The following is a 68,291-nucleotide window of genomic DNA, read 5'->3' as shown; positions in this document are numbered from 1 at the left end:
AGGTGCAGGGGCGTGGGAGGCGTGAGGAGGAGGGCTGGAGGTGCAGGGGCGTGGGAGGCGTGAGGAGGAGGGCTGGAGGTGCAGGGGCGTGGGAGGCGTGAGGAGGAGGGCTGGAGGTGCAGGGGCGTGGGAGGCGTGAGGAGGAGGGCTGGAGGTGCAGGGGCGTGGGAGGCGTGAGGAGGAGGGCTGGAGGTGCAGGGGCGTGGGAGGCGTGAGGAGGAGGGCTGGAGGTGCAGGGGCGTGGGAGGCGTGAGGAGGAGGGCTGGAGGTGCAGGGGTGTGAGAGCCGTGAGGAGGAGGACTAGAGGCTGAAGGGGTTTGGGGTTTGGAAAGCAATGGAGACGGGGAGGAAGCGGCAGGGAGGCTGGGTGTTCACCAGGTCTCAAGGCCCTTTGTCTGTGTTGGCACCTGCTTCCCCCTGACCTGCCCGGCCCCAGCCTGGACACGGGGTGGAGGGGGTGTCATGGCTCAGGGTGACCTCCGAGGGGCTAAGTTTAACATCAACAGGGCCCAGCTGCCCAGCTGTTGTTTCTGTGTATGTCCGAGCACGTTGTTGGAGGGAGAGCGATTCAGCAGCCACGTCAAGGTCAGTGAGTGGCTGTGGCTACTTCTCCCTGGGGGATAGGGCAGCTGGTGCCTGGACACTCTGGGTGCCAAGAACTTGAACGAGAGGCTTCCCGGCCAGCCCTCTCCCTATCCCTTAGCCTGGAGCTCCCCAACCTTATTCCAGGTCCCCGGGGACAAGCAAGTGTCCCTCCTGAGCCCTGAGAGGCGGTTTCCTCCCCCGCCCTTGGGCAGAAGGCTCCTCTCTGTGTTGTCCATCTGTCCATTCATTTGTCCAGTGAGCATTTATTTATTGACCACCCACTAGTGTCAGGCACTGTGCCAGCCGAGGAGGACACGAAAATGAGTAAGACATGGTGTCGACACTCAAGTTTCTCCAGACTAGGAAAGGGACGACTTCAGCATTGCAGGCTACGTGTAGGGAAAGAGGGACGTGCAGGGGCTGCGGTGCCTGGAGGAGGGCTCCCAGTGCAGTCAGGGTGGTCAGGGCAGGCTGCCAGGAGGAGGCAACGCTCCACTGAGACTTGGAGGAGGGTAGGAGGCAGCTTGTCTGGGTGTGGTGGGAGAGAAGGGCCTCTGAGAAGCCTCCGCTGCTCGGGGAGCTTCGAGCAGGTCCATGTGGTCGGAGTGAACGGAGCGTGGAGGCCGGGGAGCTGTGAGGTCACACACGGTGTCGCCTCATTACTGGCTTGCGTTTGGTCCTGAGGTCACTGATGGGGGAAACGGGGGGTGACTTGACCATCTCCTCACTGTAGGAAGATGGTGCAGTGGGGATCCTGGAGGGGCCTCGAGGAAGCCGGCAAAACTCGGTGGCCTGAGCAGGGACAGCAGGACGGCAGACCCCAAGCGGGGACAGGACAGAACTTGGTGACCAACCGACCGTGGAAGCGAGAGAGGTGAGGGGGGATGACCCTTGGGTTTCTAGTTGGCTCCAGGGCGTGCCATGGTGAACAGAAGGAACAGCAGGTCGGAGGGGCAAAGTCAGGGTTCAGGTTGGGACCCGTGAGTGAGGAGGGGCTTGCAGACGCCTGGGCGAGCATGTTGAACAGCGGTGCACATGGGTCTCGTGCTGGGGCGGCCTGGGCGAAGACACAGACTCGGCACCAGGGAAGGCCAGGAGGCTGCCCCCAGTGGCCCACCCTCCCCTCTTAGCCCCGACACTAAGTTCATCCCTCTGACAAAGAAGAAAACGATTTCTATCCCTCAGCATCTGCAGTGTGGGCAGAAGGGAGAGTGTGAAAGCAGTGAGGGGCTCAGGAAACATGGGGGCTGTGTTCAGGTACCCAGGACCATCCACCAGGCCTGTGCCGCGGTGGGGACAAGGTCCAAGGCTCACTCTTGTGTCCCCAGGGCCTGGGTCAGTGCCTGGGACACAGGGGCCTCCGTCAGGTGGGCCTCCATCAGGTACGGCTGAATGGACAAATGAATGAACGGATGGCAGGGTGTTTGGGGACCTCCAGAGCTCTCTGAGTCTGGAGCTTGGGGGGCAGTGGCAGGAGGTGGGCCAGGGCAGTTCTTGGCTTTATGCCCAACTCAGGGGCCCTGCTGAGAGGTGGCACAGACTGAAATCAAGCCATTCCCCCAAAAGGTCTGCCCAGGGGGTACTTTTTTCTACTTGGTTTAGTAGAACAGTGGTTCTTAAAGTGTGGTCCCCAGACCAGCAGCCTCAGCATCACCTGGGAACCTGTTAGAGATGCAGATGTCCAGGTCCCACTCCAGACCTGCTGACTCAGAGACTCTAGGTGGGGCCCAGGATCTCTGTTTCACCAAGCCCTGATGCACCATAAAGGTTGAAGACCACTGGGCTAGCAGAGGCCTGCTCTCCTGCATACCAGGCTGAGTCCAGAGGGGGCAGATAGAGAGCAGAAGCCCCATCACCTGTCCCGGAGACAACTTTCTCAGAGGGAAGGGAAACCATGTACCTGAGAGAGGAGATGCAGTGCCCAGAATCAGCAAGTCCTGTGGCCTGAGGGATGTGTGGAGTCTGGGAAAGCCTCTGGGACGAGGTGGCTTCAAGCAGGACCTGGAAGGAAGGGTAGCATCAACTAGGGGAGAGCGGCGTTTAGTAACAACTCTGCTTTGGAAACCTGCGAGCTCAAAGGTGCAGAGGTGGACATCCATGAGGTCTGGGCTGGGAGGCCGCAAACAGACGCGGTGGCCAGGGCGGCGGTGTGGGCAAGTGGGGAGCTGGGCAGGAGGCCCCACTGGAGACACGGTGCTGGGGGTACTTTGAGGGGCTGGGAGGGGTAAGGCAGAATTGGGAGGGACATAGCGAGCTGGTCTCCTAGCTCCAGCCTTGCTGACTGCTCACAGGCCAGTTTGGAAAGAATTTGTTTCTAGGGTGGGGTCCACCCTGATTTGCTGGCTCACAGCCCCACAGGGTCAGCCCCAAACCCGCCTGCTTACTATGGGATTTCTGGAGAAGCAGCCTGTTCTGCAGGGACCTGCCAAGGCCCGGCCAGGCCCGGGATCTCAGCTGGGAGGGCCCGGCTGGCAGCACAGAGGGGCCTGGGGTGACAGTGGGGTGGTCCCCCTCCTCCACCGAGGCACCGGGCTGACAGGGGAGCTAAGCAGAGGGGCCATGGGGGACTCATGGTGGGCAACGCTGAACTGGAGAAGGCAGCTCAAGGGAGAGGTGAAGCAAAGGTTTGGGCAGGGGGCGGTGGGTGTGGGGTAAGTCGGGGGGTACAGGGGGGTGTGGAGGGTGCGGAGCTTTGAAGGGACGAGTGTGAGAAACACCAAAGTTGGACTGAAGGCCAGCCCACCCCCACCCCAGTGTGGAGCCGGCTGGGCCCCTGCCCGCCCCTCCTCTCCCTGCAGTGCCTCTCCCAGGCTTCCAGTGAACTGTACATTGCCACCATCTGCCCTTCACCGGCCCCACGCAGGCCTCCCTGGAGCAGGGGCAGGGCCTCCTCCTCACGGCGTCTCAGCCCTGAAAACAGAGGCTGGTACCGTTAGTTGTTGCGCAGCCAAACCCCTTACAATCAGGTAGATGGAGAATCCGTAATCCAAAGCATCACTTAACAGCTTTTAATGTTGGAATGAATTACGTGGGGCTTTGAGGCCCAAGGCTGGTCACTCCAAATTCCCTGGAGGCCACTGTGCTGGCAGAAGAGAACTTTATACTCACCTGCCCGGCCCCTATGGACGGAGCACTTGCCCTGTTCAGGCATCAGAGGCAGGGCTGGTTCAGGAGCACAAAGGCCCGGGTGCTGGGGCCTCGGCGGAGCGGCTTCCCCATTCTGAGGCTTCAGGGAGACGTCTGAGTGCTCACATTTGTGAAGGTTTGCTTTGCACCCGACATTTGCAAAGCCTTCTATGCATGTGACTCAGGTAAGCCCCACAGCACCCTCCGAGGCAGCACTGTCATTACCCCATTTTATAGACAAGGACACGGAGGCTCGGATGGGCCAGATCGTTTAAGCTCCACAGGTGAGTGTCACCGGTGAGTGCAGAGCATCTGCCCCCAGGGTCATGTGTGACTCGTGTGTCTCTGATGCCTCAGGCCTTCATGCAGAGGCTAATTTGTGGGAGGAAAGGGAGGGGTGACTGCTTTTCTTTCTTTGTTCCTTCTGCTCCAGCCTCCTCAGCCCCCAGCCTCGCCTCCTCCCAGGACTCAGCTGCAGGAAACCGGCCCTGGATCACCGATGGGCTTCAGGTGGGTTGGGGGTGGAGGCAGGGAGGGGCTTGTGGCTGGCTGTCACTGAGGCCCTGGCCCTGAGCGGTTGCGGGGGGGCCTGCGGTGGTGCGGGAGGGCTGGGCCTCATCACTTGCTTATTTGGGCTCCTCTGCTACCCAGACAATGCCAGGGCAGCCAGGCAGACAGGTGTTGGCCACTGAGGGGATGGGGCCCTGACTCCATGACCCACACGGCCTTATGAGGCTTAGCTCCTCTGGCTGGACACTTCCTTCCTGGTCCTCTGGACACTGGGAGCCAGAGGGACCAGAGGCTGGAGCCCCCTCCAGGTCGCCTCCCCTCACCTCACCCTCCCTCCCTTGTCCTGGGCTGGCCCCTTCCTCCCTGGATCCGGTGAGCTCTGGTTCTCATTCCTCCTCCTCCTCCTGGCAAGTGTTCTTCTGGCATTTTCCACTGAGCTGGGAAGTCGCAGGAGATCTGAGAGGGCATGGACCACATGGGCCCAGCTTCTGGTCAAGGCTGCCTCAGACTCTCCCTGGACTTTAAAAGGAGGCTATGAGAAGGCCATGAGCCTTGTCCCAAGGAGGAGGGTCCCCGTGGAAGCCAGGCTCACCTGAGTCACTGTATGCCACCAACCCAGATTGTGAAGGAAGAGGCCGAGGTTCAGAGAGCCCCCTGTGCAGCGGGGTCAAGCCGCAGGGACCCTGAATCTAGAGTCTGGAAGACCTGCCACAAGGTCAGGGCTAATGCCGGGAGGGGAACAAGGTCAGGCCCGCAGATTTGGTGTGCAGCAGGGGTTGGAGAGGAGGCTGGATTAGGCGTGAGGACAAGGTGAGTTTTAGCATTTCACACAAAATTGTGCCCACAATGGACTACAAGGGGGCAAGGGGCTACGTCAGGGACCAAGTGAGGGAGGAGAGAGCTGGAAGATGAAGCTTCCAGCAGGTTAGGGCCAGGCCCGCTGGGTGTGGTGCGTGGATCATTCACCCCAAGAGAACAACTGAGCAGGCCGGGCGGGGGCCCCCGAGGCAGTCAGTCCTCGCCCGGCCGCAGGAGCCACACATCTGTGGGGCTGTGTCCACCAGGAGGGGGTGCGCTTCCCAATTCACATCCAGGGCACCTCCGGCCATTGGAGTCTTTAGGGTCAGAGGCAGGAGCAGGGTCATATTAGGGTTAAGAGGAGGATGGTGCTCCGATAAAATCGGGCTGAGTTAGGATAGGAAAGTGACACTGCTTTACGGACAGCATGACAGGAGCCCCTGGCTGGGGCTCGTCTCCCTGGTCCTAGGTTTTCTCCTGGGCATAACGATCGGACCGGACAGTCTTCCCACTCTGACGTCCTGCGGTGCTCTCGGCAGGATCAGAGCCGGCTTTCTGGAAGGCCAGGGACATGTGGGGATCTGCTGCAGGGTTGCCACACCTGGGGACACTGGCCCTGGCCTGGTTCTTCTCGTGGGCCTCTCCAGCCCAGTGTTCTCCTGGCTGGCACCAAGTGCGTCTGGACCATGGAGGCCCAGGGCCCAGCGAGGCGCTGAGGAGTGTGTTAGTCTCCTCTTTGCTGCTGTAACAAATCCCACACACTTAGTGATTTAAAACAACCCGGATCTGTTGTCTTATGGATCTGGAGGTCAGAAGTCCGAACTCAGTCTCACTGGGCCGACAGACAAGGCAGGACCAGGCCTGGTTCCCTCTGTAGGCTCTGAGGGGAGAATCTGCGTGCCCGCTTTCTCCAGCTTCTAGAGGCCACAGGATTCCTTGGCTTGTGGTGACCTCCGCCGTCTTCAAAGCAAAGCATCCTCTCTCCTCTCAGACCTCTGCTTCCTCCTTCATATCTCCTACTGCTGACCCTGATCCTCGTGCCTCAGTCTCACAAGGACCCGTGGGATTCTGTGGGCCCACAGAGACAATCGCCCTTCTCAAGGATACTCTCCCCATCTCAGGCGCCTTAAGTTAATCACTTTTGCAAAGTCCCTTTTGCCACATAAAGTAACATATTCACGTTTCCATTAGGATGTGGACGTCTTTGGGGGGCCATTATTCAGCCTACCACAGGGAGCTCTGCCCGGGGCTCCCGCAGGCCCATGAGCACTGTTTCGGGCTGTCTGGGGAGGGTCCTCCTTGGCTGGGTGAGTGTCTGTGCCGGACACAGCCTCAAAGCTCCAGGGACAGCTCTCCCTGCTCTGCAGGCAGAATGGGAGGTGGGGGGCCTGGCCTCTGGGCAGATGTGCACTGAGAAGGGGTGATCTTTTAGGAGGACAACTGTGAGCAAGGCGGGCAGGAGAGAGGCTGCAGAGGCACCTTGGCTGTGGCAGAGAGTGGGGACCCCGCTGGGTGTGGACAGCCTCCAGCCAGAGGTCTCCAGGCCTGCAGGTGGACTCCAGTGGCCTCTGCACCCACTTCACACACCAAGGAAGACTGGGGCAGGTGCCAGGACAACAGGGCACAACACTCTCCTCTCTGAAGGCCACCTCTGAGCAGACAGCAGGAGAGAGGCTGAGAGAAGCTGGTGTGCCCAAGGGCAAAGCCGTTCCTTCCCTCCACAGCCGAGCGGCCGCAAGTCAGGGTGGATCTGAGGGTGGACAGCTGGACACCGAAGACCATGTGGTATGGACAGTCCAGATGCTGGGACCTCGGACAAGGGAGCCTGGCCCCATCTGTCCCAACAGATCCTGAGGATGAATAACACCCGAGACCCTCTGAGTCCGTGAGTCCTCATGATCACTACAGAGAGGAGGGTCTGCTGGGTGGGTTCCAGCCATCACGTCTTCCTGTGAACATCCAGTCGCCTTTGTTTTAGTCTGTATTGACCCCCTTTTGCTATTCACTTTGTCAGTCTGTTCTGTGTTTTCTATTCCAAAAAGCCGGGTAATCCACCCAGACAATTTATTGTTTTTATGCATATTAAGGTCTGGTAAGAAAGCAATTGTATAAATTATAAACATAATAAGCCCATGCAATAAACCCCAGTAGACTCACTTCGCAGCCCCCAAATCCCTCTCTGATCCCCGGCTGCTCCTTGCTGCTGCCTTCATTTTCCATCCCAGCCCCCCAACTTGGAATCCTGTGCCCCGACCCCATAACTTCCCAGACCCTGTCCCTTCTCTCTGGCAGCTTGCCAGCCTGGACACTTCCCAGAGTTAACCTGACCTGGGCCAAGTTAGAGCAACTGCTGCTGGGCCCCAGAACGGCGGTGGCCTCCCTGGCCCGGTGACACTGTGGCTGTGTCTCCTCAGGACACACCTGTCCCAGCTCTCTCCCCCCCAGCGGGGAGCACGGTATTGCTGCCTGCTCTCCCGCCACTGCGAGGCCTCTCCTGGCCTCCCCGAGGGGTCAGTGCCCGCGCGTCCTGCCCCAGCCTGGGATCCTGGCCCACGAGATGACCGACGATAATAGCCAGGGGATTAACATAGCAGGCATTGTCTTTTTCTGACTATAGGGTATTATGTGTTCACCAACCGTCCTAAAAATACCCTGTAAACAGGTGCAGCCCCCTGCAGCCCAGCCGCCCGGATTCTGTTGGCGGGAGACAAGGGATAGGGCTGGGAAGAAGGTGAGGTAGTCTCCCCGGGGTCCAGGCATGGGACGTGGGGTGCCGTTTGGACGCTGGTAAACCTGAGCTTCCTGGACCTCCACCTGGAGACCCTCAGATTTCTACGAGTTGGGCCCCCTGCTGCCCCTTCAGCTCAACCCCAGGAGGCTCCTTGGAGTTGGCCCGCAGTTCTGTTTACATCACTCCCCAAGTCCAGGCGTCTTGAGTCCTCTTAGGCTTTTGGAGTGTGGGCTCAGGGCCTGATGTCCACATTTCCTTGTAAGAGATGTAGGGTCAGTGCAACAGTTCCCTTTCCCCCAGCCCCTGCCGGCTCCTCCACAGGGCCCCTTGCTCTCCCTCACCCCCCACGGCTGCTCAGCACCCAGCTGGTCTGCTGCTCATTGTCTCCCTTTCTTTGGCTTGGGTCTCCCTAGGTGGGTACTGGTTGTACTCAGTTGGTGGCCTCTGTGCACAGGGTTTGTGTGTACTCCCGAGCCACGTACACACATGTCTTCAAGCCCGTGGGCCTGCCTTGTGTCCTGCCTTGTGTCTTGGCTCTGTGAGGTGTGTGTGGTGGGCGGGGGTGGGAGGAGGGCAGCTGGAGGCCAGCAGTCTGTTCTATTTTTACTGGCCAGTTGCTGTTGGCGGCAGTTTTCATAGCCTCCCCCCGCTCTGCCCCTCACAGTCCACAGTCAACTGCGAGACAACGGCCAGCCCGGCTCCCGGACACTGACCAGGTAAGCCTCTGCTGCCCAGCACTGCCCATCTAGGTCGAGCCCAGACGGCAAAACTGGGGCTTGAGTCTCAGGGGAAGGCGAGGGCTTGGAGACGGAAGAAGGTATTTCTTGCCCATACGACTGGGTTTCTTGGTGGACCGGTCCTAAGACACGCCCGCCCGCAGGGTCTGTCCTGGAGGATGGCGGCTCTCCTGCGTTGTTGCGGGTGCACCGCCTGCCCAGTTGAAGGCTAAGAGCACGAGCAAAATTTCCCACCAGGTTCCTCGAGGAGCCCCAGGGCAGCACCTTTGGGTTATGCCTTCGCGCTGGGCTGCCCAGCAGGTCCCGGGAGGGAGAGGGCACCAGGGGAAGGGGATGGGAGGTCGGGGGCAGTAGGGCTGCATTTGAAGTTTCAGAAGAGCCTGGTGAGCAATAAAAGTGAGCAACGCCAGCAGAGGAAGAGAAGGAAGGTGCTCTGGCATGCAGGAGCCCAGGGAGCCTAGAAGACTGTCCCCCGGCCCCTGCCGACCGAGGGAACCATCTTGCCTCTTTGTTCTTTGTCTTTGAGGGACGCACATAGCTCCCTTTGCCCATCCTGCTAACAGTAGGACAGGAACAGGGGAGGGTAGGCTGCCAACATGCTGGGCGAGAGGCCAACCCCTCTCCCCACTCCAGGCTCTGAAGAGTGGACAGAGTTGGTGGGGGCCCCCTGGGGGAGTGGATGGTGACAGCACTTGGAGTTGGAGCAGGAGGGTCTTCGAACATGAGCGAGGGCAACTTCTCCAGTGGGAGCCACAGCTGCGGGTGGGGGTGAGGGAGTTGGGGTCTCTAACTGGTGGGGGGGCTGAAGGCTGCCCTGGCACCAGGTCTGGGAGACAGGCCCCCAGCAGTCCCGAGACAGGCTCTCCTGTTCAGAGGTCAAGACGGAGGTGCAGTGTGGCCACAGCCACAGGCTGGGGAGTATGACCCTTGTTAGTGGTCAGCCAAGGAGGACTGGGGTGTCCATGAACTGGGGTCCAAGGTCAAGGGAAGTAGGGCAGGGGGACAACATGAGCCTTACTAGAGATTTGTGTCCCTGGTTATCAGGTGTGCAAGGAGATCTGTTCCTTTCCCTACACGTACAGTTGCTTACACACTCACGCTCACACACACGGCCTCAATCCTAGAGTTGAGCTGATATTCTGTTCCACCCCACGGACCTCGGGGAGGGGAAGGCCCAGCTCTGAGGCCACCACCTGCCATGCTCTGCTTCCTCCCTCCAGCTTTGGATTCTCTAACTCTCTCCTTGCTTGCTGCTCGTGGGGGAGCTGGAATGCCGGCTCTCCAGCCTCGCCCCTGCTGCTATCTACATCCTGACTTCTTATCAGGTCCTGTCAAGGGGTCTGGTCTGGTGGGTGTCAGAGCACAGGCTGGGACCCCTTGGCCTGGTATTTGTCAGTGGGGCATGCTGGGGGACGGCCCTGGAGCTTGGCAGGAGGCCTGGACTGGCCTGGGCAGGTAGGGCCCCACACTGGTGAGAGTGGGCTCTCTGAGGGAGATGTGAACACAGCCAAATGCCCACCAAGGGTGAGGCCCATCCGGGAAACAGACAGGAGACCTCCTAGGCTGAGACCTGGGGCCCTCTGGGGACTGGCGTTTGGGGAGGCAACGATGATGGACACGCGGACCCGGGGGTGGTTCTTCATCAGCTGGTGTTTTTTCTGGACTTCCTTAGTATCTTCGGAGGAGCGGAGCCCTCAGAATAAACAGCTGGTGATAAAATCTAATTTCAGCCAAGCATGTTGGGAATTTATGGATTGGCCCCTACCCCTCCCTCTGTGCCCCGGGCTGACAGCTGAGACTCTGGGGTCACCCTCCCTCTCCCCACCTCCACCCCAGGCCCCACTCTCCCCTGGTGGCAGAGGCAGAGGTGGAGGCCCAGGAGGCTTTCTGATGGGAGACTCAGGAGAGGTGGCCAAGCCCGCTCATGGGCTGGGGAGGATGCTTCGTGGGCACAAGGGAAAGGAGAGAATTAAGGCTGAGGCAGGAGGTGGCTCTGCAAGGAAACTCCTGGTAGCCACTCTAAAAGCGTCGTTCGAGTCTGCCCTTGCCCACTCCACACCAGGTTCTTGGACCAGATCCAAGCCCCTGACCCTGTGCTCTGTGCCTCTCCCCGCCCCTGAACTGGTCTCCCCCATCCTTCCCTTCATACCAGGCCCAGGGCTCCTGTCCTGCCTGGACACCTGCTGGCACCCCTGTCGTCCCCTCTTCCTCTGACCTTTGCACAGTCTCCCTCCCCCTCCGTGGGAATGTTCTTTGTCCAGGCCCGGGGAAGATGGATGGGCAGGTCTGGCTTTGGAACATCCCCCTCTGCAGTGTCAAGGACCCCTTCCTTGGCCTGGGCCCCCAACTGTCGGGGCTAAAGCGGCCCCAGGATCACCCGGCCAGGGGGCTTCAAACTGAGCTCCACGGCCAGGGGTCCTCACAGAGGATCGTGGGGCCCCTGTGCTCACCCCCCCAACCAGTGCTGCATGCTCATATTGATGGAATTTGTTTTGTTTCCAAGTAAAGTTTAGTTTGAACAAAGGGTTCAAGAGTTGAGTACTAAGTGGACAACACCTTATCTAACCCCTAATTTTGCAGAGAACAGAACTGGGCTGGAGAGGGTCAGGGTGAAGATTAGAACTCACGTGTGCCCGCCTCCTGCTTGACCCCTCCAGGTGGGGCCCCGCTGCCCTACCCCCCTCCACACAATTACATGGCTCAGAGTGTGCATGGTACCCCCTGGAGCTGTGCCACACGGCGGCTACCTGTGCTCCATCTTCACTCTGCGCCGTTCTTCTTCCAGATCCTTCCCCTCCCCCAGATCTTCAGGGACCACCCATCATCCGGGGGACAAAGTCCAAGCTCAGCCTGTTGGTCAGGGCCCCGGGAGCGAGCTCCGCCCTCACTTTCCATGTGTGCTTTCTATGGACTCCCTTCTGCTCCCTGCAGGGGCCGGCAAACTTTTTCTGGAAAGAACCAGATAAGAAATATTTAGGCTTTGCAGGCCACATAAGGTTCTGTTGCATGTTCTTCACTTTCAATTCTTATATTGTTTCTTTGCCTTTATAAGATTTCTCTTGCTCGTGAGGAAATGCATACATGAACGAGCGAACGAGGGTAAAAAAGAAGAAATGGACAAGTATTTATCCCCTCCTGACTGGCTAGAACCCACTGGGTCTGGTCTCTTCTTCCTGCTGCCTGACTCTCTCCCGGCTGGTCTGCCTACACAGCCCCCAGGCCCGGGGGTGGGTTGGGGGCAGGAGTTGTAACTTTTCCTCATTAGTGACTCCTTTGTGCCCCCAGGTGCTGTCCCCCTGCTGCCACCATGCCGGAAGTGTAAGTAGTCCCCCATCAAGTCCTCTGGCTGCAGATTTCAGCCCTATGGTTGAGGCACTGTCTGTTACAACCCTGACGCAGTGCCCAGGAGAGCAGGTCCCGAAATGGAACAGGCCTGAGTGCCTGGGCCCAGGTGGCCATGCGTCCTCCCAGCCTTGAGCAGAACCCTGGCCCCGGGTTGCCTGGGGACGATCTCCTGGCAGGTGCAGAGTTTGTCTGTCTGCACTGATCAAATGCATCGCATGTGCCATTAACACTGGCCCAATAGACGATCAAAGCTTCAGGAATGTGCCCATGAGCCCAGGATGGAAGCTTTCACATTGCTGGAACCCTAGGTCCAGGCTTCTCTGACCTTCCACCTCTCCTCCCCAGCTAGTACCTCCCACAAGAACCTCCGTAGCCCAAGGGTCGTTGGGTTTTTATTCTATTCTGCTGGAACCCTCGAACTGGTCCCCTGCCTGATGCTTGATTTCCTTCTGGTGCACTGTCGCCCCCACAACGTGTCTGCGTGGTTCTGCTGCTGCATATATAACATGCATTGCTCATACTCACTCTCTCTTCTGCTTTTTCCCCCTGTCCCTCCTGTGACGGATGCCTGAAGCGAGGTAAGTGGGACTTGGGGCAGCTCTGTCCTGGTTAAGTCTGCAGGCTGGTGAAGGGGGGGGTGGGCATTTGAGGAGAGGAGGGAGCTTGAGTCAAGGCCTGGGGAGGGGAATGCCCAGTGGCTGAGAAATTCCCAGGAGAACAGAAACCTTGGGTGAAGATTCTGGACGTGGCGCTTCTTGGGGTCCACTTGGCTCCCCAGTGCACGATGTCGCTGGAAGGTGGTCCTGGGGCTGGGAGCACAGCCGAGCTGGGTGCGACTCTGCACCATCCTTGCTCTGCACCTCCCTGAGCACGGAGCAAGTTCTCTCTCACCCACTCTGAGAGCTCGTCGGCCCTGGGGGCCATCCTGTGCTTGCAGAGCTGGTCCTGTGCAAAGCCATATTTGAAGGGAGGAGGGGGTTGTCCCTGGGTTGTTCCACCCCTGCCCAATGACTGAACGTTGAGGGAATAGCAAAGAGGTGTCCTTTGCTCCCCTCAGGTTTTAGACAGCCCCGACTCTGGTACAATCCAGATGTATTCTGGCTGCTGAGAACACAGCCCGTGTACAGCCCAGGGATGAGGACCACAGGGACAGGGCTGTGACTCGGGGCTGGCAAGGGTGGGAATCAGCAGCACTGATGGAGGGGTGTGTGGCATAGAGGTTCTCAATGAGGATCAAATACACCATTTTTCAACAGCCATATGGATTTCTAAGGTTTGCTGAGGCCCATATTAAGTGAGTCCCCATTGATTGATGGTCAAACGAGGTGGCCTATCAGCTCACCAAGTGGTGGGGAGAGGACACTGCAGTGAAACACTGGCCACGGTGCACTACAGTGTGCAAACCACGGTGGTATTGATTGTAGCGACAGGCTGTTTCTCCTTCAGTCGCACTAATTGAAATGTAGCAGAAACCTGGGCTGAGAGAAAAAGGCAGACGAACCACTGAATGGTCAGATGACAAGTGCACGTTCCGTGCGCTAGAGCTCATTCATTTTCTCCCACAAAGCCTGGTCACTTCCACTTTCCATACATGAGTGACAAAGTGGAGCTGCGCTCTTCCAGCGCACGGCACAGAAGCAGCAGGTGCTCATCAACAGCAGTGGGAGGTGACGACCCACAGCCGAGAGGGGACAGCGGGGCTGGAAGGCATCAGTCTCCTTAGTTAGGGATCGGGCACCTTCCCGCCCCTCAGGGCACACTGCCTGGGGCCGAGGCTTATTGCAACATATCTAGTTGGCAAGAATATGTCTAGTATCCTTAGTGAGAGGAGAAAACAGTGCTTTTATGTCTGAGAAAGATTTATACAGATGGTGTTGACATGAACAAAAGATATTGGTATGTCTCCATCCAGAGTGCTAAAACAGGCATCTCTTTCACATTTTGCAAAATATTTGCACACCCACGATGTCATTTGTCTGTAATAACTCTGTGAACTAAGTCAGATGGGTCTTAGCATCCTATTTACAGATGAGGAAGGAGGTGCCTGTAGAGGCCGTGTGACCCACACAGCACCTTGCAGGTTCCAGCAGCAGCAGAACCAGAATTAGAAGCAGGGCCTCAGCCCCCAGATCAAGGTAGCCGATGGCAGCTTTCTCTGAATTTGAGGGGTTAAAGCACAAAGATGAGCTTTTAAGGGCCCTGAGGCGAGGATTCCGGGTAGTGATGGTGAACCCAGCTGGCACTCATTGTGGCTGAGACAGAGTTCAGTTCTGTGGCCTCCACCTCACCCCATCTCTCCCCTTCTCACCCGCAGAGGAAACCGAAGATCACTGCGTCCCGCAAGCTCCTGCTGAAGGTTAGGCGCTGCTGGCTCCGGGGGGTGTCCCACGGGAGGCAGAGGGGACACAGCACAGACTCCGAGGGGGTGTGGAAGGTCGTGGGAGGGGCAGAGCGCGGGGGCCAGAGCAAAGATATTGAGGAGGCAGAGGGAGGCCGGCCGCTGCCCGGAGCCAGGTGGTCAGCGGGTACAATCTGGAGCCGTGGAGTCCTGAGAGGGGGCAGCGAGCAGCTTCTGGGAGGGGGCGCTGGTGGGGCAGAGGGACTGGCTTCATTTTGGTGAGGGTCTCTCTCTTTGAGGCTCTGCGGGCCAAAACAGACGAGGAATGGGTAAGAGGAAGGAGCGAGGGAGAAACAGTCTCCGGGGTCCGAGGATGTGGGGGTGGGGGCATTCGAGGGCCCCGGGGCCCGGGCTCACCAGGCTCCGTCCCGTCCAGAGCCTGATGCTGGCCAAGGCCAAGGAATGCTGGGAGCAGGAGCACGAGGAGCGCGAGGCCGAGAAGGCCCGCTACCTGGCCGAGCGCATCCCCACGCTGCAGACCCGCGGCCTGTCCCTCAGCGCCCTGCAGGTGAGCCTTGCCGGCCAGGGTGGCTGGGGTCCCCGTGTGGGTGACCCCAGGGGCCAGGTGGCAGGAGCCTGGACCACCCCGGCTCCGAGCTCTACGACAGACGAGCAGCTCTTCCCTCCATGGTCTCATTTCATCTTCCCACCCCCTGCGCGGTGGGCCATCAGAGCCCATTTCCCGGGTGTGGGAGGTGGGCCTCAGCGGGGAAGGGACTTGCTGGGGTGGGGCCGAGCCCGGGGTGGGGCCTCCTGTCAGACTGTGTGGAGGTTGGGGCTGCGTGGAGCGGGGAGGTGGGCAGGACCACGAAGCCCTGTTTCCCCAGACGTGCCCGTCTTCCCCCTACAGATGGGTTTTAATTAGTTTTTACACTTTGATAACTTTAAACGCCAGCGACAGCAGAAAAAACAGACTGGAAGGAAGGACCCCGAAATGTTGCCCTCACTTATCTCCAGGTGGTGGCAGCAGTAGTCACTTTTTATTTTATTATTTTTGCTTAAAACATAATTTTCAAAATGTCTACAATTAACTTATTTAAAGAAAACAAGTAGATTCCGAAAGGAAAACAACGGGCTGACACTCAGAGCGCAGGAGTCCGTCAGCTCCCCACCGCCCCCCACCCCCCCAGCATGGCTCTTGCAGAGTGGCTGGGGAGAGGCCCAGGGTACCGGGCTTGGGGGCAGACGAGAGAGGCTGGAGGCTGCCCTCCCCCCTTCCCCATTCCCGCCCGACGCACCTTGCTTCCCCAGGATCTGTGCCGGGACCTGCACGCCAAGGTGGAGGTGGTGGACGAGGAGAGATACGACATCGAGGCCAAGTGCCTCCACAACACCAGGGAGGTGAGCCAGGGGCAGGCTGAGCTGGCTGGCATGGACGCCGCAGCTGGGGACCAGGGCCCTGCCTTCTGCAAGGCCTGGGCAGTGGCCACTTAGCAGGAAGCTCTGGTGCCCCCATTCCAGCCCCACAGGGACCCCACAGGGCTGGAGCTAGGCAGAGAGAGGATAATCACGCAGATGAAAGGCACAGCATTCCTCCTAACCTGGCACGGGGCCTCCACAGTCTAACAGAAGCCACCCTCTGTATTCACCCACACAAATAATCATGGGCCTGTTAATAACATCTTACCCTTATGAACGGCTCTCGTGTGCCTTTGATCTTCCCTACACGCCTGAGGATGAAGTAAGTGCTATTATCTGCACCTTACAGATGAGGACACTGAGGTTCAGAGAGGCTGAGAAAATCAGCCCAGGTCACACAGCACTGGTCTCTGACCCCTAGCCCAGTGCTTCATGCTCCCTGGGTGTGGGGCATGGGGGCACTGGCTCCATCCAGACCCTGGGATGGGGCAGAGAGCGGAAGCGCAGGGCTTTTACTGCTGGAGTGGGATGCTTCTGGACACTTGTTCAAGCACAAGGAGGGCGGGGAGGGACCAGGAGCCGCTTCCCTCCTTCCCACTTCTCCTCATCAGGAATGACCACCTATAATCTCCCCAGAATTCCCTCTGGAGCGCACACCCTGGAAACTCCCCCAGGGGTCCGGGACCTGGGGTTTGTCCACCCTGCTGGACCGAGGCCGTGCCCTCAGTGAGCTGCACTGAAGGCGCCCCTGGGGGCACTAGTTGGAACTAGTCCAGCTGAGGCTGCAGGATGAAGACAAAGCAGCTGCGCGCTCCAGACGGGGCTCCTGCCCCTGGTGGGGCTGCCCGTTCTCTTCACGGCTACCGTGAAGTCGTGAAGAGGGTGGCAGGCGAGCTTCATCTGTCCACTCACTCATTCAGTCGTTTATCAGCAACCATGTGCTGGCTTGCAAAGTGTTGGGTGGGTCTGAGTGTCCCGGAGGGTCTGGCCTGGAGGCTGCAGAACTTGGGGTGCTGCTCTGGCTGGAAGCTTGAGGTGCTTGGGAAGGTGCCTGCGAGCCCTCGTGCTCCTCGCCTGCAGATTAAGGACCTGAAGCTGAAGGTGCTGGACCTCCGCGGGAAGTTCAAGCGCCCGCCCCTGCGTCGGGTCCGCGTCTCGGCGGACGCCATGCTTCGGGCCTTGCTGGGCTCCAAGCACAAGGTGTCCATGGATCTGCGGGCCAACCTGAAGTCCGTGAAGAAGGAGGACACAGAGAAGGTGGGGACCCCTCTCCTCAGAACCTTTCATTGCCCGTCCCATCGACCTTCACCCATCACCCCCTCACGTAGCCTGGGGCAGGCCCAGCAGCTCCTGTTGGAGGCCAGCCAGACTGTTAGAACATTCTAGGACCTGCTGGGAGACCAATGGTGCAGTCTTATCTTTCTGTTCTGGGAGAAGAAAGACTTGCTCCCTCCCCTCAGTCTGCTCCCAGTCTGAGGGGGAAACAGGGACACAAAGGAAGGCAGATGAAGGAATAAAGAAAAACCATGTGCCCACTGCGACGAGAACCGGATGTTTAGGGTGACTGGGGGACAACTGCCCTCTGTCCCTGCTGGGGAAAGGCGGCAGGCTGGCGTGGTTGTAGGACACACGGGCACAGAGATCAGAGAGCTGGGTTCAGTCCCCCCCTCAGCAGCACATCACTCACAGCGGGCCGGGCTCCGGGCCAGAAGGGACGGGCCGTGAGGAACAGGGACGGACAGGGTCTCTGGCCCAGGAAGCCTCACAAAGAGAGATGGGCCAGGTAATATGCTGATGGAACGGAAAATGAGCTAAGTGGGAAGGAGGAAGACATCTTGGAAGAGGGGACCTTGAGCTGCTGAGCAGCAGACCAGGAGGATGGCGTGGGGCCTGGAGGTGAGGTTGGGCTGTGGCTCGTCAGGATGGGAGCTGGCCCCAGAACCCCACCACAGTCACCCAGAACTCCCAGCCGACAGAGCTTCTTCTTCCCGTGCAGCCTCCGATTGACCTGTGTCCACTTCTCCGACTGCGTCCTAGGACCCCACCAGCTGGGCTGGGGTGGTGGGGTTTCCTACCACCCCATTTCTCTTGTGCTTGGAGGGCCCTGGCTGCCCCTGTGGCCTGCTAAATCTCTGTGTGTGCGGCCTGCCCACAGGAGCGGCCCGTGGAGGTGGGCGACTGGAGGAAGAACGTGGAGGCCATGTCTGGGATGGAAGGCCGGAAGAAGATGTTTGATGCCGCCAAGTCTCCCACCACACAGTAGAGGTACCCAGAGACCAGATCCCGTTCTCGGGCCCACAGGAGCCTCAAGGATAATAGGGCTGGAGGGCTGGGCCCATGCGGTGCAGCGAGGGCAGCAGCGACCAGTCGGCCTGTGGGCTCAGTCCTGGTTCCACCCTGAGACTCTGGCACGTTATTTCTGCTTTGGGGCACTTTTTGTTCCTCTTGTCTATAAAGTTGGGGTTGTATCAGATCAGTGGTTCTCCAAGTGCGGTCTTGGGACCCGCAGTACGACACAGCCTGGGGTGCCAATGATCTGGCCCGACCCCAGGCCCACTGGACTGGGCTGGAACTCAGGGCTGGGGCCAGCCTTCCTGGTGATTCCATGCCAGAGTTTGGGAACCGCTGGGTTAGATGATCCCTGAGGGCCTCTGGCGCTGACTTCCTGCAGTCTCAGCTCTTTGAAATGCCTCCTGGCCATGGCCTGCACAGTCCCTGCTCCCAGGGGACTCCATTCAGAGAAGACAAGCCCACCCACTCTCCAAGGAAACTGCTGGAGAAAGCGGCAAAATCAGGCCACCTAACAACCCTAGGGGAGTGCTGAGGGGATGTGCAGGGGCTGAGGTCTGCCAGATAGCCCATCAGAGAAGGGGAGCTCTCCTAGGAGGTGATGGGCAAGTGTTAGCAGACACAGAGGAAGGGCTTGTCTGAAGGCTGATGGAGCACAAAGGCACAGCCATGGGAATTAGCCAGTCCTGGAGGCCAGGCTGTGGCGGGTGCGAGGAGCCCAGGGGGAGGAGCAGTGGGAGGGGCTGGGACAGGGGAGAAGCTGAGGCTTCCTAGGAGCCCCTGTGGAGGAAGGTCCAGCCCAAGGTGGCTAGGAGTGAGAATCTGGGACTGTGTGTGCTGCGGGTAAGTCAGGGAGTCATAAACTGCACACAGGTCTCCGGGAACCCATGGCCTCCGCCTCTGTGTCCCTACAGCCCGGCTTGCTGCATTGCGCTCTGGGCTCCTGCTCCAAGCCCCTTCTACCACCCAGCTCACCCACCTCTCTGCACCCGCCCTGCTCCCTCCTCTCCCTCCAGCCTGAGCACCTCCGTCTGGAACTGGGATTAAACAGACAACCACGGGGAGAAACTCCCGTGTCTGAAGACCTCACCCAGCAGCCCGGGGTGTAGCCACACTGAGGAGGGGGCGATGTGAGGGTCCTTCCCTCCAGCCCCGCTGCCTCCCTCCACCGCTGCTGTGACATGTAGAGTGTCCACAAGCATCACGACCTCCTCATTAAAAACCCGGTGTCCTGGTCATTACTGTGGCTCTGGCCGTGAGCACTCAGAAGAAAGGGAGGCAGGGAGTCTGTGAACACAGGGCTGTGTGGGCTCCACTCATGAGCCTGGGGTCAGAATGGAGGGCTGAGGAATTGGCAGCTGCCTGCGGAGGTCCCCCTGGGACCCTTCTGTCCAGTGACATCACACAGCACCCCCTCTCCACCCAGGATGCTCTGCTCACCGGAGACCCGACCTCTGAAATAGCCCAGTCCCACCACGACTCCAGCCAAGAGGGGCCTCTCAGTTCAGAGCCCCGTGCCCTGCCTGATTTCACAGTCCTCTTTCCCTGCAAACGTGGACCGCCTCTCCCTGGTGCCGCCTGGATGCTCCTGGCTGCTCTGGGCTGAGGTCAGAGCGCTCTCAAAACCTCACCTCGTCCTACAGGCTCAGGGCTGGACCCGGGTCCAGCCAGGAAGGGTACCTTGCAGTTCTGATCCTGGCCACCAGGTGGCCCCCTTCCTCATCTCTGTCCCTTGGGCTCACCTGTCCTGGGGCTCTCCTGTCCTGGGGCTCTCCTGTCCTGGGGTTCTCCTGTCCCAGCCCCTACTGGGTCCACCTTCATCCACCCTCCTCCTACTTGGTTTCCTTTCACACTCCTGGACTGGTCATCTCCTCCAGGACGAATCCTCTCCGTGAGGTGGGACAGCCAGTGGTCTGTTCTCTAGGTCAGGTCATTTCTCCATCCCATTGCTATCTGGACCCAAAGCCTGGGGAGGGGTGCAGGCCGCTGGGGTGGAATGGGGACCTGGGCAGCCTCCCTCAGCACCCACCCCCCCATACACACACTGAGGACAGTGGGTCCTAGGAGCAGAGACCAGAGGTCTGGGCCAGAGTGGAGCCTGGATTTCGGGGCAGTGTCGTGGCAACTCCTGAGGTAGGCCCTCAGAGGAGGTGGCTCATCCCAGACCTGGGGCCCTTCGGCTTTCTGACTGCCCAGCAGTGGTCCCAGGCGAGGCCAAGCTGTCTGAGGAGCCCCTTCCACCTGCCCTGGGAGCCTCTGCTCTGTCCTCTGTTCCTGGTGTATTATCCACCATAAATGCCAGAAGCTGGGTGCAAAGTGCAGTGCCAGCTACTCCCCAGGGTGGGGTCTGGCCCCAGACTGCTCAGCCCACAGCCCCTTGAGGGACCAGCACCCTGGGATGTGCTGGGGGAGGGGGCGCTCTGCCCAACTTTCTCGATACAAACAGCACAGTACGCAGAAAGGCAGACAAAGTTGTGCAAAGAGCACAACTCCTAGCACACAAACTCTTGGGCACAGACAGACCCAGCCTCACACACACACGCATACACACACACACATCCCCCATAAACTGGAGAACCTGGTGGGACGGGCCTGTGCCACAGAAGATGAGGTTGGGCTTCATGCCCTGGCAACCACAGAAACCCACCCTCCCCTGCCTCCCAGGGCTCTTCCCGGCTGCCCTGGGGCCACAGCGTGGTCTCCTTGCTCTGCCTCTTCTCAGCCCTTTGAGAGATCCTGGCCCCAGGTTCCAAATCTCAGTCTGCCAGTCAACTATTAACCCGGTCCCGGGCAGATCGGGGTCTCCACCCTGCCCTACAATGGCGGGAGACCAGCCCCAGGCCTGACTCAAAACAAACACCTGGGTGCAGAAAGCCCATGGGAGGAGGAGGTGGGGCCAACACACCCAAGGCCACGGCCCTCTGGGAAAGGCCACAGGCCCATCTAAAGGCCTCCTGGAGTTCATCCGGTTCCTCTTGCTTCCGGGCAGGGCTAGACCTAACCCACCTGTGAGGAAGGAGCCAGAGCCGATAAGGGAAGCTCTTTCCAGGAGGAGACTGAGAGCCTGAGTGGCCGGGGAGGAGGACCTGTCACAGGGCCCCTCTGGGGCAGGGCAATCTTGGAGGGGCTGATGCTTTAGTGGTAGCCATGGACAGGGCTGGGTGGGAGGCGCGGTACCTGGAGAGCATGATTCCATCCAGTCCCCCTCCCTATGGAGGGCCAGCACCCCCCTGGGCTGGGCCCAGGAGAGCAGAGCTGGAGTGAGGCTTCTCTCTGCATAACAGCTCCCACTTCCGGCCCAGCAACTAGATGCCAGCCCTGCTCTCTGCACATCAGTTCATTCACAAGCCTTCAACAGCCCTGTGAGAAAGGTGCTATTACCATTCCCATTTTATAGATGGGGAAACTGAGGCACAGAGAGGTTGCTGCCTTCCCATGGTCACACGGCCAGTAAATGGAGGGGCCAGGACTTAACCCAGGCACTCTGCTGGAGTCCACACTCTTAGCCACTATTCGAATAATAATAATAATAGGATATACTAAGCTAAATGCTTAATCAGAATTATATCATCACATTCCCACAAAAACCGAAGAAGTAGAGACTATTATCTCAGATTTACAGATGAGGAAGTGGTGGCCCGGAGAGGTTAGGTAATTCACCTGGAGTTACAGGGTTTGATGGTGCAGACTGGAAATTGGGACCTGGGTCAGCCTGCCTCTGGTGAGGCCCTGTTCTGGGATCAGACTTGCCTCAGCAGAGCCCAACCAGCCACTTTCCAGAAGGCACACGGCTGGGGGTCAGGAGCCCTGCATGTGCCCCTGGGGAATTCCAATATTCTCACCAAAGGAGAACATTCAAAGAAGATGCAAATGAGACCCAAATGAGCAAAGGGGAGGCCTCCCTCCCTCCAGCAGTAGGGCCGGGGGACTCCTGGGGGATGTCTGTCACAGACTGACACACAGCCCTGGGGTGAGCACCCCCTCCCCTCTGCAGCTGGAGGTGAGCCTGTGGCTCCTCCCTCCTTGGTGGCAGCGACCAGGGCAGAGGGCCTCCTGCTGCCAGCCCTGCCTGTCCCAGAGCCGCCCTCCCCAGCCCCTCCCTTCCTCCGTGGGGCAGGAGGCCCAGCCCACTGTCTGTCTGGAGCCCACCTCGCAGCGGGGCCATCGGGCAGGCCCAGCACTCAGGGCTAAAGTGCCCGGCCGCCCAGGAGGGAGCCAGTTAAACATTAGCCCCAACGGCCCCCCACAGAGTGAGTCAGACTCCCTGCAGCGCTTGGGGCTGGGCAGCCAGGGGGTGGTTTTGTTCTGGGTGGATGACCAAGCTGCCGAGGCGCAGGACAGGTCTCGGGGACCAGTGGGGATGGCAGGCTCCTCTTCTACCCCGGCAGGGCCGTCTCACCAAAAATCCCCGAAGCCTGTCGGCCTGCGGGCCCCTCGCCGGAGGGGAGGGGCGAGGGGTTCTCTCACTCCAGGACACATCCCTAAGCTGGCCCGTGGGTCCCCTGAGGCCAAGGCTGAGCACGGTGAGCCTCCGTAACCCCGCGGCACTGGCACAGAGTGCCTCGGTCAACGTCTGGGGGTCCCAAGAGGGACAGTGACTTCCTCAAGGTCACAGACAAACCAGGACTGGAACATCGGCCCCTGGACCCCCGGTCTGCTGAGAAGACTGGATGTGGGCCAAGCTGTGGCCTCTCAGCCAGAGGCTGAGGCCCAGCCACCCGAGCAGGAGGCCCACCTCTGCCCCGCGCAGCACCCGCCTGGCTCCAGCACCAACTGGTGGCTCACTGTGGGCATGGGCTGGGTGAGCCTGGCCCTTTGCTCTGGGGTCAGGAGAGAAGCACGGCCTCGCCTGGTGCCAGGGCAGGTGTGCCAACCTGGAGCCCAGGAGAGGAGTGTGTGTGTGACGCTGGGCTGTTCGTCTGAGGGTGAGCCCGGTGCGTGCGCCTGTGTGTGCACGCAGCACACAGGGTGGCACCTGGCCAGGCCGGGAGTGTGACGGTGTCTACGTGCCCCTCGGATTAGTGCTCCCCAAGTACATTCTCCCATTGGCTCTTCGTGACCCAGGTGTCAACAGCTCTACTGCCCAAGGAGGAAACCAGGGCCACTGAGGCGGAGTTTCCAGAAAGCGAAATGTTTTCAGTGAAGAGGGCCCTCCCTTGTTCTGAAAGCGTGTGTGCCTCACCTCTATTATTGCAGTGTTACGGTATCCATTACCTCCAGGGTGGGAGGACGGGAGGTAGAAATTGTTTTTAATGTTCTCACTTCACAAAATAAACCAGGGGCAGTACCATGTGGGTCGCCACATGAAACAAGCGTTATGAGTTCGTAAAAACCGACAGCCAGAGAGCCACTCCTGGGTTCCCTGGGGCCGCCTCCTCAGCTCACGCGGACGTGGGACAGACCGGCCAGGGTGTGGCTTCCGCCCCCCGCTGCTCGGGGCCGCGGGGCTCCCAGGTGTCCCCTCTGGCCTCTTTGGAGAAGGAGAAGCTGCCCTATGCCTGCGTAGACAGGATTGGGGTGGGGGATTCCAGGCCTGACGTCTGTTCTGGGAGGAGAAGGGATGGAGCGGACCCCTTCCCCATGGCTGGCTGGGAAGTGTTGGAAACCCCGGCCCTCCGCCAGGGGATGCCCATGCGAGAAGCCCTGTCCTTGTGGACTCTCCCCAAAGGAAGTGACCAGCACACGCTTACAGGTTTTAACGCCTGTGCAGTGTAAAGAATTACCAAGGGAACAGCCCTCTGCCAGTCCCACTCACTTTGAGAACCAGGGTGCTGCCCACACTCTGGAAGCCCCGTGTGCCCTTGCCTTCCTCTCCACCAGGGCAAACACGAGCCTCAGTTCTGCGTGTGTGTTTCTCTGGGTCTCTGCGTAATGTTACTCCGGGTTTATGAATCCCCACACAAGACATTGTTTACTTTTGTATCTTTTTGTGACCTGACATAAATACTCGCTGTCTGCTTGTTCCCATTCATTCTGTTGGAGGTCAAGGCTGTAAAATGCATCCCCGTGGACACATTTAACTGTAGCTCATTTTCTCTGCTGTGAAGTGACGAAATGATGCAAATACCATCACTTATTCATCCATTTTCCTGTTGATAGACATTTGGGTGGTTTCCAGATTTTTGCAACTATAAACAGTGCTGCTCTGAATACTCATGAGCCTCTCCTGCTGCTCATGTTCCGCAGTTTCCCTCCCTGTGAGTCCTCGCCTTTGCCAGGTTGAACCACGTACACTCCCACCAGCAATGGCGAGGGCTGCTGATGCTCCACGTCCGGGTTTTGCCAGGGTGGCCCAGGGTCCTGGATGCTTAGAGCCCCCGGACTCAGCTTCTCCCTGACCCAGCCTCCCAGTTTACGCTAGCTTCTTGGGCTATTTCTGCTTCCTGAAAGTGCGATTCTCAAAACCTTTCGAGCCAGCCATTACACTAAGCATGGCGTTGAGGAGCTACTGAGGTGAACGAGACTGTCTTTCTCATCTCAAGACACCCACAAGACACTCGGTGAGTCAGAACACGGGCACCTTGAACACCAACCCCTGCCCTCATGAACCACTCCCTCCTCTTGCCTGCTCTGCAGGTCACCCTTGGGTGCTATGAAAAACACAGGCAAGACTGTCTCCTGGGCTCCCACACACCAAAGCCAAGCCACCTGTTGACAGCTCCACCTGGCTGTCTTCAGGGACCTTAAATTCTAATGAGCAGAGGCCAGGGATGTGGCTGATCATCCTACAATGCACAGATAGCCCAAACCACCAAGAATTATCAGGCCCAGAATGTCAATAACGCTGAGGCTGAGAAACTCCCAGTGGTCTAAAGTCACCCTTCTCCCTAAACCTCCTCCCCCCGCATCCTACTTGCATCAATGGCATCTGTGTTCACCCAGCCCCTCAATGAGGAAGGTGTGAGTCCCCTAGATTTCCCCTCCTTCACCACCATAGTCCATCAGCTCAGTCCTGACCATTGAACCTTCCAACGCTCTTGCCAACACCTTCTCCCGCCCTCCTCCTGCTGCCTTGCTCAAGCCCTCTTCATTTCTTTTAAAAAATAGCCCCCTAGGTGGTCTCTCCACTTCCAGTCTGACCTCTGGCCACACTGCCTCCAGGGCTGTGCCTCAAAGTCTCAGGGCCTTCCCCCTCAAAGGCCAGTAATGCTTCTCATTTTCTCGACGTCCACGTATTCGACAGGACAGAGGCCGGCTCCTGAGCACAAGGGCCCTCGCTCTGTCTCCCACCTCTCCCTTCAGCCTCGGCAGCTTCGAGGATTCAGGCACACGAGTCGTCTCTCTGTCCTGTGAACACCTTCCGTCTTTGCCCCTTTGTCATTCATGCCGTGTCCTGTAGCCAGACAGAAAGCCCTTACCGCCTTTCTGACAAGTGAATTCCACGGGACCTTCAAGGCTGACCCAGATGTTCTTTCCTCTTGAAGACTTCCCCCATCACACCATTAGAGTCCATCCCTCCTGATGACACAATTTCAACTTTTATCACAGTCTGTCTTGAATGAGCCTTGGGTGCATGTACACTTGTGAATACGTGTGTGTGCACCAGCACACGTGTCTCCATCACTGGAGCTCGAGGGTCTTGAGGTCAGGACCCAAGTCCTTACCATCTTTGTGTCATTGAATGTCAAAGCCACGTGCTGACTGTAGTGGGTAGAATTATGTCCCCCCAAAAGATATGTTCAATTCCTAACCCCTGGTACCTGTGAACGTGACCTTATGGGGAAACAGAGTCTTTGCACATGTAATCAAGTTAAGATGAGGTCACACTGGATAAGCGTGGGCCCTGATCAATGACTGAGGTCTTTATCAGAAGAGGGAATTTGGACACAGACACAGAGACACAAGGAGAATTCCACGTGACTGTGATGGCAGAAACGGGAGTAATGCACCTGCAAGCCAAGGAGCTCCGAGGATGACCAGGAGGAAGCAGGGAAGGATTCTCCCCCGGAGCCTGTGCAGGGAGCACGGCTCTGCCGACGGCTTAGTCTCGGACTTCGAGCCTCCAGAACTGGGAGAAAATGACTTTCTGTCGTTTACGTGCCCCAGTTTGTGGTGCTTTGTCACAGCAGCCGGGACGCTGCCACGCTGACACAGCACCAAGCACGGTGCCTGCCCTCAAGGGACTTTTGGGGCACTGACACGTATGTCATCTATTCTTCCTTATTGCTAGAGTTGTCTGCATTCTAACCTTCCGTGTCTTTGGGTTTTTATATCCACAGAGAGGGGGTGGATTTTGGACTCTTAGGTTCCCGACTGTCCCCTGGCTTCATGAAGTGTCCCTGGAAGGGCCAGGCTTCAAATGACCAAGAGTATTTCTCTTCCCATATTGAGGTGCCACCACTGACAAGCCATCAGGGAACACTCTCCAGGTCCCCAGGGGGGTAGCAGGCTCCCCAGGAGTGTCAGACCTGGATCAGAGGATCCAGGAGGCAGATTATTGCTGTCCCTCCTCCTCTTTCCCTGGGAGAGCAGAGGGCTCAGGGCCTTGCCCCGGCCACTGCCCAGGACACTCTGGGTCCTTGTCAACTCTCACGCCAGGGTCACCAACACTCAGCAATGGACTCATTTGATCCCCTCAACCTGGAGGGAAGCAGGGCAAAGTGTCCTTATTTCCACTACACAGATAAGGGAACGAGGGGATTGGCTCCAAGTCACACAGCTCATTAATGGCAGAATAAGAGCTCAGAGCCAGGTCTCCAGGCTCCCAGTCCAGCACTCACTCCTCACCTCCTATGCCAACAAGGAGGGCTCCCCGGAGGAGGGGGCATTTGGGGAAGGAGATGCTTTAGCCGGCTAGCTCTGTGTGTGTGTTTGGAGGCTGTCCTTGGCTGTGAGATCTCAGAGTGGAGGGCACTGTGAGACCACTGGCCCTGGATCAGTGTCAAAGGGAGGCCAGGCAGGGAGCGGGGCCCAGCAGAACTCTGGCAGTTCTGGCGCCCTCCACCTTCTCACTCTGCTGCCTGGGGCTGCACCTCCTTCCTCACAGAGCAGAGGGCTGCTGCTGCTGCTGACCCTGCGGTTCTGACCCACCAAGGAAGAAAAGAGCCCCTGCGCAGCTCACCCAAGGCTGCTTCCTGGACAGAAAGCACCCTGCCCACTCCCCAGCCCAGATGGGTACTTCAAGTGGTGCTGGTGGTGCCTGAGCTGCCTCGAGTTGCTCCGGAATGCCAGTCCTGTGATCTGTGCCCACTCCTCCTTTGGGGGAAAAGCTGAGCTTACTCTGCCCTGTCCACACCAGCCCCTCCAGCCCCAAGTCCAACGTCAGCCCACAAGGACCGTTCCTTTGACATCTTGGTGTTTTCTGTGCCATGGGCATTCAAATGTTTGCTGAGCTGAGTCTAGGAATCCCATCTGGGGAGGGGCTGGCTTTCCACAGGGCTTGTTTGGTGGTTTTGCGTGCAGCACAGAGAAAGCCCTGCCCAGCTCATCCCCCGGGGCCTCCGGGGGTGGCGGGCGGGCGGGCGGGGGCCCCGAGGACCGGGCGCTCGGACACGAGATGACGGTACCTGCTCCAATCTTCCCGCGCGGCCTGCTCTGGGGTTTCTCCGGGCTCAGCCTGACCCCGATCCCCGGGGCGCCCCCTCCCGGCACCCGCCCGCCACCTGCGGGAGCAGGTCCGACTGGTTCTGAGCTGTCTCCTGCCCTAGCTCCCGGCGCCGCCCAGACCCGCGCTAGGCCGGCGTCCGTCAGTCCGTCCGTCCTGGGGCGGAGACCAGTGCCCCGGTCTGGGACGCCCACAGCCTGGAGGCCGCTCCGGGCCGGCAAATGGGAGCGGGGTGACATCAGCGGCCACGTGACCCTACCTGGCCGGCGCGGGGAGGGCGCAGGTGAGGCTGGAGCAGGACGCACGCGGCGCACGGCTCCCGCAGCATGTCCGTCAGCAGAAAGGACTGGTCGGCGCTGTCCAGGTGAGCGCGGCGGGGGGCGGGGCGGGCCCAGCCCCAGTGGGGGCCTCTCCGTGGGACCGGCCCTTTCCCGCTGGGGACCCTGGTTGGGGAAGGGGGGGACAGAATTGGGGCCACACTGGGCAACCCTCAGGCGCTGGAGTGGGTGTTCTCGCTCCCCCACAGCTTCCTTTCCTCCTCTTGGGGACCGAGGGCACACACAGGCTGCTTGGCAAAGACTGGTCCCTGGCCTGGAGAACCCCCCACCCATGACCCCCTGCAGGTGGGGGCGGGATTGGGGAGGTGTTCAGGAGTTACCTGCAAGTCTCCTTTCATTGGGAAGCTTCCCTCCCTGCCCCCGGAGTCTAGGTAGAGTTGTAGGATGTGCCCCGGGGTCCCTCGGCCCTCTTAGCAGGGAGGAGGGGGGCAGCAGAACAGGGCTCACTGAATAGGACCAGAGGGAAACATCCCCTTCCTGCTGATGAGGCTCAGCTTCTGAGTGTCGCATTTTGGGGTGGTGTCTGGGCTGGGTGACCTCAAGACACTGCTGTCCCCCTCTGTGCGTCTTTTTTTATTTGTGAGCTGGTCCCTCAGAGGGTCAGGAGAATGGGCATCTTATCCTTGCCTGCTGGGCAGCCTATCAGGGTCTGAGAAGCCTGGGGGGGTATCCAGGATGCAGCACCCCTCATCGTGTTGGGGACTTTGGTGACTCCTTGGGGCACTTCCCGGCACCTGCCCCAGAAGCCCTCACATGAGCATCCTCACCTCCTTACCTGCCCCCCACCAATCGTGCCCCTAAGGAAACTGAGGCCTGTGGAGCGGCTCAGAGCTGGATCCCTACTCCTTTGATCCCGTGGGCTCTAGCCAGGTAGAAATTGGCCTTTTGGCCCCACCCCACCCTACCCAGGTGGGCATTTGGGTATTGAGGCCTTTCATGAGGGCAAGGCTGCCTCCAGGTGCAGAGGGCACCCTCCCCAGGCCTTCCCTATTAAGGCTGCGGCTTCCGTGCATTCTCCTACGTTCCCTGGTGCTCTGGGATCTCCTCCTCCTCCTGGAGAAAGGCTCCAGAGCTTCTCCAGCATTTCAGCCACAGCCTCACCAGCAGCTCATTCCCCAGGGCTGGGGGTCCACCTCCCCAGACCCTCAAGACACACCGCCCTGAAACACCGTAGCCTGGTAGCCCCTGCATGGAGGGGCCCATGGGGTCTAGAGGGGGGAAAAGGTAAGCCCAAGAATGGAGGGAGCTCCGCCCTCTGGAAAAGAAACCTGGGCTGCCACACCCCAGGGCAGGTCTGAGCCGGGGGTGGGGCTGAGGGTCAAGGCCCTGGACTCTTCGTGTGGCCAGTGTGCATGGGGGCGATGTGGGAGTGTCTGTGCTCCTAGGTGTGGGCACACCTGTGCCCATGGCTGTGTGCTTGTATGGGGGCACATGTGTGGGTGAGCCTTTTTATAGCCGATGTAGCGAGGAGAGCTCCAGGGGGGTGGCAGGCTCGTATGTTGCTGAGTTTGGGCCTTGGAGGCTGAGTGTGTTCAGTCTGAATGTATATGAAGACCTCAGTGCAGTGCATTGGGTTAGAAATACCACCCAGCACTCCTTCCTTAGAAGCTTCCAGTCTAGGGGGGCACCTGTGGTTCTGCGTCTGAGAGCCTGCCTGGGTAGACGTGGGAAGTGGGCAGCCCGGAACTTTGAAAATGGGAGCGGGGTCTGGTCTTAGCCTGTCCACTGCTCAGCTGGACGTGGTCTCATGTGGCTGCAGGGGTGGGGCCGATTTCCCACTAGATGCCCAAGGTGAGTGCCGGGGAAGCCCTGGGGAACCAGTCGTGCCCCCCAGCCAGGCCCCAGCCCTCCGGGAGCCCCGTGGGAGACGCAGCTGCTGCCAACAGACTCCCTGATGGGGCACCTGGGGCAGAGGACGGCTCCGCTCCACTCGCTCCCAGGTGAACAACAAGCCTCGGCCGGCAGGAGGGAACGGCTGTGAGTCACTGCTAGCCGGGCCTCCAGGGCTGGGGAGGACTGTGATGAGGGTGTGACGTTCGTGGCCCAGCCAGGGCCCTGGTGGGGGGCTGAGGGCCAGGCCGCTACCCAGCCTGTGCATGAAGTAGAAATTCGGATGCCCCGGCCCTGGGCTGGGGGCAGGGTGAGCTGGCTGGCTGGGTGCCCTAGTCAGCGGCCTTGTCCTTTCCTCCCTGGGCTGGCCTGGTGATGGGCGAGGCTGGGCCGGGCCTGTCTGCGGGGGGTGAGGGGTGGATCTGAGGGCACCTGGGCCTGAGCAGCCCGTGGTTAATCATTTCCCTGTCTGGGCCTGAGCAGCCCCACCACCTGCCAGCACTGCCCTGGGTCCTCCCCTGACACCTCTCCCTGGACCATCAGGGCTGGAAAAGACCTCAGTGACCCAGGACCCAGGATGACCTCTCACTGTGCAAAATGGGAGCCTGAGGCCTGCTCCCCTCAGGGGCTGAAGACTGGCCCAAGGTCACAGAGCCCATCAGAACCGGGCCTCCCAGCCCAGGGCCAGGCCCGGGCTCCCTAGTCTGTCCTCTTCTTCTGAGATTTGCAAATCCTGCTCCTGGAGCCCTGGGGTTCCACCAGATGCTCCTGGGGCAGCCTTCGTGTGTTTCAGCCAGAGCAGCTGAGCCTTGATCTGTCGTATAAAGGGCTTCTCTATGTGCTTCGATTTGAGAAGCAAGTTTCCACTGCTAAACATAACATTTAAAAACGACAGCACTTCCACCGCTGCCATCAGCTGCTGCGGCATCGATGGAAGTTAGGCCTCAGGAAGAACAGCCCTGTGGGAAGATCAGCAGGGCAGAATGGCTCCTAGAATTATTCAAGGGAAAAGAGGACCCCACCCTAAGGATGGAGTTGGGGAGTCAGGAGTGGAGCGGAGAGCAGCCTTCCATGGAGCAGAAAGGGCGCTGTGTGTCCCCAGACCAAGGCCAGGAGGTGGAGGGGAGGGTTGTCAAGGAGGGAGTGGTGGGGCACCTGCCCAGGGCTGTGGCACCAGTGGACGACAGCAGCTGGGACTCCCCGCATGGCGGGACCGGCAGGTTCCACCCCAGGCCTGGCTCTGGAGCTTGAAAGGTCAATGTGTGTGTCACTGGGTTTCCCCAAACCTCTACTCTCCCGGGCTGCGCCTGAGCTCTGGCCTGTCCCGGTGGGGAATCCCATATCCTCAGAGGCCCCCTGTATCCTCGGCTCTTTCCTCTCAGCATTCATCGGTCTGGTTCCCCGGAGAGTGCGGTCTTCCTCTGGTTAGGGTGGGCCCTCCCAGGACACCCTTTCCTGGCATTTGGGTTGTAGTTAAGAGCGTGACTTTTGAGAGGCTGACCGAGGCTGGAATTGTGGTTTCCTCTTATTAAGCTGTGATGTCTGGGGAAAGCTGTTAAGCCCTGTGACCTCAGTTTCCTCATCTGCACAAAGGGGTGACCCCACCTTACCTCCCAGGGTGGTTGTGAGGCTTCATGTCAACGGTGTTTGTAAACCATGGAGAACGTCCTGGCATTATAGTGGGTGCTCACATGTTAGTGCCCTCGCTTCTTCCTTGATTTATTGATTTATCAGTCACCATACTCTACAAATATTTGTGAGCTATGAATGTTAAGCACTGTTCTAATCCCTTAATTATCATTTATTCATTATTGGGGTTTCAACCAGAGTACTTGCTGAGGTCCCCCCTGGAGTCTGACCTTTGCCCCTCCTTCCCCTCCAGGGCTGTCCATTTCCTCATCTGTAGAGGTCAATAACTCTTGTTGGAGAGAACATTTCTCTTCCGGGGTGGAGTGGTGGTGATGGAGGGACTGGCGGTTGCCAGGGTTTCAGGATGGAAGGCAGCCCCCTGACTCCTGAGCAGCAGGGGGGACCACATCCCCTTGGGTGAGCTGTGGGGTCGTGGCATAAAACTGGGGATGCTGGGGGATGGCTGGGCCCCACCCCCTGCAGCCCCAGCCCTGGAGACCCCTTGGGGCTAGGACCAGCCTGGGGTGGGGTGAGTCATTTCCGAGGAGCCCAGGCTCTGACAGGTCACAAGCCATACATGGCCCTCAGAGGAGAAACACATCAGCGGCTTCCCCAGGGCTGAGAGGAGCCGTGGGAACGGGGTTGCTCAGGACCAAGGAATGCTGGAGGCTCCGGCCAGCCCAGCGGTGGGTGTGGTCAGAGGAGGAGCTTCTTGCTTTTCGGGCTGCTTTGCCCAGGGCTTTGGAGGGCCAGAGCTGGTCCCAGACTGCATTGTAGGGGCAGGGAGTGCGTCCAGAGAGGGAGAGACTGACACCTGGCCTCAGGCGAAAGCCGGCTGAAGCTGGCGTTTCTGAGCCTGAACAAGGGGAGCGGAGGAGAGGTGGGCGTCAGAGCCTGGCTCCTAAGAGTCTGTCGATTGGTGCCGAGTGAATGAATGAATGATGAATCTTCGAGCATGCAGAGCTTGCAGGGGTCATGTGCAGGCCCAGGGGATCTGGCTTAAATTCCATGGTGAAGGCCATGGGGAGAGCACTTTGGAGCTCTGCTCTCTCCACGGAGGTGACTGAAGCAGGAGGGACTGCTGCCCTGAGGGTCCGAATTGGGAGGTTCTGGAAGATTCCCTTCCAGAGGCAGCCCCCTGCCTGTGGGGTGATGGGCAGATTGCTGTTGGGGGGCTCTGGATTTGCTGGTCCAGGCAGAGATCTGGCGATTTCCTGGGGGGGAGAGTACGGTGACGTGTACCCCTCATTCCGAGTGTGCTGGCTCTGGTCGTGTGCTGGGCGCCACGGTGGATGCTCAAGATGAGAGATGCCCCATCCTGTGGTCTTCCCTCTCCCTGCAGGACCACTTCACAGTTTCCTTTCAAACCTCTCATACCCTCTCCAGTCTCCTTTGTCTGCCCATCTTTAAAAGAAAACAAAACTTAGGATCTGTGTATGTGTTGTATGCAAAAGACACCTCAATTAAAACCGTGTTCCTTGAGCCCACGTCCTCCTCTGTCCACTGTCCACCTTGTTTTCTCTTCTTCTCAGTCAAACTTCTCAAAGGGTGGTTGGTGGCCACTAGTTCCCCTTTCTTGCTCCCAGTCTCCCCTTTCTCGCCCAGTCCGGCTCTGGCCCAGTGGCTGAGGGCTCTTTCTGGGGTCCCGGGAACCTCTGTGCTCACCGCTCCATCCTGGTCACTCGCCCGCCCTCCCGCTGGTAAGGACAGGCTGTCTCCGGGCCAGCCCCTCCCCAGTTTCCTCCTCCCTCCCTGGCGAGTATCTTGGGCTCCTTGGCTCTTGACCAGTGTCTCCTCCTCCCTGAATGAGCCAGGAAGAGACTCCTGCCGCCTCCTCCCCTCCTCACTGCCACCTGAGTCTCACCAAAGTCCTCCTCCCCTCATCTTTCCTGTCTTACAGATAGCAGCACCAGGAACTACTCAGGCCAAAAATCGAGGAGTTTTCCTGATTCTTCTCTCCCTCACCCCCAGCCCCATCCAGTCCATCAGCAAACCCCACTGGCTCTGTCTTCAAAATGTGTCCCGAATCCCTCACTGCTCCCATCTCTCTGTCTCCACCCGGTTCAAGCCAGCATAGGTCTCGCCTGAGAAGTGGAGGAGCCTCCTGACAGGTCCCCCTGTTTCTCCCCCCACCCCCACCCCTTCAATTCTTTTTCCATACGGCAGCCAGAGAGATAAAAAATAATAGCAACAAATCGTATCATGTCACTCCCTCTATAAAACCATCCAGTGGCTCTCCAGAACACTTGAATAAAACCCAAGTTCTTCCGGTGGGCTGAGAGGCCCCCTGCTCTGGCCTTGCCTTGTCCAGCCTCCCTGCGGACAACCTCTGGCTCCAGTGCCCCCTTCCCCCTGGACAGCCGGCTCATCCATCACACCCAGGTCTTGGGTCTGCTGTGCCCTCCTCCTGGACACTCTGCCACCAGATCCGGCTCCTCCGGCTCCTTCTCTGGGCTCCAGGAGTTCTCCCTTCCAGTCTCCTTCTCACATCACCTCTCGTCCTGCCCCATTGTCCTCGTGTCACTTCCTGACGATGTGTTGTTCACGCCCCTGTTTCCTCGCTCCAGTCCAGCCCCCCCACTGGGACACGTGTTCCAGGAGGGGAAGAACCTTGTCGGTCTCCTTCCCCACTAACTACGCCTGGCATGTCGTCGGTGCTCAAAAATATTTGTTTAGTGAATATTGGGTCAACAAATGGGGTGTTGGACCTAGGAAAAAGATCGGAGCCATCGTGTGGCTCATCCTCATTCCAGGAAGGAAAACCAAGGCAGAGGAAGGCTGTGAGCTGCCCAAGGGCAGGACAGTAGCAGGCAGACCCTCTGATCCACTTTACAAAAGACCGCCTGGAGGGGTCTTCTCTTTGGGAGGCTCCTAGGATGCATTTCATATGCAATTCAACTTATAAAATTTGTGGGTTTGAACAATTGCTCCTTAAATCATCGAGGCTTGGTTGCAGTTGTGTGGTGAAGGGGGCAGGGAGGGGGGTGGAGGAATGGGGCTGGGCAGCAGGCAGGCCGGAGAGCAGGTTTGGCACTTGGCGGGGCAAGCAGAGACCGTGCAGTCGCCACCTTCACTCTGGGAGGGAAGAAGGAGGCCTTTTCCAGACCTTTCCCATCAGGCCCCAGGCAGCACTGGGGGGCACAGGAAGGCTCCAGAGGGCTCGCTCCACTGACCCCCACAGCCCACTCCTCCCCTGCCCACCCCTTCTCCCCTGGCTCCAGGTGAAGCACAGCCTCCCCGCCCACAAGCCCCCCCATCCCCCAGTCCTCCCTCTGCCTGGACTGCGGGTTTCTCCCCAGGCCCCATTGCCCCTGTTGAAATCCTGTTCCCCACCGAGGGCCAGCCTCTTCCGTGAGCCTTTCCTGGTAATCCTGGCCCACGGTAATCATTCTCTCTCTGCAGAGGAGTTTCTGTGTTTGGTTGGGGAGTTATGGGTGAACACGCTTGTCTTTCTTACTAGACAGTAGCTGTCTCCAGGCGGGGACCCTGCCTCCTCCTGTGAGCCCACAGGTCCTGATGTGCAGCTGGCCCATTCTGGTTGCCCAGCACACATTGACTGTTTGGTTGAGGTGGAAGCGTGGGTGGACGGGAGGGGAGGTGGGCTGGTGGGGAGGTGGGTGGGAGGATGGGAGGGCAGGTGGGTGAGCATGGTGGGTGGGAATGGGTGGGGAACTGAGGGGCAGATGGGCGTTTGGATTGCCTGGTGGCTGGATGGGTAGATGGGCTGAAGGAAGTGGACGGTGGGTTGGTGGGTGGCTGGCCCGGTGAGTGAAGGGTGACTGGGGGCAGTAACCGGAAGCAGGGTGTGTGGGGTGCCCTTGTGAGAGCTGGTTCTCAAAGATGAAAGAGGCACAAAGAGCCTGGGAAGGGAAGGCGACGTTGGGATCTTTTCCAGGTGTAACTGGCCTTAGTTGTGTGTCTCCCCTCTGAAAAGCTGAGACAGTGATGGGAACCTGAGTAACTGAGGAAATTTCTCTGTGGTTGTCCATCAAGAGATTTTTTCTAAGAATCCCAGGACCACAAAGAAAGAGGAACTTACCAAGTTCATCCGGCTCCTTCAGGCAGCACCGTGCCCGCCCTCCCACATCCCTCGTCACCCCCTGAGAGGCGGCCCCCTATTCCCACTCTGGGTTCAGAGTGAAGTCCCACCCAGTGGGTCTTGTCTGGGGTGGCTTTGCCCCCAGGGGACACTGGCAGTGTTGGGACACATTTTTGATTGTCACACTGAGGCTGGTGCTACTGGTATCCAGCGGGTAGAGGCCTGGGGTTACCAGTCAACATCCTGCAGTCCGGGACAGCCCTGCCCACGGAGTTACTCAGCCAAAATGTCAGCGAGGCTGAGGTCGAGAAGCTCTGGTCCAGCCTGTATCCCACAGCTTGAGTAGAAATCTGATCGACATACAGTGTGAACCCCAAATGCAAGCCACATTTAAAAGTTGACATTTTCTAGTAGACACACTGAAAAAGTAAAAAGAAACAGGGAAAATTAATTTTAATAATATATCTCATCTACCCCAATATATCCCAAATATTATCATTTCAACATGTGATCACCACACACGATTATTAATGAGAGAGTTTACGTTCTGTTCTTCGTATGAAGTCTGGGAAATACAGGGCGAGCTTTGCACTCACAGCATGTCTTGGTTCAGAGCAGCCCTGTTTCAATGCTCTGTGGCCACCTGCAGATGGCCAGCCTGGAGGGCTCTTGTCTCTGTCCCCTGCCCCATGGGAGTCTGCTCGGGCACGGGCCCTGGTCTTTCCTGGGCTGCACTGACTCTCCCCCTCCCCTAGCCTGGCCAGGCAGCGGACTCTGGAGGATGAGGAGGAGCAGGAACGAGAGCGCCGGCGGAGGCACCGCCATCTGAGCTCCACCGCGGACGACGAGGCTCCCAGGCCCACCCAGAACGGAGGCCGGCCGGCCATGGAGAGGTGCCAGGGTCGGGGTGGGGGCGAGGCGTCCTTCCCTCTCTGGGTGACAGGATGGACTTAGCTGCCCCGACAGGCTAGTGCAGCACATTTAGTTTGCCCAGAGAGTGAGGCTGAAGGGCATGAAGGTGACCCTCAGGTTCCTCATCTTCCGCAGACCCCCTCAGCCCTGCAAGGCTCTTCAGGACAATAATTGCTACTATTCGTTGAGACCATCCACGAGTCACTAGTTGGCTGGATATTTTATGGACATGGCTCACTTAATCCTTACAATATCCCTAAGAGAGAGGCGTCATTAACTCATTTCACAGATGGAGAAACTGCGTCAAGGAGTCCGTAGGTGACTTGCTGAGATCGTAAACCTGCGAGTGGCAGGGCCAGAATTTTCAGCCAGGTCCGTCAGGCTCTATGGCTTGGCTCTTTCCATTTAACCTAGATGCCTCCCTCTCACCCTGACCCCCCCTAATTCACTTCTGAGGGGAGGAGCGCGGGGCTAGTCTTGCCCCATGGATTGTAGAATTGTGAGGGAAAGGAAGAGAAGGGGCCGGAATTGACCGCATGTCTCCTGGGTGCCAGGGCTGTGCTGGGCCCTCTCGTGGGACGAGGCTCTTTTCTCCTCCTAACAAGCACAGTTTGCAGATTTGGAAACAGAGGCTCAGACAGTGAATTAACTTGCCCCAAATCACACGAGAGCAGGGCAGTGGACGAAGGAGAGTCTCCTTTTGCTGGAAGCCAGGCACTATACGGTTAGACGCCTCTCATGTTCCCTCGGGTCCCAGAGAAGGGAGGACACGGGTGGGTGCTGGGCTGCACCGATGCCTGCGGCTGCTGCCTGGTCGCGGCTGCACCCCCTGACAGACGGGAGTGCAGGATGATGCAGCAGAAGCGGCGGGTCTTCTCTCAGCTCCACCTCCCATGAGCTGTGTGACCTTGCATAAATCCCTGAGCGTCTCTGGTCTTGATCTGAGCTCTAAGGGGCGGGGCCTGCATGTATTACTCTTGACCACCCATGCCCAGTAGGGGCCTAACACGTATAAAGTGGTTGTTAATCAGGGCTTGTTGCTCTGTTGCTCTTGTTGTTCTGAACGTGGAATGGTTGGACCTTACAAGGGTTTATAAACTTTTTTAAAAAGCATGGTGTGCTTTGTTCAGATGATATCTTGGAAGCCCAATATGTAAAGCAGATAAAAGTGATCCTGATTTCAGTGATTGGGGGGCAGGGCTTCACATCTTCATCCCCTCCCTGGTGGCTCTGGAGTCATCTCTATTGGGTCGGGTACCCCCAGGGCTCTCCTGGCTCTGATGTCCTCTGATTCCACCTCCCACCCTGTCTCCCACCTTCTGGCTCAGACTGCCGAGCGTGGAGGAAGCGAAGGTGCCCAGGTCACCACCAGCGGCCTTCAAAGATGAGGAGGAGGACGTCCAGGCCATCCTCAGGACACGGCAGGAGCGCAGGCAGAGGCGGCAGGTGGTGGAGGGGACACAGGCGCCCGTCCTGGCACAGCTGGAGGCAGAGGAGGGACGGGACAGCTCGGGCCCTGGGCAGGTGCCCAAGAAGGAGGCAGAGCTGCCGCCTCGCCGGAGACTAAGCCAGGAGCAGCGGGGCCCCTGGGCCAGGGAGGAGGAGAGCTTGGCGGGCAGAGAGCCGGGAGGCTGGAAGAAGGGGGTCTCGGAGAAGACCCCAGCTCCAGACAAGAGCCCGGTTTCGGGGAAGTCCTCCGTTCCAGAGACGACATTAGCACCTGAAAAGAGACTGGTCTCGGAGGAAACTTCCGTCTCCGAGAAGGGCCTGGGCCCCAAGGAAACATCTGTGTTGGGGAAGACAGCAGTGTCAGAGAAAAGACCCATCACAGAGAGAAAGGCAGTTCTAGAAAAAACAGGCATCTCAGAGAAGCCGCCTGCCCCAGGGAAGACGTCGGGCTCAGAGAGGAGACTGGTGTCTGAGAAAGCGTCGATCTTTGAGAAGTCCCCGGCCACAGAGACAAAGCTGGCCCCAAAGAGGGCAGCAGCCTCGGAGCAGCTGGCCTCTGGGGGAAGCCCGTCCAGCACCAAGGAGCAGGGAGGAAGGGCCCTCCCCGAGAAGAGCCCCCAGGCCTCCGCAGAGCTGGGAGAGCAGGGGGCGTTGGACCGTCCAGCTGTGGCTTCGCGCCTCCCTCCCATCACACTCCAGGTTGGCGCTCCTGTCCCTCCCGTGCTTCTGCCCTCCCCTCAAGTCCTGCCCTGCTGGTGTCTGTCCACTGTCTCCTGTCCTCCCACCTACAAGCTGCCCTTGGCAGTTTCTTCTCTCCCTCCCTGCTCCCAGCCACTGACACAATAGGGGACACTGAGGCAGGAGCAGGCTGCTGGCAGCTGAAAGGGACATCAGCTGTGTGTCAGGGAGCACCTGGTACCACATACCACGTCCTCATCCATGTCTGGGACCCCAGGCCCCAGCAGACTCTTGGGAAGCCTCGGATCCTTCCAGAAGCTCCCCTGGAAAGCTCTGCCTTGTGTCCTGGCCCCATGGGACAGTGTCCACCATCCCCACAGCAGAGACAGAGGGGCAGGAAGCAGCAGGGGTGGCCACAGGACTGTCTTACTCTCCCCTTCCTCCTGCAGCTCCTGGGATGAGCCAGGCCACATGGGGTCCCCATGGCGGCTTGGGCTCGGGGCCACCCAGACCTCCCGAGTGACACCCCTCCTGCTCCATCCAGGTGAAGATCCCCAGCAAGGAAGACGAGGTGGACGCGGCCTTGCCCACCCAGGCCACCTTCAGCAGCTCCCTCAAACGCTCCAGCCCCAGGACCATCTCCTTTCGAGTGAGAGCCCAGGGACCTTTGTCTCCAAGCCACGGGAGGGCCAGCCAGGGAAGCCAGCACCCGTTACACACAGGGGTGTCAGTTAGATATCGAGAAGATGGTCTGGATAGAGGGGCTTAAGGTCCCCGCAGGTGCTGCAGGAGCAGAGGGGGCTGGGTGAAAGGAAGGAGGGCAGGTTAATGACCTGGAAGGTGAGTGTGGACAAGCGTGACAGCCCCACCTAGTGGGTAGGCCAGAGCTGCAGGAAGATGGGCACCTGGGAGGGACACAGCAGGGCCCACATCTGCCCACAGCTCCTGTCCTCACCCCGGAGGCTTGTGCAGGAGGGATGGGCAGGGGCAGCGGGCTCTCCTAGTGCTCTCCAATCTACCTCTGCCCCAGCAGGACTGACCGTGTGGACTGGGGGCTCTTATCTGGTCTGGGCCGGCATTTACTCTGAGTTCCCCTGGTTACTGGGTCATTTTTGACCACCTGTGCTTTGTGCCCCTGCTGTGTGCCGGCCCTTGGGGGCAGCTGGAGGCCTGAGGTTGGTCAGTGCCCGTCCCTGCCCCACGGGGCTCACGGGCAGTGGGGAGGCCGACAGGGCGGCGGCAGGTTCCCCGAGAAGACCTAGCCTGGTGGGTGGGGGCAGGCTCTCCCAGACAAGAGGAGGGCCTTCAGTGAGGGTTTGCCTGGGGGTTGAGCCGTGGAGGGGCGGGGGTCTAGGTAGGAGGAGGAAGTGTCCTGAAAGCCGAGCCCTTCCTGAGAGGAGGGCCGTGGCCGCCCTGGGTCTCCCACTCACCCACTCCTTTCCATCTCGTTTCAGATGAGCTCCCGGAAAGACAACTCGGAAACAGGCTTAACCCGCAGGTCAGGGGCCTGGAGATGCTGGCACTCTCCCCTCTGGTTGGGTTCGGCCTGTTTGTTCTCCTTGAGTGTGCCTGTGCCAGAGGGCACTCGAGGGGAAGATGCAGCCCCTGCCCAGGGCTCCAGATTCAGCGGGGAGACTGGACTAACATGAGGAACTGAGGCTGATGATCTGGAACAGGGAGGGGAGGGATCTGGGAGAGCTTCTTGGAGGAGGCAGGGCTTGGGCAGGTCTCCGAAGGTAAAGGACAGATGGTTTAGTCTTGAGGTGTAGGGGTGGGGAGCAGGGAGGGCCTTCCTGGAGGGAGACAGTGAACAGTGCAGGGAAGAGGGAGCCTGATGCGGGGGGTGGGGGTGCCTGGGAACCTGCATGTTTAACGAGTGCCACCCCCCCCCCCGCCCCATAATGTGGATGCCAGTAGTTTGAGGACTGTGTTTTGAAAAACACTGAAATAGGCTCTGAACAGCAGCTGTGCTTGTGCTGTGTCCATCTGCCCCTCACGTTTACTGAGGCCCATTATCCCGGGTGAGGCCCGGGCAGAGGTGGCAGTAAAGAGTACAAAGATGAATAAGACACAGTTGCTGCCCTCGAGCAGCTGACGTCAGACCTTTAAACACAGAGAGCCACCCAGCAGGGACAGGAATATGGACCAGGGCTGGGAGCTCTGCATGGCTCAGCCCGTGACAGCTGGGAACCAGGTCACAGAGCAATTGACATCCAAAAGGGACTTGAACTTTCCCAGATGGAAAGTGGAGGAATGGCATGTTTAATGGCGGGAACAGCATGTGCAAAGGCACAGGTGTGAAGAGCACAAGGTGTCTAGATGGCTGGCACACAAGCACGTGGAGAAGGGGACTGGGGGGGATGTTGGAGTCGGGAGGGGAGGCAGGGACCAAATTGTGAGAGCCTCATATGCTGTGCCGAGGAGTTTGGCCCCAGTCCTGTGGCCTGAGGGTTTTTGTGGGAAGGATAGGAGGGTCTGTTTGGGGTGGGAGCTGTCTGGTGGCAGTGGGAGAGAGCTCAGAGTGGCAGGCAGAGGGAGTGGGTAGCAAGTGACTGTCGTGATGGGGAGGATGGAGAGGAAAGAGATTCGGGAGATGTCTGAGGTGGGAGGGTGGGACAGGGGAGGAGTGGCAGATATTTCTGATCCTGGGGATGTCTCTCTAGCTGGGATGGGACGCTTCTCAGGGGTGAGGAGGGTTCCTGAGGTCTATAGGGTTTCGCCTCGGCCAAGTCATTATAGCCTCACTCAGTGATGGAGGCCATATTCTGCCAGAATGGTGGGGTGGGGTGGGTACTACTCCTCAGGCTCCGGGGGCAGGCCTGGTCTCCCAGGGGGCAGGGGTCTCACTTGGTCTGTCTGCTCCTGTCCTCCCATCCTGCAGCGCCAGTGTGAGGCTCCCAGCCAGCACGGTCAAATTAGGCGAGAAGCTGGAGAGATACCACACAGCTGTGCAGGTGGGCGGGGCCCGTGCAGGGGCCGGGTACCTGAGGATGTGGTGGGCGTGGCCCGGGCCCCTCACCCTCATGGGTCAGCAGTGTGTGTCCTCTGTTCCCAGAGATCAGAATCCGTCAAGAGTCCTGGCTCCTCCCGCACTGAGTTCTTGGTGGCTCCCGTGGGTGTAGCCAGCAAGCGCCATCTCTTTGAGAAGGAGCTGGTGGGCCAGAGCAGAGCAGAGCCAGCATCCAGTCGGAAGGTGAGGGGCTCAGGCCTGGCCGGGCATCTTCAGGCTAATTAGGCCCGAGGTCGCCAAACCCCGAGCCTGGGGCCTGGCCGTGCTAGACGCAAAATTCATGCGTCAATTTTGGCAGAACCTGCTGTTGACCTGAGTTACCATGTGTGTCCCTGAGCCCAGATCTCCTTAGCTGTACGTGTGACTCCCTGGGGAAGGGGTGGGGGGCCTCCCAGGTGTATGTAGCACGTGCTGGATGGACATGGAGTGAGGTAGAGGCCTACCTGTGCCGGGGCCCCTGAAAATGCCCTCTGGTGGGCAGTGGCCCCAAACCCTGAGATGGAGCCTCTGTTTCCAGGAGAACTTGAAGCTTTCAGGGGTTGTGACATCGAGGCTCAACCTGTGGATCAGCAGGTCCCAGGGGTCTGGAGATCAGGACCCCCAGGTACCCTGTCCCCCACAAGGTCCCTTACGGTGGACCCTTTCACGGTGGAATGACCCGGGTCAGAGAGGGGCGGCCCAAGGGTAAGGGAGATATTTCGGGAGTGGAGACAGCGGGGAGGGCTATGGGGAAGCCCGTGGGTCAGAAGCATCAGAGGGAGCGGGTCTGGGGTCCTCCCGCCCAGGAAGGGCCTCCGCAGCCTGCCTTAGTCCCCGTCTCCACTTGTGGCCCCCAATCAGGAGGTGCAGAAAGAATCAGCCGCCGCCAGGAGGACCCCAAGGGGAAGCAAAGCAGAGCCCTCCCTGGACGTCGAGGTGAGAGGGGCTGGCCCTGGGAGACTCCACATACCCACCCCTCCACATACTCGCTGGCCCGTGGTGGCACCGTCCAAGGACCTGGAATGTCCTGGTCCTGCTCTCGGGCCGGTGTGACCCGAGCTCGAGAACACTGGTGTAGCCCTCAGCTGGCTCGCCTCCCCCTAGCTCTGCAGAGCCTCCCGGCTTCAAGCAGCAGACTTGAGTCTCTGGGCCAGTGTGGGCGTGGGCCTTGGGCAAAGGGATGCCCCCCTGTCCAGAGGCCCCTTCTCCCAGCCCTGCCCCCGCCTTGTTCTGATAGACCTCTGCCCCACAGGTGTGACAGCGCTGCCAGGACTGTCCTGCAAGTCCGTTCCAAGGGCCCTCTGTCCTGCCAGGCCCTCCCTCCCTGCCTCTCACTGCCCCTGCCCCCTTTCTGCCTCTGGGCCAGGGGCCGGGCACGTCGGGAGACGCTGCCAGCTCCTTCCCAGCTTTGCCTCGGGGGCAGGTGTGCCCTGGCCCCTAGTTCTGTGGCCGGCACAGCAGATCCCAGGACCCAGCATCAGCCGGGCACAGCACTGCCTCTTGTCGGCGTCTCGTCCAGAGACTGCTCGAAGCAGGTGCCTCCTCGTGCCTGTGACGTCTCTCCCTCACTGAGTCCTGGACTTCCCCACCTTATTCCCTGGAGCCCGCTCCCAGCTTGCCAAGGCCCACTCCGCCAGACCATGAAGGAGCTGCCCTGCCTCCCACTTGCCCACCCCTCCCTTCCCTGCCTGTTGCTCTGGCCAGGAGCTCAGTGCCTGTTTGTGCCCCCTCACCCCACCCCCTCTTTGAAAAACCTAGTCTCAGGAAAGTTCTAATAAACTCATTCACTCTCAGGTATAAGGGACTAATAATGCCTTAAAAATGGATTCCTTCCTGGAGGCTTTGCTTTTTATCAGGGATCATCTGCCGTGTGTGAGGAGGATTGTTTAGTTGGGAGTTGGGGGGTCAGTCATCATTTTCCTAGCAGCCTCCTGTTTTCCTCACATGAAGGTGAGTGGCCTCCCAGTTGTCCTAACATAGTGACTTGAGAAGGGGGCAGAACTGCCATATCAGTGCCAGGCCTGCTGCCACACCCCCCAACACACATTCTCCTGAAATCCAGTTCATTAGAACTTCGTTAGAACTCTTATTCCTAATTGCCCTGGCTTTACGCAGACCCAGCTGGGGGGAGCGCGTGTGCAGGACGCTGCCCACTTCCCCTTTGTCCGCTTTGTCCCCCGCCCCAGGCGCGCCTGGCAAACTCCAGGGCTTCTCGGAACACGGTCCTTAAGGGCGGCACCAGGCCCAGGTCCCCAAGCTTGTGGGGCAGAAGCAGCCAGCCACGGACGGCCAGCTTTGCCCCAGCCTGAGGTCCTGAGGGCTCCTGGCCTGGATCCTGCGGTCTGGGGACAGAAGGCCCTCAGAGCCCCATCGGGGCAGACCTCCCAGTGACTCCAGGCTGTGGGTCACTCCCATGCCCTCCCCTATCCAGCCGGTGGGTCTCCGGTGGCTGCCCCCAGGCCTGCACTGAGTGGGGGCGCTGTGAGACCTGGAGGCCCTGCCCTGAGCCCCCCACCCACTGCCAGGGCTGGAGCTTTTGCGAGAGCTCTGACACAAGAGGCTGAGGACAAAGCTGGGGGCAGGGGAGAGGAGTGGGAAGGGCACTGCCCTGAGACTCAGGACCTGACTCGCTCTGGCCTCACCAGGAACTCAGTGCTCTAACAAGGGACCCCCCCAGGCTTGTGTTCTGAACTGTGGAGAGTCCCCAGCAGGTGAATTTGTCAGCAGGCAAAACTGTCCTCACGCAGACTTGTCTTGGGAGAGGCTCCTAGAGGCCTTCATCCAGAGTGGGGGCCCCAGAGGGGACCAGGGGCCCGGCTTGGTCCTGGGTGTCTGTGGTGTCCTGCAGCTGCTGCCTCCAGGACGTGGGGCCCTTCATGTCGGCGCCCCTCCCCCCACCGGGTGCCTGCTGAGGGCAGGCTGCTGGGCAGAGCGTCGGGAGACATGACCCCATGACCTCCTCTTCCTGCATCCGTGCACCCCACACCCCAGGGCCTGCGCTCACTCCTGCTGGGGAGACGCTCCCACAGATCAGATGTGAGCACGAAGACTTGCAGTGTGGTGGTGACCGGGCGGCCAGGTGGGCAGGGGAGGCCTCTTGGAGGAGGTCACATTGAGTGCCCTCTGGAGAAAGAAAGGTCCCCCGGCCCACCCTCCTACCTCTCCTTGCCTCTCCTTCCTGCTTTCCTGCCCCGGTGGCCCCAGGACCTCAGAATTGGTCTGTCCTCTTGTGGGTCCTCAAATTTGCAAGCACCCCTCCAGTGCAATTCTGGATGAGCACCATCTCTGTTTTCTCTTCCCTTCTGCCATTAGCACTGGGAGGTGACTTTACATCTATTTGCAAGGACAGGGGCATCCATGACAGCTGTCATATCAATGTGTGGCTGCTGGAGGGCCGCTAGACCTTACTAGCTGAGTGCCTGCCTCCCAGCTCTCCGAGTTAAATCCCGGCCTCTGGACAGTTAGTAAAGCCTCACCCATTTAGTCGATGGATGCCAGGAATCCACGGATTCTTCCTGGGGGCTCTGTGGGATTGTCGTGCCCAGATCCCTCTTCCAGGCACTCCTGCAAACAAGTCATGGCTCGTTTGAAGGACTGTTGGGCTTACAAGGAACAGTAACCTGCTGGAAGTAGCTCCAGGTAAGGGAGGGTTGAGGAAAAGCAATTCCTAAATCCCAGGGGATTCAGGGCCAGGCCACACAGCGAGGCGGGGCCCTGGTGGGCCAGAGCAGGGTGAAGGGTTCTCCTCCCTCCCTCTGTAAGGCGGCCTGGCTGCTCATCGTTCCTCCGTGGATGTGCTCCCCCACCTGCCTCTCTCTGCCTTGCACCATCTCCCTCTCCGCCAGGAGTCTGGCTGGCAGGAACGTGGCTTCAGCTGGACCTGCCACTGATCTGCTGGCAGCGTGAAGGACCACATGGCAGGGGATAAGCCTGGGGGTGGGGAATCAGGCCAATGGGCCCAGAGGCCACTGGGGACCATGGTGGGGACGGTTTCAACTGAGCGGTGGGGCAGGAGTCCGATGGCAGAGTGGGTGAGGAGCGAGCGGAAGTCCTGCGTGTGGAGGACTCTTTCCAGGATGGCGGTGGTGGACGCAGCAGGAGCTCCAGGCAGTGGGACTGAGGGCTGGGAGGCTGTGCGCGTGGTCAGGAGAGGGGAGAGGAGGCGGCGGAGCATGGGAGAGACTGACTTTCTGTCCATGGAGAAGAAGAGTGTGGGTCACTGATGGGCAGGATCTGGAGGGGCGGGGGCTTCAGGGCCCCCGGGTGCACGAGGAGGAGAGGGCCTGGCTCCGGGGAGGGGCATTCCATCTTCAGAGTTGGGCAGGATGGGGACTGTGAGGATTCAGAGGTCCAGTCAGCCCCGCTGCCTCCAGACTTGCTTTCCCCTCTCTTCCGCTGTGCTCATGTCCTGAGCCCTGGAATGTCCTAGGGGCTGTGTGAGGGACTGAGAACGAGTAAACCCCTGGGCCCTGGCCTTATGGATCTACAGGCTGGCAGGTTTAGCAGATCGTGGTCCCTGACTGGCTTAATTGTAAAGCCCTTGGGGAATGAACTTTGACAGTCCTCACAGCCCCTCACGCCACCTGGCTGCCTGTCTGAGGAGAGCCATCATTCTCACTGGAAGTTCTACCTCATATCTGACCTCCTGTAGCAGCTTCAGTCCCTTCCCAGTGAGGAGGGCTTGTCACGTGGCTTTGGGGGGTGCGGAGAAGACCCTCTGTGTAGGTGCCCTCGCTGAGCCCGCAGAGCCTGCCGCTGCCCCGGGTGGCTCAGCCCGTTAGAACAGCCAGTAGCTGGAGGACGTCTCTACCCACAGCGTCACTCAAGTGGAGCTGCAGAAAAGCCTTACCCCTGCCCACCGCCCCCTCCCAGGGGCTCGGGGAGGGTCTCGGAGGTCGCCTCTGCCCCTCACCCTGGCTCCCAGCCTGCCCTCCCAGGCCCGGGCCGCTGGCATCTGCTTTATCAGGTGTCTCTCAAGAGGGACAGCTGGTTTGTGTTACATGCCTGCTCCCTCCTCTGTTCCCCGCATATCTGTTCTGGTTTTAAATAGCTTATCTGAGCAACTGGACAACCGCATGGGCTTATATGGCATGGGGTACAAGTCCCATCAGCCCTGTCCCTGGCACCTGACAAAATAGCAGCCGACACCCCCACCCCCTGCCGTGTCTCCTGCAGCACATTCCTCCCCCCCTGGGGCTGGGCTTACAGGGCCCCAGCCCGCACGCCTGCTTAAAGCCCTCGCCACCCCCTGCCCTCGCCCAGTCCCTGCCGAGGCTGAGCAGACACCTCAGGATAGTCAGCCGCTCCTGTTCCGAGGTAAGACTCTAGAGGGGAGAGCAGAGCGTGAAGGGCACGTGTCCCGCGGCCCAGCAGCTTCCTCCAGAGGCTGCCTGTGTCCACTCCAAGTGGATGTCGGCGTTGGTGGAGGTCCACCCTCCGCGAGGAGGCCGCGCTGTCGAGGAGGTGCTGCAGGCGTCGGGCTCCAGGGCTAGTGCATAGAGCAGCAGGGACCCATGTCAGATTGCAGGCCTGGGTTCCAGCCCTGGATCTGCCAGGAAAGATGTGGTATAAGTTGGCAAGTCCCTCCCGGGGCCTCAGTTGCCTCGTCGGTAGGACGGACTAGATATTTGCTATGCCCCTGCCTGCTCTAAATATGGTGAAGCTCTAACCAGCAGGGGCTCCCCCGTTTGCTCGGTTCCTCCGCTGTCTCCAGGCCCAGGGCCCCCTGAACCAGTCCAGGTGGGTCCTTCTTGATCTCCAGAGAGCAGAACGAGACTGTGGTCGTATCAGTCAGAACAGTCCTTGGGGGCAGATTCTCATGTCCAGAAATTCAGAAACTGTCCTGGAAGTGCTGAGACCTACCACCCATCCAGAGGCAGGTGGGGCTGCTGGAGAAGGCTCCTCTGACATCCCAGCCTCAGCCCCGCTCCCCTCCCCAGAGAGGGCAGCCTGAGCAGCACGAGGGGCTGATGGAGGAGAGGCCCCACTGGGAGGCCCTTTCATGGGCTGTGACCTCAGCTCATTGGGTTCTAGCTGCACCCCCCTCAGTGTTCCTGCAACTGTGACCCCGGCCTGCCCCACCCCAACACGAGCCATAGGGACAGACCTTGCTCTGTGCCCCAGAGGGGCAGAGAGAGAAATAGCCTCTGGAGTTTTCAGCTTCTTCTGGGCAGGCTGAGGAAATATTTGGGGAGGGGGTCGCGAGGAGTGTAAGGAATTTCAAAGCACATTCCCGCTTCCTGGAGCTGGGAAGCCGCCTGACCTCCGGAATTCCTCCTCTGACCCGTGTCTTAGGGCACATCCTCCTCTCAGGGCAGAAGAGGAATCTGAGATGATCAAGTTGCCAGCTGACCCCTCCCTCCTACCCCCAGCTCCCACCCCCCATACCCTGTCGTTGGCTCTCCTGGGGGGCCAACAGCTGCAGGCTTAGGAAGATCCCAGCTGAATGTTGGGTACAAGGGCTGAGAGAGGAGCCTACATTCCTCAGAAACTCAGAGACTGTTTCCACAAGACTAGAACTTGAAGCTCATCTATTTTGTGGATAGGTTGTCTGAGGCCCAGAGAGGTGAATTGACTTACCTAAGGTCACACGGCAAATACTGGGTTTTAAACCCAGATCTTTTGACCCCATGGCTGGTGTTCTTTCTGCCTTCTCTTGTTTTTGCTTTACTCTCCAGGCAAGGTGACCCCGACCTCTTGGCTGTGAGGGAGTTAGGCTGGAAAGCAGTCAGTGGAAGCAGGTGGGGGCTGAGGGGTGAGGACACAGGTGCCTTAGGACATTCTTGCACCTTGCCCACCAGGTTCTTGATTGGCTCCCACTCTGCAGCCCCCAGCCTCAGCCTATCACCTTTCCCTCCATCAGTTCTGCCTTCGACGATTGGTTGGGCTGTGTCCTCTCCCCTACGCTTCATGGATGGCACACTATTTTTAGGAGCTGGATAGTGCACCTAGGAGCAGGGAGAGGGCTCCGAGCTGCTCTTTCCTCCTCTGAGCCCCAAGGCAGTGCCTAGTGGTCTGAGCTGGTGGGAGGGCAGGGCAGGGGAGGAGAGAAAGCTAGAGACTACCACCCCAGGCTGGCCTCAAACCATCCCCCCGAGAAACTGTCCCTCCTCCTTGAGGTGACAGACTCCTCTCGGGGCTCAGTGAGCAGCTCCCCAAGTTCTCAGGTCACTAGTTCTGGCTGCTCCCTGTGGCTCTGGGCAGTGCTTGTCTGCCACTTCCGCCCCCGCACCCCACCCCCCTTCCTGGGGTCAGGGGCTCTCTCTGGCCACTGGCATCCTGAGGACCCATTTGGAGACATTCTGAGGTTTGAGTCTTTCTTCAGCAGAAGGAGGCTCGACCCCCTATCGTGACACCTTACATATCTGATATCTCTTCCTCTCATCCCCCTCGACCTTAGGGGAACCAAAAAGTGGCTCAGAGATTTTATCTGAGGCTCCATGTAAGCCAGGCCCCTCCCTCACTACCCACCCTGTTCTAGCAGAGGGGCTTGCCCAGCAGCAGCCATGCTGGTCCAAACCCCAGCAGGACTGGGCGGAATTGGAGCAGGTTCAAAGCAGCAGCCAGTCCGAGGTGCCAAGGGCACTGGGTCTGAGGAGGTGTCCATCCAGAGGGGCAGCCGGGGGCAGACATCACCCACCCCACCAGAGCAGGGACTCGCACTGAATGTCTGCAGATGGGTGCCTGGGTGGGTCTCAGCCACTGCAGTGGGATGTGCAGGGAGAAGCGGAGAGGGCAGTGAGTGGTCTCCGTGCCGCCGTCCCACCTGCAGCTTGCGTCAGATGTCGGTAGCTGCCCTGCTGGACGCGGCGGGGCAGGAGGCAAGGGCACAGGAGGAACCTCAGGGAGGGTGGTCGTACCCAGCATTCAATTCTGCTCCCACTTCCCTTGGCACCTCACCCTCACATCATCTTGTCCTGCCTCCTCCTCAGGAAGACTGCAGAGCCCTCGTGTCGCACAACTCCAGGGGCGCCATTCACGTTTCAAACAACGTGAGTGGTGGCCCTGCAGCTGTCCACTGCTGCGGCCCAGGAGCGTTCAGTTGTAATACAGCGGTTTCCCTTTATCCTCAGAGGATACCTTCCAAGGCCCCAGTGGATGCCTGAAACTGCAGATAGTACTGAACCCTGGATACGCTATGTTTTTTCCTATACACACATTCTGTGATAAAGTTTAATTTATAAATTAGGCACAGTAAGAGAATATCTGAATTTCCAGCATCACTCTTCTTGCACTTTGGGACCATTACTAAGTACAATAAGGGTTACTGGAACACAAGCACTGTGACATCAAGACAGTTGCTTTGATAACTGAGACGGCTGCTAAGTGACCCACAGGGCCCATGACGTCTACAGCGTGGATCCACTGGACAAAGAGATGAGTCACGCCCCGGGCGGGACGGAGCAGGACAGGACGGCATGAGATTTCATCATGCTATTCAGAATGGCTGGCAATTTAAAACTTGTGAATTATTTCTGGAATTTGCCATTTAATATTCTTTTTTTTTTTTTTTTTGTGAGGAAGATCAGCCCTGAGCTAACATCCATGCTAATCCTCCTCTTTTTCTGAGGAAGACCGGCCCTGAGCTAACATCTATTGCCCATCCTCCTCCTTTTTCTTTTTTTCTCCAAAGCCCCAGCAGATAGTTGTATGTCATAGTTGCACATTCTTCTAGTTGCTGTATGTGGGACGTGGCCTCAGCATGGCCGGAGAAGAGGTGCGTCGGTGCGCGCCCGGGATCCGAACCCAGGCCGCCAGCAGCAGAGCACGCGCACTTAACCGCTAAGCCACGGGGCCGGCCCCCATTTAATATTCTTGAACCTCAGTTGACTGCAGGTAACTGAAACCGCTGAAAATGAAACCTCGGACAAGGCGGGACTATGTAGTTATTAATGGACTGCTACTCTGGGCCAGGCACTTCACACCAGTTCTAAGCCTCATGGCCACCCCAGAGGAAGAGCAATGTCACAGAAGAGGGAACTGAGGTGCAGGGAGGTTAAGTGACCTTTCCAAGGTCACACGCAGATTCGAGATGGAGCCAGCATTCAAACCCAGATTAGTTTCACACTCAAGTGGGTGCTATTTCCACCTCCCCCTGTGGCTTCTCCCTGTAACTACGTGGAAATTACAGTAAAACCTGACGTTGCCTAGTGCCTTCCACTTTCCTTAGTGTCGATTTGGTCCATAAAGATCCCTGAGCAGCGGGATTTGTACGCTGAATCTCCATAGCACAGACAAAGAGCTGAGGTTCTGAGACGTTAAAAAGACTTGCCCAAACACGCCCAGCAAGCTGATGGAAGAGGGTTTGAATCTCGATTGTCTGTTCCTATCTCAGCGAGGGGGGTATCTCAAAATGTCTCAGTGAGGGGGCTCTCTCAAAACGAGTTCCCCGGGGGAAAATTTATTTAATTGGAACTTTTATTCAGATAGTGGTAGATTAATACGCAGTTGTAAGAAATGATACAGATCCCTCCTACAGTTTGCCCAGTTTCCCCCAGTGGTAACATTTGCACAACTATGTTGCAAATCCCAGCTGGGTCCTGGTCGCTGCCACAATCCGTGATCTTTCTCCATTTCCATAGCTCTACTTAGACTGTGCGTGTGTGTGTGAAATTCAATACAGTTGTAACCTGTGTATGTCCACATATCCCTCAGCACAGTCCAGATATCTAACAGTTCTAAAACCACAAGGCTCCCTCCCACCTCCCTGCCACCCTCCACACAACCCCTGACAACCACCAGTCTCTTCTCCATTGCTACGATTTTGCCATTTGAAAGATGTTATATAAATGGAATCATACGAATGGGCTTTTTCCCCTCAATGAGAGGAACTCCCTGGAGATTCGTGCACAGCATTGCGTGGACCGCCGGCTGGTTCCATTTCATTGCGGAGCAGAATTCCCCACTGCTGACGTGCCACGCCCCATCAGCACCTGTGCGGGCTCTGCTCCCATGTTGCAGGGTTGTGAAACTTGAGAAACATTGTTTTGAGAGTTATAGTGTTTTGAACGGTGAACTCAGAAATTCCAGTTGGCCTGTTCAGGGGCAAGGCGTGAAAGGGACATCAGCTGGTTGCCCTGGCCGGGGCGTAGGTGCTGTTATCCCCGAGAGCGGAGGAAGAGGGCTCCTTGCTGCAGATCCTGGGGGCAGTAAGGACCCTGCCCCGTGGCCTCTCTGGTCAGCAGGGCCGCTGCTCCCCTCTCAGGGGGCTGAGGATGGGGGGCTTCTTCCTCCTCCAGCACTGACATTTCTCTCTTTCCGGAGGGACCGCAGAGACCATGTCTGACACAGAGGAGGCAGTGGAAGAGTACGAGGAGTGAGTGTCCGGAGCATCCTGGGATCTGAGGGGGCTTGTTTTTGGGGCCCCCTTCATTTCCATTCCTGCAGATCCCAGGCAGACCCCAGGCTGGGGGGCTTTTGGAAGTACAGAGGCTCAGCTGTCAGGCCCATGAGCAGAGGAGCTGAGAAGCTGGGTCTCCTGAAAACTGACCCAGAAAGGTTCACTGACTATCCCGAAGTCACCGGGCCTCGTAGAACCCAACTCAGAGCCCAGCGTTGTCCCTCCGTCCGGCAATCCTCCAGGCCTAACAGGCCCTGTCACACTCCTGTCCTGGAGAGAAGCCTGGGCAGGACACCGTCAGCCAGTCAGACAACTGTCTCTGGGGTGGTGGTCACCAGGGAGGACAGAGTTATGGGCATAGTTCCTGCTGACCCCGAACTTCCTCTCCTACAGGATGTTCAGATGCAAACCGTGGGAAGCAATTAGCAAACAGGGGCCTGAGGAGGGTGGGCTGTCACAGTGCAGGAGGAGGAGCCCGGAGGCTGGGCTGGTCAGGGGAGGCTGTGTGCAGAAGGCAAGTCGCACCTGGGTAGGATCTGGACAGAGAGCGAAGGGAGGGGAGGGGCTTTCCAGAAGGGGGACAGCCCGGGAAAGCTCAGACGCCAGATCAGAGAGCAAGTGGAGAGAATGCAGAAGGGACCAAGCTGGCTGGAGCAGAGGGTGCTGGGGATCGCGGGAGGATGCCCGGACGAGAGGGCTGGGCCAGGGTAGGGGCATCTTTGTAGGGCAGGCAGAGGAGGGTGAACTCCGTTAGGCAATGAGGGAAATAAAAAACGGGGTTATCCTCAGGGAAAGGCCTGCGTGCGTGTGGGTGCGTAAGTGTGGGTGTGCGTGCTAGTGACAGCGTCTTCTTCTGCCCTTCAGGGAGCAGGAAGGTAAGCACACACCTGTACACTCATTTGGATGAAGGGCAGCCTGGTTTGAAACTGACCCACCTCTTCTCTCCCCTCTTGCGGCCGTGGCTCCTCTTCGGAGCAGACGGAGCCGTGGAAGGTACGGAGCCGGGGCTGATGGAGGCCAGAACGGAGGGGCCCGGGGAAACTGCTTGTGTGTCCCTGCCCCTCACTCTCAGCTGAGCCAAGACCCTCTAACAATCCAACAACCGAGGCTCCTCAGTGGGGATCGTTCCTAACCTTGCTGCTCACGTCTTGAGGCAGAAAGTGTAAACCCGCCTCTGCTGTCCACCATTTTGTTAAACCAGAATCACCACATTCTCCAATTAATTATTTTTGCTTTTTTTCTCTAATTTTTTTTTACCATGGTGAAGTTTTAAATGCATGTAAAAGTAGCAAAAATAGAATAATGCACCCCCATGCACCCATCATCCAGCTTCACAAATCATCAACTTATAGCCCATCTTTCCCCTCTGCTGTCTCCCCCAGTATTTTAGAGCAGACGTCCGAACTCGTTCCAGACATCGTATCATTTCATGCTTAAACGTTTTAGTATTTATCTCTAAAAGACAAGCACTCTTAAAAAGACATGACCACAATACCATTATCACACCTAAAAGCATTCAATGTAATAATTTCTCAAATGAGGTTATGAAAGTGTTCAGTTATCTGAATCACTTTATACAGGCACGAAGCCTTATTACTGTTATTACCTTGCAAAGGTCCATTTTGACCCGTAGATCTTTGCTATTCTACTCTGACCTGTTGACACATTTCTGTCCTCAGTGTTGTGCCCACATCTCACTGAAAGAACACCTAACTTTTCTTTTTTCCTGAGTCGTACACACAGAATGATGACGAGGCCATGCCCCAGCCCCCACCCAGCCCCCAGATGGCCCAGAATGGCCCTCAGGCACCTCGGGCTCCTGCACCCTGGCAGGATGGACCCTGCCCCTTAGAGGCTCAGCAAATTCTCAGAAATACCACCTCTGGGCGTGGTGTGAGGACATGAGGAGGGGGGTCTCCATGAAGGTCCGGGAGAGAGCTGGGGTCTCTGTAGCTGCCCCTGTGTCCACCCCCCTGCCCTCTGGGAAAAATGGGAAGGCTCTGCACATTCAGGTGTTCTAGGGGTGCCTGGCCAAAGAGGAGACACAGGCAAACTCACAGAAGAAAGTGAGAGGGGCCGTGGGAGTCCCTTTTGGTTTTCAAGGAGCACCAAACACTTCAGAAACTATCTGAAATATTTTTTGAATCAAAAATCTAGCTGGCTCCTTCTTCTGCTGTGCTCCCTGCACAGACTCTCAATACGGTGGGTTTTTTCTTTGCTTCGGAGGATTTGCCAGCTCTTGACACCAGGTTTTGAGAGGTGGGATTTGAGACACAAACCTCTGGATTTGGGACCAATCTGTCTGCCACACACAGTAGGGTTTGGCTGTGAATTAACACAATGGTTCTCCACCGCAATGGTGGTCCGAGCTCCATGTAGCGTCTGCCTTGCTTGCAATGGATGGATCGCACCTGCTTCCCTTGTAGCTAAGTCCCTGCCTGTAAATGACCCAGAGGAGCCAGGTGGAGCTGGATGTCCACGAAGCCTGTGGTATGGACAATCCAGGGTCTCTTCTTCCAGGAAGAGAAATGGTACCAATTGCCGTCAGCTCTTTCTTTGGGCAGGTACCTGCATCCAGAGCAGCTGGTCTAGAGGAGGTCTGCCTCCTCCGTGTTATAATGCCGGGCCTTTCCTGGATGGGCTGCTTCCTTACAACAGACCAGCAAATCTCCCTGTGCCGGCCCCCCAGGGGGCCTCTCAGGACTGTGACTCCTGGGAACTGGAGATGTTTCCTGGGGCGTCTGCGAGGCTCACTCAGGGCGGGAACATGGGAGAAGTTTGATGGGAGGGAATTGTTTCCACTCTGCTCTTTGGGGTCTGTCTTAGAGGGAAACTGAGGCCCCATAGTCTAGAGGCAGGGCAGGAAGCAGCCAGTTGCCACTTCCCGAGTGCTTCCCGCATGCTAGACACCTGCTAGGCGCTCCGTGCACGCAAGGTCATCGGTCCTGGTGGCAGCCAAGCAGTGAGTGTAATTATCCCCGTTTCACTGCGAGGCACCTGGGAAGTTCCCGGGACGCGGGCTGCCCGGGCTGCTAGAAGGCGCTGGGTTGGGAATCGTGGCTCGCACCCCACTCCAGGCCTCACTCTGGCGCCCTGTGCTATCGGCTGCTCCTGTCCCCATCCCGCTCCCAGACTAACCTGTCTCACTTCTTCCCCTGCTGCTGCTGCTGCTGCTGCCTGCACCTCAGAAGAGGAGGACTGGAGAGAGGACCGGGACGGTAGTACAGCTCTTGCGTCATTGTGCCTTGTGCCACTGTCCCGAGAGCCAGGCTGCTGGTGGAGGGCCATCCTGGGGCGGCGGGCGGCAGGACGGATGTGGAGGGGTCAGTCATTTCCTCCCGGCCTCAGAGGGCAGGACCACCATTCTGCGCTCTTCTTCACGTCCCTCCTCAGAGCCAAGCTCCTTTTCCTGGTTCCAGATCTTTCCCCTGGGCCTGGCGTGGGGAGGACCCAGCCTGGGCCGTCCCCTAACCTGCTCCGAATGTGGCCGCAGGGGGGACTCATGTCTGGAATGAGCAGCCCGGCTCGGTGCCCACCGCACAGGCCAGCGTTCTGCGCTAGGCCCTCCCTCCAGGCTGGACGGCACCCAGGCAGGGTGGCCAGGGCGTGAGGGGCCTGGGGACAAGGTCATCTGAGGAGCAGCTGGGGGAAGTGGAAATAGCCAGAGCAGGAAGGCGGTGATGTCAGCCTCCGAATATGCACTGCCGTGGGTGGGGGCCCAGACTGGCTCCCCGTCCCCAGGGACAGGACCAGGGCAAGGGACAGACTTGGGCTCAATTTGAAAAGAGCTTCCTAACAGTGATGTCTCTCGACGCAGTGGGCAGCCCGGGATGCAGTGGCCCCGTCACTGGAGGTGCTGCATGACCACTGCGGGGGGGTGGGAGGTATTCTACAGAGAATCAAAGCACCAGACAGGGTGGGGAGGGGTGTTCACAAGATGGCCTGAAGGTGGACCCCACAACTGGCCATACCCTTGCAGGCCAGACCTCTACTCTCACCCCTTCTGGAAGGATCTTTGAGGTAAGGCTCCTCCAGGGATCAAAGAGGAGGCCTCAGACCCAGGAAAAGAGGACAGAGAGCACAGAGGCAGAGAGAATGGAGGCCAGCCTTCTCTCATGACATCCCCTCTCTCCCAGCCGGAGGCTTTTCTTCTCCTCTGCCAGGAGGCAGCCACCTGTTAGTCCCGTGGTCAAAAGGCGTGGCCAAGCTCTTTCCACAGGCAGAGCTGTGTGCCTGGCGTCACCCTGTCTTATCTGCCTGTCTGTCTGCTCCAAGTGCCTGGCTGGGGTGGGGGCCACATCCTGCCAAGCAAATAGATGGAAATAGAAAAGTCCTGCCGACTCTCCAGAGAGCGCAGACGTCTGTGTGTTGGCATCTCATCGCCCCCCGACCCCAGTCTTGTTTTTCAGTTTCTTTGAGACACAGATGAAAAGTCTCTAGAGTTACTGGGTCCAGGACAGGAGCGTCCCTGACACCTCACCTTAAGCAGGGCAGTCCTGGGGTGCCAGATCCCTGGGTGGAACGTCTGGGATGGAAAGTTGGGGAATGGGGTGGAGTCGCATCGCCAGGGAGGCTGTTGGGGAAAGGGGAGCTGAGTCGGGCGGAAAGAGCCAGCACACGGACTTCTCCACCCCAGCAATGATGCTCACTGGGCCCCTCTTCTCTGGTGCTGCCACAGCATCCCCACTCCTAACACGCTGCCATCCCCTGGCTTCTAGCCTCCCAGCGGCCTCTGGCCTCTGGGTTGAGAACAGGTCTCCATACTGGGAAAGGCCCAGTTCCAACTCCCAGACCCCCAGAGAGGCAAGTTTAAAACAAAAGGACTTGTCGCCATCGTGCCCTTGTGGTGTGATTGACCGGGGGTCAGCAGACCTATCCTGGAAAGGGGCAGAGCCTCGATGTTTTAGGTTCTGAGGGCTACACAGTCTCTGTTGCAACTGCTCAGCTTTGCCGTTTCGCAGGAAAGCAGCCCCAGGCTGTATGTAGATGCATGGGCGTGGCTGTGTTCCAAGAAAACTTTATTTACAGAAATCCTCTTGGGGCCGGATTTGGCCCTTGGGCCACAGTTGGCTGACTTCTGCTTTAAACCAAGCACTGAGCTGCCCCCTGTCATTCACATCAGTCACCCCAAAGTTCATCTGGAGCCTGGATGTTGCTGACCCCCATCCCCCCCCCCCCCCCCCCCGTTCTGGGTTCTCCCTGCTGGCTCAAGCGGGGGCCTGGGTGTTCACTGTGTCCGGTTCACTTCTCCAGAGCAGGAAGAGGCAGCGGAAGAAGAGGCTGAAGGTGAGGCTGAGGCTGAGGAGGCCAACGCAGAAGGTGAGGCTCTGGGGTGGGACAGAGACGGTCCAAGGGTCTCTGTCACGGTACTTAGGGGGCTGCTGAGAGCCCCTAACGCCATTCCTACGGCAGTAAGAAATCCACCTGGAGCATGCTTTCCACCCTGTGCAACTGTGCCTCCTGTCTGGGCGGTGATTCAACCATCAGTTGTCCGATCAATGAACCTTGACCGTGTGCTCCTTTTGTGCCAGGCAGATTCTTGGGCCCAGGGGCGCGTGCTTGTGTGTCTGTGTGTGTGTGTGACTAGACAGCTCCCTGACCCCAGAACCAGCAGGGTGCACTTTAGTTAGGACCTATCTGTGGGGAAGGCTGTTGGCAGGGGGACCTGCTCTCAGAATGAGGACCTTTCCCGATTTCTCATGTTCTGTCTAGAAGACGGACAAGAAGAGGAAGCTAAAGAGGCTGAAGGTAAGAACTGGTGGACATCGGGAGAGGGGTTCTGGGGTGGTGAGGGAGCCCCTCCAAGCAGCTCTGGGGGAGACTGCCCACAGGGCTGTCTCCGGGGGTGGGGGGGGGCTTGGGGGAGAGGACACAACTTGGGGACCACGCGGGACCTGGATGTTGGGCTCCAAACCTCTGCCCTTCCTCGTTCGGGAGAAGCTGCGGAGTGGTGCCCAGTGGGAGAGGGGGCCACTGTCTGGTCCCCAGTCTGGGCAGGACACCCAGGAGTCACATCCACACACGAGGCCTCTGGAGCTCAGGAAAATCACTTGTGGGGTGGTGTCTGGAGGATGAAATCCCAAGACATAGAAGTCCGTGTGGGTCACTACTGTGGTCATTGTCACACTGCAGCCTTACCAGGGGTCGGGTGGGCCCAGTCACACCTCTGGAGGGGAGGGGCAGCCGGCTGGGGCTTGCGGTCCTGTCCATCAGCTGCCTGGCCCTGTGGCCGCCAGGAAGTCCAGGAGGCAGCTGAGGAGGCAAGGGTTTGGAAGGGGATTCTGGGGCCAGGACCCCGGGGACCATGCCATGGGACCCCACCCCACGTGGCCAAGAGGGCAAAACCACCTCGCCCAGAACGGTGAACCAGAGAAGCCTCCACGGTCCACACTGTGTGTGTGGGTTCCCTGCCAGGACTTGGCGTCCCAGAGCCCCAGACAGGGAGAGCGGGGGGCTTGTCATTTTCATTGATGCTCCTGGAACTAGGGTCCACAGGCCGGAAGAGACTCACTGGGCAGATGGGGAAACAGAAGCCCACAGGTGCCCAGCTCTTTAGGGGCAGAGTCGGGCCCAGATCCAGGGCCTCCTGACCCTGTGGCTGTGTGCTTCTCTCCTCTCCAGATGGCCCAGTGGAGGAGTCCAAACCCAAGCCCAGGTGAGTGGGACACACATGAGGTGAAGCCCTGGGAGCAGAGGGCCAGTGAGGGAGGATGATCAGGACAGGATAGGAGAGCAGTGTGGGACAGTGGGCATGGGCTGGGGATGGGGCAAGCACAGACCACCATGTGCAGTTTTACAGGTTGTGTACTGCACAAGAGTCTCTGCTTGGGGGTGGGGGAGTGGGGGCTGAAATCCACCCCACACTCCATTACCAATGTCACGTCCTGGCACAGATAGCACTATGTTCATCTAGAGGAAAAGGATGGACTAGTCGTGGCCCTAGGCAGACACCTGCTTGTATCCCACAGGATAGCTAGAACACCCTCCTCCATGGCTGAGGTGGGACCTGGGGGAAGATGGAAGGAAATTTGTGGTAGCCAAGCCTTGAAACCATGCCAGCTCAGGCATGGTGGCTTCAAAGAGTCACCGAGGGGCAGAGCAGGGCAAGTTGGTGCCACACACGCGAAACCACCTGGAAGCTGTGGGTGTTGGGGTGGGGTGCCGGCCAGTGAGGGTTAATTCCCTTTTGGCGATGCCAAAACGCGCCAGCTGATGGCGCCCCAGCACACTCGCAGGCGTCTTCCCACGTCATCCGGACGCTTGAAACCAGCTCAGGCCCATGACAGTCCAGCTGCATCCCTTTGTCCAGCACCTTCCCTGTCCTGGCCGCTTGTTCGTCCACTGCAGCCTCTCTTTTCAGCCCCACACAGACGGGAATGCAGATGGGGAAGCCCACTGGGCCTGGTGTCACACAGCAGGTGTGAGTTGGGGGGGACCAGATGCAGGACTCCTGGCTCATGGGGTCAACCACAGGGATCGGGAGTTGGACAAGCATGTCACCTGGTCACAGCTTCTCTGCTTCCTAGCTGTGTGGTTTTGAGCAAGTCACGACCTCTCTGGGCCTCGGTTTCTTAAATGAGATTAATGGTACTTACTTCCCAGGTGTATTTTGAGGATAAAATGAAATGATGGACGTGGAGGAGCTGGGCAAGCGTGAACCCCTGTTGTGATGTCGGTGGTACTATTGTTGTGGGGGTTGGTGGGGTCGTGCGGCCGTGTTTCTGCAGGAAGGAGAAGGGCCTGGCCTGCCCCAGCCTGCACAGTCCTTGGGGTCCAGGGAGGGCTCGATGCTCACGAGTTCTCCTTCGTCTCCCCAACAGGCTGTTCATGCCCAACCTGGTGCCGCCCAAGATCCCCGATGGGGAGAGAGTGGACTTTGACGTGAGTGGTGGCTTCGGGGAGAGCAGGCCGGGCTGGGGATGGGCACAAGGGAGAAAGACCTTATGACCCTGTGGGCTGGGGAAGATGGCAGGCAGGCTGGTGACCGCAGTGGCCCCTTCCCTGGCCAGACCTCAGGCCCTGCCAGAGGCCTTTTGCATGGAGGGGGTGGTGTTTCCCCGCCTGTCCCTCCCCTGGGCCCGTGGGGTGTGGTGGCCTCTGAGCCCCAGTGGCCCCACAGGACATCCACCGGAAGCGCATGGAGAAGGACCTGAACGAGCTGCAGACGCTGATCGAGGCTCACTTCGAGAACAGGAAGAAGGAGGAGGAGGAGCTCGTTTCTCTCAAAGACAGGATTGTAAGTGTCAAGTCTCCCCGGGAAATGCTCCCTGATGCCTCAGCCTGTCCTCCACCCTCTACCCTGAGGCCCCACCTCCTCCAGGCAGCCTGCCCCTCTCTCTGCTAGAAGCGGGCTCTCCATCAGGAACCTGCAGCCAGGAGCCACTCTTGAGACCCTGCACTGTGGTTTCTTGGGTCCCTGCCTTCCCTCTCCACCAGACTGGATGCTCCTTGACGGCTGGAGCTGAGTCGATGCGTCTCCGGCACCCCCAGGCCCAGCTGTCCCAGCCCTGCCCCTGCCTCCCTCCCATTGGGCACAACTCCCCCCCATGAAAGGAGGGTGAGTGTGGCCTCGAGAATCCAAAATCATTCTGCAGGGTAGTGAGAGGTTGCTTTGACTCCTTTTATTTCTCTCCGCCAGACTGGCCTTTCCACCAGCGACATGCTGCTCTGGCTGGTGGCTGAGGACTTGGCCGTCTATCTCTGAGCACAGAGCAGCTGTGGGGCGTGGCTCTCGTGAGGGGTAGAAAAAGCCTGCCTGACATTTTTCAAATTGTTGAGGACAGTCCCACCATGAGTAACGCTCGGTGTGTGTCGTCTGCACATGCCCGGCCTGGACCGTCCTTATTTAGCCAGGGCATTCTGCGCTGGCCCACCTGTTGAGGGCTGGCTGAGCTCGGAGGCCCTTGGAGGAGGGGCCGTCACGGCCCTGAGACTCTGGAGGGAAAATCCCCCATGGGTTCTCATGCCACCTCTTTCCCCAGTTGGTCCTTGCACCCCTGATGACACCTCCTCCCCGTGCACACTGGGCAGGCCTGGACTCTTTCTCTGTAGGAGAAACGGCGGGCCGAGCGGGCCGAGCAGCAGCGTATCCGGAATGAGCGGGAGAAGGAGCGTCAGACCCGCCTGGCCGTGAGTGACCCCCGGCCCCAGGCCCGCAGAGACCCCGACACACTCCCAGCTCCTGCCAGGCCCCCAGGCCTCTCTCAATTCATAGACGTTGATTCAGCCAAGAGACAGCAAGAACTCTGGGCATCGTTTTGGCTTTGATAACCCCCAGTGAAGGAGACAGGAATGCCTGGGTCGTCGTGAGCTTAGGATTTAAAAGACCCTCCACCCTCATCCCTTGCCGAGGGCGGGCTACCCAGGAACTGAAGGTCCCGTAGCCCTCTTCCTGCGCTGCTGCCGGAGGCCCTGCAGAAGCCACAGGCCTCCTTGGGGTGATGGGCCTCACACTCAGGCATCAGGACTGCATTACTTCAGTTGGTCGCTTGTCACTCATTCAATGCACAAGTCTTCAGAGCTGAGCGCCAGGCCCTGTGTGGGGGGCATCCTCGGGAAGCTTCCTGCCCAGCTCACCCGTAAAGACCACCAGCTTCAGCCCAGACCCAGATGTCCCGCTCCTGCCCCTAATTGCTCTCTGCTCCCTGCTGTAAACCAGGAGGAGCGGGCCCGGCGAGAGGAGGAGGAGAACCGGAGGAAGGCCGAGGACGAGGCCCGGAAGAAGAAGGCTTTGTCCAACATGATACATTTTGGAGGCTACATACAGAAGGTAGGTGAGGGCAGCAGAGGTCTTCAGGGGGACCCGATGTATCACAAGGATGAGGTGTCCACTGCAGCAGACAGACCGGAGGCTGGACCCCAGAAAGAAGTTCCCAGGTGCTGTGGGTGAGAGACAGGCCTCCTTTCGCCCTGCCCCTGAGCTCGCTCAGCCTGACTGCAGCTTTCGCTCGGAGGGGCTGCTAGGGTGGTCCCGTGGGCTGAGGCGGGACGCCAATGCTCCTGCCTACCCCTGGCTTCAGCGTGCCCAGGAACCTCAGGCAGCGGGGTGCAGCTGGAGAGCCCGAGCCTGCAGTCAGAGCCCTGGTGGGGACTCGGCTCTGCACAGACGGCTGTGTGTGGAGCCTCGGTCTCCTCCTCTGTGACGTGAGGTTGACACTGTCCACCCTGCCTGCCTTGAGAAGATCAGATCAGCTAACATGGAAAGCATCCATATGTCCACAGATGGGAGGCAGTTTATTCCTGGGAGATCCCTCTCAATTCCTAGTTTTCACGCCCCTCTCCTACTAAATACTCTATTCTCCAGGGAGGAGGGGAGCTATAAATTGATTTTCTCTATGCCATGGAGGGATCAGAACATTTCCTTAGATTTCCAAAGTCCCCAGCTCAGCATGAGGCCAGTCCCCTGCCTCCGCCCCTACGGTGACCGTACCAGCCACACTTGGTGAGGCCCTGCTGTCACAGTCGCCACTGCCCTAGCGCCAGGTCATGTCCCAGTAGACGAGGGTGCCCACCACAAGCGCTGATCACCTTCTCCTTCTTCCCCCTGTCTCTCCGCCTTTGTCTTCTGCTCTGTGCCCTGCCCTCTCTCTGTCTCTGTCGTGGTCTCGGTCTTTCTCTCTGGGTCTTTCTCTCATGCTGTCCTGGCTTTGCAGGCCGAGGTGGGTACCAAACCTCAAACCCTCTTCCTCCTCATGGTTTTGGGGGCTCCCCGGGAGGAGAAGGCGCCTGGCTGGAGGGGAGGCGTGGAGACTGGGCGAAGTGGGAGGAAGACGCCGGAGAGAGATGGAAGATTGGAGAGGCAGAGGAAGAGTGGGCTGGCATGTCCCTCTTCGCCCGGCCTCTGTCTCTGGGGATCCAGGCAGTTGACGGTGTGGGGGCTGCAGGAAGAAGAGGATCAGAACCTGGTCCTTCTGCAGGCGTTGCCTAACTCCCACTGGGTTCTGGGAGGATCAGGGGTGGAGGGTGTGTTCTCCAGCCAATTCTCCCTGCTTGTCACTCCCTCCAGACGGAGCGGAAAAGTGGGAAGAGGCAGACGGAGCGGGAAAAGAAGAAGAAGATTCTGGCGGAGAGGAGGAAGGTGCTGGCCATCGACCACCTGAATGAAGATCAGCTGAGGTGGGGCCGGTTGTGGTGGTGCTCCAGGCCGCACCAGGAGGGATCCGGGACAGAGGCAGGGCTCGGCACCACCACCAGGGGGCGCTGCCACCTCACAAATTTTCCCAGGGCCTGTTGGGCGGGACAGAGAACTGAGCAGGCCCCTCATCTCTCCTCCCCAAGATTCACCTGACCCACCTGCTCACAGGTGGTGGGCAGGGGGATTGAGCCAGATGCTCTGCGGTGCTGAAGGGCTTCCCCCTTCCTCCGCCTTCCCGGAACTCTGTCCTGGCAGCCCCTGGTGTCTGTTCCTAAGCACTGGGCACAGCCATCTGGGCCCTGCTCAGCCAGGCGCGGGGGCGGGGGGCCCTCAGCAGGCCTGGGCGTGGGCAGGAAGGCTGGGGCCCCTGGGGGCTGGGTCAGGGTCAGGATGAAGGCAGGTGAGAGCCCTCCTTACTGCCCCCTTTGGCACCTGCAGGGAGAAGGCCAAGGAACTGTGGCAGAGCATCTATAACCTGGAGGCCGAGAAGTTTGACCTGCAGGAGAAGTTCAAGCAGCAGAAATACGAAGTGCGCGGCCACGGCCCCCCATCCCATGCACCTCCTGCTGTGATGGGTCCCACACCACCACCCGCAGGCCCCTTTCCGTCCCTGCACCGTCACCCACTGAGGCCAGTGGGGTGGCCAGGAAGCCGCTCCTTGGCTTCTGCGACCTTGGCCTCTCTGGACCCCTAACTGTTCCAACCCTCACCGCACTGCCCGCTCTTTCCCTCGTCCTCTGTCTTCCCCTCCTCTCCCTCCTCCTCCCCCTCCCCCCACATCCCCCTCCCCCTTCCTCTTCCGTCCTCCTCCCTCTTCTTCCTCCTCTTCCTCTCTTTTTCTCCCCTCCTCCTTCCCTCCTCTCCCCTCTTCCCCTCCTTCCTCTCCACTTCCTCTCCTCTTCCCCCTCCTCTCTCATCCTTCCCCCTCCCCCTTCCTCCATCCTCCACTGCTGTGCTGAGCCCCCTTCTCCCCCATCCCCAGGCCACCTGGCACCTGAACCAAATGAGCCCCAGTGTGACTCTGTCTTTCCCACTTTTCTTCCAGATCAACGTTCTCCGGAACAGGATCAACGATAACCAGAAAGTGTAAGTACCTGAGCCCCTCCTTCCCTCGCCCACCCCTACCTCCGCCCTCCTGGCCTCCCAGCCAGCCCTCCTCTGAAGGCTCTGGCTCCCACCCCTTCCTCCTCTCCTCAGCGTGCAGGCTCCCTCCGGGACCTCCTTTGTCTCTCCCCCGTGTGCGACCAGAGAGGTCTCCCCCCAGCCTGAGGCTGCTGCCCTCTTCTGCCTCTGGAGGCAGCTCCAGGCTGCCCCTCAACCCTCAGCATCCCCCCCGCTGTAGAGACCTGCTGCCCTGCCCTGTGTCCCCATCTGATGGGTCCTGCTCCTCCTGTAGCTCCAAGACCCGCGGGAAGGCCAAAGTCACTGGGCGCTGGAAGTAGAGGCAGCAGCCCCCTTAGAGGCCGAGCCTTCTTCACGGAAGACCTGCTCCTCCAGAGTCCCTGCCCTGCATGCCCCCAGCTCCTGGGCACCGGAGGCCAACTCCTGTCTGGATGCAAGGAGCCGGCCCAGCTGGAAGCCACCACTTGTGCCTGACCCCCACGTGCCCACACCACGCCGGTAATAAAAGGCAGCTGCACACCGCATGGCCTTTCTGTCACTTCCCCTTCAGAGGGAGAGAAACTGAGGCAGACCTGGCTCTCACAGGAGGTCAAGGCAGACAGCAGACCCTCAGGACACGGGCCCCTGGTATCTTCCAAACCTGAAGGAGCTCCCTCCTGTCCAGCCCCCTCCCGTCTGCTCCAGGCAGGGAGAGGCTGATGGGAATGCACGCTTTCCCAGAGCCCAGGCTTGGAGGGGGAGGGGGGCAGAGGGCAGAAAGGGCTGTGCTGTCAGCCTCTGTGAGTCACCGAGAGCCGCACACGAGTGGGGACGGAGCCATCCCTGCGTGAGTCACTCCTGGGAACAATGCAGCCTCTCTGGGCGGCCTGCTTGCTTTCTCGTCCTGACCAGGGCGCTAGAGGAGGCGTCCGAGGGCAGGCAGCTCCTGAGGGAAGGAAGGAGGGCCAGTTTCCTTGCAGCGCTGCCGGGAGGTGCGCACAAGTCTGGGTGCCTCAGTTTCCCCCCTTCCCACGACCAGAGGGTCCTCTGGGGCTTGAACCACACACCAGGGTCCCTGGAGTCCCTGAGTGAAGAGGACAGCATGGCGGCACTGGTCCCAGTTGGCAGAAGGACAGGGAAGGGATGTGGGCTGAGGGACCTGTCCAGAGCAACGCTGACCTCGGCCGGCCGGCCTCCCGCAGCTCCGAGCCTTTGCTCAGGCTATTTCTCTGCCTGGAGGCCTCCTCCCATTCTCCACTCATCATCTGCCCGAAGAAGCTCAGGGAGCCCTGTGTCTAGAAGGCTCCGCAGCTCCTCCAGGCACAGTGAATCCGTTTCTCCCTGCTCTGGGCACCCTGGACCCTGCTAGAACGGCTGTCACCATTACACCACCTAATGTTCGATGGTCTGTCCCTCCAGGCATTGCCCCTCGTCCTCTCCAGAAACAACACAGACCTATTCATCCCATGCTGTGTGCCAAGCTCTGCCATAGATGCTGGTCATACAGAGAAGAAAAGGCCATCGTCCCTGGGCAGCTGGGAGGGGCTTAGCTTGGGGTCGTGGCCTCATTTCTTATTCACTCACTCACTCACTCATTCAGTAAGTATCTCCCAAGCACCAAATATACACAGGGCACAGTGCCAGGGGCAGGGGACGCTGTGATCTGGAAGGCACAAACCTGCCCGCACGGAGCTTGCAGCCCGGTGGGAGAGGGAGGCAGCAATGGAAGATTCCAGCTCAGGGTGACAGCAGGGGGGCCCAGGATGCAGGGGAAGCACAGACCAGGGGCACCCATCTGGCCTTGGCAGGCAGGAGGGCTTTCTGGAGGAAAAGGTGTCCACACAGAGTCCCAGAGTGAGGAGGGGAAAGTCAAAGACTTTCAGAGAAGGGAGGAGGGAACAGCACACCCTCAGCCCTGGAAGCACGAGCCGCCTGGTGTTTGAAGAGGCACAGTCACCACAGAACCCCAGGTCTTCTGTTGGGGGACGAGAAGGCCCCCCTGCACGTGCCCAAGAGGGCAGGGAGGCAGGAGGCAGAGCCTTGGGCCCACGGAGGGCACTCACCATTGCCCCTGGGAGATCCACGGCAGCTCCTGGGCGCGGCCCCAGCCCCACTCTCCCCAGTTTGCAGCTGAGTCAGTGCCCTAGCCCCTCTCCCTGTGACAAGACACCACAGCCCCACCCTCACCTGCCACCAGAAAGAAGGGCAGCATGTCCAGGACGGGGACACCAGAATTTTCCAACCACCATCAAGTCCTTATCAAGTCCCCACAGGGGCTCTCCCTCCTATGTCTCAGCATCTCCTTGGAGCAGCAAGAGCGACCCTGGCGGGGTCTTGGGTCCTGTCTGCTGCGCCTCCTCTCCCAGCAGGATCAGCCCCATGATCAGCCCTGTGCCTTAGGAGATGCGGTTCCTTTAAGAACCATGTGCTGCAGGGCACATGGGCGGCCCTGGAGAGCTCACTCTGTGCTGCCCTGAGCCCGGGTCCCACTCACCTCCTTCCTCCTGAGGTCACGTGGTGTTCAGGAACCATCTGTTGAGTGCCCCAGATGCTGTCCCCATGCAGTGCCGACCGTGCTCCGACTCTGGCACCCAGGCCAGGTCCCCACGCCAGCACCTTAGAAAGAACACCACCGGTCGGCCCGAGTGCTGCCCTAGTCGGGAGCCTGCTGACGTCTGGTGTGCACGGAGCTGGAGCATGTGGCCATCAGTGAAGAGTCTGGGCAGGTGGCCACGTCCTGTCCCACTCTCCACGGAGAGAGCCAGTGGGTGTCAGGGTGCAGGAGCATACCTGGGCCATCGGCCCCAGGCAGGGGGCCCTTCCAAGCCAACAGTCAAGGGCGTGGGCCTCAGGCTAAGGGGTCCTGTGCTCTCTCCACGACATTCGTAGGGAGCGGAGGGACCACGGACTTGTGCACAGAGACACAGTGCGATGGGTTCATGAGCGACGAGGTACTGAGAGGCCGGCTCCCCCCTCCTCAGTTCTTCATCACGTCCACCTCTCTGGTGCTTACCATGCAGCAGGAGCAGAGCCACACTCTGAAGGTGCAGGGAGGGCTGCGAGCCAGCCCGGGCCTCCTGACCACTCAGAGCTGGGGGAGGCTGCAGTGGGGGGACTAATGCCCTCCAGACACCCTGGCCCCCACTGCGCCCACCGTCCCCTGCACACCCAGGCCCCACCCTCCTCCTGTTCCCCACCTCCTGCTGCCTCAGGCACCCCTGGCCTCGTGTCTCTCGGCACCCTGGGGGCACCCATATGCTCGGGAATAGACCTTCAAACTCTTCTGTGCTGGAGTCAGAGAGGTGGAGGCCCGTTCCCCGTGCTGCCGTCAGATTCTCTCTGCAAATGACCGTGTCGTGGGCAGAGCACGTTCACATCGTGCCCGCTTTGCAGGTGGGAAAGCTGAGAGGGGCAGTGGGCTGGCTCCCTGGGGGCCTGCTTGCCCTGAAGCTCAGCTCTCTGGTTGGAGCCCCCTGTTCTGAATCTCCACTCTGGCTTCCTCCCATGGAGGCCTGGCCCTCCCACTTCCCAGCCTGCCACTCTGGGCAGCTTCCTTCCCCTCCTGTGCTCGAGGTCCTTCTCTGAAAAATGGGGCTTGTGAGGAAGGTTGAAAGATATGCCATGTGTGTAGCTGGTGTGGTCTCTGCGTGTGTAAGTGTGTAACAAATGGTGGCTGCTGTTAGTGCTGTTTTGGATGTAACGTGTTACAGCCCCACTCAAGGGCTCGAGGTCTGCGGAAGGTGGGGCAGCAATGCTGGGTCCTGGCTGGGCCCTCCTGTGGGGGCGGTTTACGGAGCCCCCAGAAGCCTCTCTTCTCCCTGGGTGCCAGGGTCAGGCCTGCTCCCTGACCAGACCACTAGGGGCTGCCCACTGTCCCACCCGGCGGCTGGCCCGGGTCTGTGCCACTGCTGGACAGAGGTGCTAGAACTTGCTCCCAGGCGGGGCTCCACCCCGACACTGTAGCCTGGTGTCTGGCAAGGGTGGGGCAGAACCCGCCCCGGGGTGGGGACCGGTGGCTGGGCTCAGGGGCAGGCTCTCGGATTGGCCCAGTGCAGGGCAGAGCAGGCTGGAGTCAGCGCCACTGCAGTGGCCGTGGGCATGTGCCTCTCTGGACTTGGCTTCCCCCAAAAGTCCAGCCTGCCTGTTGGCTCTGCTAGGAGGAAGACTGGGTGGGAACTGGGGCAAAATGTTGCTGATCGGGGCAAACTCACCCCTCCTCCTCAACGACATGCCCCCATGTGTTCCCTGGCCCCCGTGCCAGGCCCTGTGCTGGCTGCTTTACTAGCTTCTCTCCACCCAACCCCCACGGTCCCCAGGCCACACCCCCATGTTGCAGATGAGGAAACTGAGGTTCAGAGGTTTGAGCAACGTGTGGAGGGCCCGTCATTAGCAAGTGGCAGAGTGGGGATTTGAACCCAGGTCCTGGCTCCA

The 68,291-nt window shown here is 59.1% G+C and overlaps 2 protein-coding genes across 3 annotated transcripts; both read left to right on the top strand.

Annotated features, from left to right (window-relative positions):
* Positions 1-27,707: 27,707 nt before the first annotated feature.
* On the top strand, positions 27,708-43,225 carry LAD1 (ladinin 1). 2 transcript variants are annotated; one of them, XM_058533778.1, is made up of 10 exons: positions 27,708-27,786; positions 36,014-36,151; positions 37,499-38,318; positions 38,842-38,946; positions 39,752-39,795; positions 41,179-41,251; positions 41,353-41,490; positions 41,825-41,911; positions 42,148-42,222; positions 42,539-43,122. In XM_058533778.1, exons 1-10 carry the CDS (start codon positions 27,749-27,751, stop codon positions 42,542-42,544), a joined length of 1,524 nt encoding a protein of 507 aa, XP_058389761.1. In that variant the 5' UTR covers positions 27,708-27,748; the 3' UTR covers positions 42,545-43,122. The 2 variants fall into 2 exon arrangements, with proteins under 2 accessions (XP_058389761.1, XP_058389762.1); XM_058533779.1 differs by lacking the exon at positions 27,708-27,786 and adding an exon at positions 36,306-36,488 and having other exon boundaries at positions 36,086-36,151; positions 42,539-43,225.
* Positions 43,226-51,435: 8,210 nt separating this feature from the next.
* On the top strand, positions 51,436-64,460 carry TNNT2 (troponin T2, cardiac type). The gene is made up of 15 exons (XM_058533777.1): positions 51,436-51,601; positions 52,490-52,500; positions 52,601-52,618; positions 54,814-54,843; positions 56,879-56,944; positions 57,338-57,373; positions 58,247-58,280; positions 59,446-59,506; positions 59,745-59,861; positions 60,677-60,754; positions 61,284-61,394; positions 62,631-62,740; positions 63,198-63,288; positions 63,805-63,845; positions 64,156-64,460. The coding sequence occupies exons 1-15, from the start codon at positions 51,564-51,566 to the stop codon at positions 64,199-64,201; spliced, it is 888 nt and encodes a 295-aa protein (XP_058389760.1). The 5' UTR covers positions 51,436-51,563; the 3' UTR covers positions 64,202-64,460.
* Positions 64,461-68,291: the final 3,831 nt, after the last annotated feature.

Source organism: Diceros bicornis, chromosome 38, assembly GCF_020826845.1.
Source record: "Diceros bicornis minor isolate mBicDic1 chromosome 38, mDicBic1.mat.cur, whole genome shotgun sequence".
Lineage (NCBI taxonomy): Eukaryota > Metazoa > Chordata > Mammalia > Perissodactyla > Rhinocerotidae > Diceros > Diceros bicornis.
This window is presented reverse-complemented; position numbering and strand designations above follow the sequence as displayed.

Coding starts and splice junctions, on each gene's coding strand:
- LAD1 (XM_058533778.1), top strand. CDS start 27,749: ATGTCCGTCAGCAGAAAGGACTGGTCGGCGCTGTCCAG. Junction 36,152..37,498: donor GGCCGGCCGGCCATGGAGAG/GTGCCAGGGTCG, acceptor CTTCTGGCTCAG/ACTGCCGAGCGTGGAGGAAG. Junction 38,947..39,751: donor CCAGGACCATCTCCTTTCGA/GTGAGAGCCCAG, acceptor ATCTCGTTTCAG/ATGAGCTCCCGGAAAGACAA.
- TNNT2 (XM_058533777.1), top strand. CDS start 51,564: ATGTCTGACACAGAGGAGGCAGTGGAAGAGTACGAGGA. Junction 57,374..58,246: donor GGAAGCTAAAGAGGCTGAAG/GTAAGAACTGGT, acceptor TCTCCTCTCCAG/ATGGCCCAGTGGAGGAGTCC. Junction 62,741..63,197: donor CTGAATGAAGATCAGCTGAG/GTGGGGCCGGTT, acceptor TGGCACCTGCAG/GGAGAAGGCCAAGGAACTGT.